This window comes from Bolinopsis microptera, chromosome 12, assembly GCF_026151205.1.
Source record: "Bolinopsis microptera isolate Bmic1 chromosome 12, MBARI_Bmic_1.0, whole genome shotgun sequence".
Classification (NCBI taxonomy): domain Eukaryota; kingdom Metazoa; phylum Ctenophora; class Tentaculata; order Lobata; family Bolinopsidae; genus Bolinopsis; species Bolinopsis microptera.
In genome coordinates, this window is record NC_087083.1 from 6,374,102 (window position 1) to 6,437,517 (window position 63,416).

The 63,416-nt window shown below is 37.0% G+C and overlaps 2 protein-coding genes and 1 pseudogene across 2 annotated transcripts; all 3 read left to right on the forward strand.

The window, feature by feature from the left end:
• The first annotated feature begins 42,622 nt into the window (after positions 1 to 42,622).
• LOC134824609 (uncharacterized) lies at positions 42,623 to 45,221 on the forward strand. The gene is made up of 7 exons (XM_063836536.1): positions 42,623 to 42,767; positions 43,218 to 43,383; positions 43,695 to 43,789; positions 43,952 to 44,114; positions 44,298 to 44,396; positions 44,582 to 44,699; positions 44,964 to 45,221. Exons 2-6 carry the CDS (start codon positions 43,273 to 43,275, stop codon positions 44,681 to 44,683), a joined length of 570 nt encoding a protein of 189 aa, XP_063692606.1. The 5' UTR covers positions 42,623 to 42,767; positions 43,218 to 43,272; the 3' UTR covers positions 44,684 to 44,699; positions 44,964 to 45,221.
• A 2,998-nt stretch (positions 45,222 to 48,219) lies between these two features.
• On the forward strand, positions 48,220 to 52,378 carry LOC134823849 (sphingosine kinase 2-like). Its single transcript, XM_063835447.1, has 6 exons — positions 48,220 to 48,275; positions 49,124 to 49,256; positions 49,507 to 49,638; positions 50,210 to 50,356; positions 51,316 to 51,387; positions 52,097 to 52,378. The coding sequence occupies exons 1-6, from the start codon at positions 48,220 to 48,222 to the stop codon at positions 52,238 to 52,240; spliced, it is 684 nt and encodes a 227-aa protein (XP_063691517.1). The 3' UTR covers positions 52,241 to 52,378.
• Positions 52,379 to 53,527: 1,149 nt separating this feature from the next.
• LOC134823850 (eukaryotic translation initiation factor 2 subunit 1-like) lies at positions 53,528 to 56,012 on the forward strand (annotated as a pseudogene).
• Positions 56,013 to 63,416: the final 7,404 nt, after the last annotated feature.

The window sequence follows — 63,416 nt, forward strand, 5'->3', positions numbered from 1 at the left end:
CGAAATAAAAAGAAATATTGGCAGGAATTCACTGTAATCATGTTAAATACGTTTTAACTTTAGGTATTCTACGGTAATTACATTTCTTTATAGCTTTGAAACATATTGCACCATAACTACAGCCACTAGCCGATGTTTGCAATTCAATACTAAATGATCGTGTGCTACAAAACGCTAATGAATCTCGAGACACGGAAATGATTGTGATTTTAATTACAATGTCAAAGACTCAAAAATCATAACAAGGCCACTACTTCACTTTACTTAAATTAACTTTATACACGTTTTTATAAGCAATGAAAAACCTGCCTTATTTCTGCTTCCCTTTTATTAGTATTCCAGGTAAAAATTTATTCGAGTTATATATTTTCCGAATTTTGTCCCCGGGATAGCTTAATCAGTCGTGTCAAGTAGCCCACTTTAACGTTATTCAATGAATAGTCTGATGTGATGTCTGATAGAGTATGAATTACTGAATGCTTTTTAGAGACAGTGGTTTAATCGAGGAGAATTATCTCTGATTTCAGTCGAGTCTATGTCTATACTGTTAAACCAAATTTCTAAATACTCTAAATTCTGTTAAAGTATTATCTGACACAATTCCAAGTAGTTTCCTGGTGAAATGTTCCCTGAATGTAGCTAAATCTCGATAAATTGTCATCTTATATTATTGCAGTGGAGTATCAAAGGTCAGCAAAGCTACAGGGCTGGTTCATCGTTATTTAGAGGTTAGAGGGGTCTGATAGGATTCTTAATACGAAGATTATTAAAACTCGCCGGATGCACGAAATCGCGAAATATCTTGTCCGCATGTCACACGTTTCTTTATAGTCTGTAGCCATGACTCGCGATTAATCAAAATATAAAATTGGCAGTGAATAGTGATGGAGAAGAAAACAAATCTACAATTTAGCTGATCATTAACGCAAATCTGTGAAATTTTGTGTCATCACAATAATTTTTTTATTTGGCTCAGTGGTGACTGGTGGCCAGAAAACTGCTAATATGATCATCGTGAAAAAGCTTGAAAAGTAGCAGTTCACACGGAGTTTTAAACAACAAATTCGTGTTAACATTTGTGCATGTACTTTAAAGTAGCTGTGAATAAATTGGATTTCCTTGAGCGTGATTTTGAAGCAAGTGCTGAGAAAAATATTTAAAAACCAGCAGTTCCGAAACGGCGGCCAGAGAACGCTGCGTTCATGCTAAATCATCTTCGAGTTGATTACTCTAGTGGCAGTTTTAAAGTTGGGTATTACGACACCCGAGCTGGATGGCCAGGACATTAGTCGTGGTACATTTATATCGACACACACTTTAACCTTCTCCAGATACGGAATTTCTAACCTCCGAAAACTCCTGTAACTCGTGCTTGCAGTGAGGCTACAGCTTCTCCCCCCCCCCAATCAATTGGCACTGGTTTATCCTACTTGGATTTGCAACGCTGGAAATCCCGTATAGAAACATTCCAGAATTCAATATGATCAATCCCAGGAGTGCTATTTATAGACGCAGAAATTATTAAGCAGGTCAAGTGTTCTAGTGTCACGTCTATAATATCGTACATATAATGCTGCAGTTGTCATTGCAATTCGTCCGGGTATGGTATAAAATCATTTTAAAGATCCTGATAACCGAAGATGCGTCACTGATATCAATCAGCAAACCATACATACGCTATATTTCAATTATCAGGTGTCCTTGTCTCTATACGTGTTGTATACTTGAGATTAGGTTTTAAAATAATGTTTAATTCAATAGAATAAGGCAACATTAAATCACCACAGCGGTTTCAGCGATGTTGAACCTATGGACTCTACCACAGTGGAGGTGGTGGATCATGAGATTTGCATATTTGGTGCGTCAACTTCTGGATCCTGATTGGTCAATCACTAAAAATGTGGAAATCAAATTTGCCCAGGTAATGGATAGTCTATTCATTCCACCTTCAGCTTACAAATTCTGGGGAATTTCTGTCTCAAACATTCAGGTATTTTCCGATATTTTTTTGGGACTAGAACACGGCCCTACACAGCAATGAGGAGTATTTCGCCAAAAGAGTAGGCATGCGACACATCAGGCCCTACAAAACTTTTACAGATACCTTCCGACATCTATACATCAAATTATCAAGCTATTGATCTCCATCAAAAGGGCAATTGATTTCGAATTGATCATTCAATTTAAAGGGTGGTGGACGAAGTGTTAGTACTTAGTATGCTTAATAGATGAGGACGATGGAAAGTTGCCGTGCACACTGTTCAATACTCCAAATCACGTGACACTAGCTGCCAAAGCACGTGACCAGTGACCAGCAATCAGGAGTGTGTATCTAAGCCGCGAGAGAAGATCAAAGAGTTGGAGAACGTGAGGCGTGGAAGAATGGGGCCACGTCGACTACTTTTAACTGCCCCAGATGAAAATGCACTTAAAAGTGGGGGTCAACGGAAAACGTCATAACATGTTTCAGGTTTCAGTAAACTTCTGTATCGTCTGTTTCAGCGTTGTAGCAACTTATCGGGCAGAGCGAGACGACGCCGAGGAGTTGAGGTTGTTAAATTTGTCTCTCGATAAACTTGTTGTAATCTTTTTACCATTATCAGTAATTTGTCCATATTACATAATTACAACTACTCTGTACTCTTTTTACCCACACCCTATTTTTCATTCAACTCTTAGACTCATATCTCCACCATACCATAGATTTCAGTTTTAGTGGTCCAATTAAATGAAGACCTTAAAATAATAAGTCGACGATAAAAATGTCTAGCCCTAGATTTTAGATATTTATGTGTTTAATAGCCACGGACATCTGATGCAAATTTATTTCAAAATTACGGGCGATTATCTTAAGTGTTTGGATATTAACTTCAGGAAGGATAAATATTGGAATGTAAATGTATTATGCGGAGTTTAGGTTAGGCAAATATGTGATCTTTATTTGTGGTCTATCAAATTCTTTATATCACTTCTTTATATTGCAACTTCAAGTCACCAATATTGGTTTACGTATAAAAGCAAATTCTTCTACCAATAGTTTGAAAATCTCGACCTCAACCCAAACAGAGATAAAATCGGATTCTTGATCAGTTAAGAATATCTAAAATATTGTTTTAAGTGTTTAGTAGATTCAGTCGAGTTATTCATTACTTTGTTTAACAATTAACACTTTGCAACAAACGAGGGACGTGTTGGTCCACACAATAGTATACAGCGGGACACGCGGTGAACTTACGTCACAAAAAATTAATAAGTTTGGAAATGAAACGAGATCTTTACAAATCCATGTTACCATAATGTTTGTATTTAAGTATTCTTAACATCCTTTATATTTAAAAGTGTACAGTTTAAAATAAAAATTCTTTCTCTTGCGTCCAAAAAATTTCTTGTTCCTTAATTACTGTTAATTCCGACCATTATCCTGAAACCATTAACTTCAACATTTAAAATTAAATATTGAAGAGAATAAGATCGATCTATAAACATAAAACAAGGCCATCTCAAATATATACGAAAGATACATCATCAAGCGGGGTGTACACACAACACCTTTACAAGTCAAACTTAGAACATAGAAGATAGAAGATGAATATTGAAAAATAGTCCATTATATAGCATTTTGAAATACATGCAACAAATAAGTTAGTTTTATAAGTTATTTATGCCACATTATCACACGACAGGATCATGTACTTTGACTAATTATTAATTAAATTCTAACATTAAGACTTTGTCCCTACAGCTACAATTTTAACTTTTCTCTTTACAATTTCGTTGTCCCGATCGATACTTAATGTTAAAGATTCGAATTAAAATTGATGTACATTTTAAAGATTTTATCTGTTTTGTTGTGACTTTGTTAATCAAACCAAGTCACCACAATCATTTCAGTTGATTTGCAAGTTTAAAGTTCCCTAGATAAAAAAGATGTTTTCGTGGCCAGCACAGATTCGCCTAACTTAATGAAGTCCAGTCGCTGGATTTCCGGAACCGAAGGTTGTGCAGTCAAGTGGGGTGGAGTAGAGTGCTTGAGCGTTGCAGTGTGAATGATGACGTCACGTTTCACCGTACGACTCGGCCTCTCTGATCTCGCTTGGGCACCAGGAGTATTCACAACATTTACACCTTGTGCTCCGTGCTGTTGTCTATGGGGTTATGTCGCATCCGAAATTAAAACATCGTAGAGAAGAGATAATTTTAATTGTGAGTTCTGTAAAACAAGGGGATATGGATCATAGAGATCAGTCGTAACATACACTTAATTCATATCAACGAGTTTCCATACGCTGTGAGTTAACACGAAATGAAGGACATCTTCAAAACTACTACTAAGTTTCTTGATTGTACACCCGTTTATGTGAAATGTTCAATTTGGTTTGTCTCCTGTAGAAAATCGGGTAAAGTCAAGTAGTCAAACAATAAAGTCACAGCGAAGTGGTTTCGCAATATAACTACTTTACTACTTGAGTACATAAAATTAATAAAATAACTGTAGCATATAGATATCATACCAGTCAGTTGAAGTCTGTACAATCTGTCAAAGTAAGCTTATTTATTTTGTGTTTTATTGTCTTTTTTTTTTTGGCACGTCAGTTAAAAATGATCGGCGTTTCTAGAATAAAGAATGTACCTGATTTGAAAACAGTTGGACTTCTTTGCAGGCGTGTACGCAAGAGTCGAGTTCCGGCTAAATGAATGCAGTAATTGTCACTGGCAGGCTTAAACAACAAGTAACTGCCAACTGAACTGTTCACTTGGTTCATAAACCAGCGCGCGGGCTTTTTATACGACGCGCGCATGATTTGCGCATGAAATGACGTAACAGTATACCGCGTATTCAGCGAGTTGCTTATTCCAAACCTAGTGACAGATCTGTAAGTTAGTCAAGTAAAAGTTGGAACGCTTCAAGCATATACCAATAATTCGGTCAATCTCAATTTCAATCAGTCGCACAGAAACACAAAGGGCAGTAAATAGGTTGCCTACTAGTTCCTTCAAGTTCTGTCGGTAAAATTATTCATAACTGCTCCTAGAATAGCAATTCTAATCTGATTATAAAGTGTCAAACTTGACAAAAACAATAAGATTTAATCGCATTAAATTTTGCCCTTAATTCTTAACCCTGTCACAGTCTTTTTTCTCGTTGATCTGATCGATAAGATGCTTCAATGAGTCCGGTCACTTTGATCAGAGGAGCAATCAGCTCGAACATCTATTCGATACTCAATTTACCGTCAAGGAAAGTCTAAGTTGTATCTGTAGGTTTGTGATTGTTACTTTTGTAAATGTTATTGTACGTCAATTTCTGTCGCGGGGTGAAGCGGAAAAGTGCATATCTTGACTTTAGCACGTTCATTTTCTCTATAGCGAGGAAGCGAATAAAAGAAAAATTATTGAGGAATTCACTGTAATCATGTATACGTTTAACTTTAGGTATTCCTACGGTATTACATTTCTTTAGCTTTGATATATTTCAAATAACTGCAGCCACTAGCCAGATGTTTGCAATTCTCAATACTAAATGATCTGTGTGCTACAAATAAACGCAATGATCTCGCGACACGGAAATATTGTGATTTTAATTACAAATGCTCAAATGACTCCAAAAATACATATACTAGGCACTACCTCACTTTACTTAACTTAACTTTAATACACCGTTTTATAAAAGCAATGAAAAATACTGCATTTTTCGCCTCCCCTTTTATTAGTATCCTGGTAAATTTATCGAGTATAATATTTTGATTTGTTGCCCCGGGATGCTTATTCAGTCGTGTCTAAGTGATACCCACTACCAGTTATTTCAAGAGTGTATGATTTGATGATGATAAGAGTTATGAAGTACTGAATTGCATTTTAGAGACAATGTTTAATCGGAAGGATTATCTTGAATTCGACGTGTTAGGTTAATCCTGTTTACAAAATACTAAATACTCTAATTCTGTTCAAGTATTTTCTGACACAATTCCAAGTTGTTTCCTTGTGAAATGTTCCTGATTGTAGTTAATCTTCGATTAATGTCTATCTTATATTTTAGCTGTGGACGTAATAAATTGGTCATCACAGCTACAGGGCTGCGTATCGTTATTTAGAGGGTAAGAGGGGTCGATAGGATTCTAAGTACGAAGATTTTAAAACTCGCTGGTTGCACAGAAATGCGCGAAATATTCTTGTCGAATGTCACTCGATTCTTATAGTCTGTAGCAATGACTCGCGATTATATCAAATATTAAATTTGGCAGTGGATACGTGATGAGAAAAAATCTTTTTAGCCTGTCTTTACGCAAAATCTGTGAAATTTTTGTGCTTCACTATATTTTTGTTATTTGGCTTTCAGTGGTGAATGGGGGTTGGGGGCAGGGGGGGGGGGGGGAAAAAAAATAAAACCCGGGGCTTTTTTTTTATATGAATCATCGTGAAAAGACTTGAAATAAGTAGCAGTTCACACGGAGTTTTGAAACTAAATTCGTGTTAAACTTTGTGCTGGTACTTTAAAGTAGCTGTGATAAATGGGATTTCCTTGAAGCCGTGATTCTATGAAGCAGAGCTGTGGAATATTTAAAACAGCAGTTCGAAACGGGACGGGACCAGAACGGTGGTTCCATGCTTAAAACATCTCGAGTTGATTACTCTAGTGGCAGTTTTACAGTCTGGAATTTACGAACAACCGAGGGCTGGAAGGACAGGACGATTAGTGTGGTTATCATTTATATCGACAGACACACTTAACCTTCTCAGATAACAGGGAGATTTATAAACCCTCCCGAAACTCCTGTAATCGTGCTGCAGTGTGGCTACTGCTTCTAATCATTGGCACTGGTATCCTACTTGATTGCAACGCTGGGAAATCCCGTATTAGAAACCATACAGAATAATATGATCAATCCAGGAGTGCTATATATAGACGCAGAAATTATTAAGCAGTCAAGTGTCTAGTGTCTACGCTATAGTATCAGACATTGTAATGTGCAGTTGTCATTGCAATTCGTCCGGGTATGGTAATATCATTTTAACAGATCTGATAACCGAAGATGCGTCACTGATATCATCAGCAAACCTTTCACATACGTATATTTCAATAATCTGGTTGTCCTTGTATTACTAGTGTTGTATCCTTGAGATTAGTTTTAAAATAACTGTTTATTCAATAGAATAGGCAACATAAATCACATACAGCGGTTACAGCGATGTTGAACATCTGACTTACCACAGTGGAGGTGGTGGATTCATGAGATTTGCAGATTTGGTGCGTTCACTTCTGGAACTGATTGGTCCAATCCTAAAATGTGTAAATTAAATTTGCACAGGTATTGGATAGTACTTCATTCCACCTTCAGCTTACAAATTATGGGGAATTTCTGTTTCCTCAAACATTCAGGTATTTTGATATTTTTGGGATAGAACACCGCCTTACACGCAATGAGGAAGTATTTCGCCAACTAAGAGAAGGCATGCGTCACATCAGGCTACAATAACTTTTACATAACCTTCCGAATCTATTGTTTTTACATCAATATATCCTGCTATTATCTCCATCAAAAGGGCCAATTGATATCGATTTGATCATTCCTTTATAAAGGGGTGTGACGAAGAGTTGTACTTAGTATGCTTAATAGTTGAGGACGGATGAAAGTGCACGTGCATCCAGTTATAGTCTCAAATCAGTGACACTAGCTGCCAAAGCCAAGTGACCAGTGACCCAGCAACAGGAGTGTGTATCTAAGCCGCGAAGAAGAAGATCAAGAGTAGGAGACACGTAGGCGTGGAAGAATGGGCCACGACGATACTTTTAACTGCCCCAGAATGAAATGCACTTACATGGGGGTCAACGGAAACTGTCAACCATGTTTCAGTTTCAGTAAAACTTCTGGAATCGTCTGTTTCAGCGTTGTAGCAACTTATCCGGGCAGAGCGAGACGACGCGAGGGAGATGGGATTGATAAATTTGTCAATCGATAATTGTCGTAATCTGTTCCCATTATCAGTAATTTGTCATTTTAATATTACAACGACTCAGGTACTCCTTTTTCACCCCACATCCCTTTTTTGCTTTCCCAACTCTTTAGGAAACCTATCTCCACCATACCATTTAGTTCAGTTTAAGTGGGACCAATTAAAATGAAGACCCTTAAAATATTTTAGTCGATAAAAATCTAGCCTAGAATTTTTGATATTTAATGTGTTAATTGCCACGGGACCATATGATGCAATATTTCCAAATTACGGTCGATATCTTAAGTGTTTGGATATTAAACTTCAGGAAGGATATTTGGAAAGTAAAATGTTTTATGCGGAGTTTAAGGTAGGCAAATAATGTGATCTTTATATGTAGGTCTATCACATTCTTTATATTCACTTTCTTTATTTAGCACAATCCAAGACACAATATTGGTTAACGTATAAAGCCAAAATCTTTACCAATAGTTGAAAAACTCGACCTCAACCCAACAGAGATAAAATCGATTTCTTGATAGTTAAGATTTATCTAAATTTGGTTTATTGTGTTTTTGATAAGTCGAGTTATTCAACTGTGTTTAACAATTAACACATTGCAACAACGAGTCGTGAGTCCACACAAGTGTTATTACAGCGCCACCGCGGTGAACTTACGTCACAAAAATATAAGTTATGAAACGAGATCTTTACAAATCCCTGTTTAACCATAATGGTTGTTATTAGTATGCTTTAACATTCCTCTTATATTTATAACGTGTACAGTTAGAAAATAAAAATTCTTTCTCTTGCGACCCAAAAATATGTTTCCTAATTACTGTTTAATTCGTATTATCCTGAAAAACCATTATACTTCAACAATTAAAAGTAAATATTGAAGGAGGAATTAAGATCGAATCTATAACATAAACAGGATCTCAAATATAGAAAGATACATCATCAAGAGGGTGGGTGTACACAACAACACCCCTTTACAGTCAAACTTTAGAACATAGAAGATAGAAGATGAATATTGTGAAAAATTGTCATTACTATAGCCTTTGAAAAAAAATGCAAACAAATAAGTTAGTTTAAAGTTATTTCATGCCACAAAATCACACGACAGGACGTTTCATGTAACTTGACTAATTATTAATTAAATTCCTAACATAAGAATTTAGTCCCTACTGCTACCAATTTTAACTTTCTCTTTATCAATTTCGTTGTCAGATCGATACTTAATGTTAAAGATTCTAATTAAAATTGAAGGTATATTTAAAGATTTATCTGTTTGTTTGTGATTTGTTATTCAACCAAGTCACCACAATCATTTTTCAGTTGATTAGGCAAGGTTTAAAAGTTACCTAGATAAAAGATGTTATTCGTGGCCAGCACGATTCGCCTATAACTTAATGAAGTCCCTGTCGATGGATTTCCGGAACACGAAGTTGTGCAGTCAAGTGGAGTGAGTAGAGTGCTGAGCGTGCAGTGATGAAATGATGACGTCACGTTTCTCCGTCCGACACGGCCTCTTGAAATTCGCTGGGCACAGGAGTAATTCAAACATTTAACCTTGTTGCTCCGTGCTGTTGTCTATGGGGTTATGTCGCCCTGAAATTAAAACACTCGTCAGTGAAGAGATAATTTTAATTGTGAGTTCTGTAAAACAAGGGGGATATGGATTCATAGAGATCAGTCGATAACCATAAACTTAATTTCATATACCGAGTTTCAATATCGCTGTGAGTAACACGAAATGAAGGAACATCTTCAAATACTACTAAATTCTGTTGTACACCCGTTTATGTGAAATGTTCAATTTGGTCTTTGTCTCCTGTAGAAATCGGGGTCATTGTCAAGTAGGTAAAACAAGTAAAGTCACAGATAGTGTTTGCAATATAACTACTTTACTCTTTGAGTACATAAAATAATAAAAGAACGTAAGCATATAAGATATCATCCAGTCAGTTTGAAGTCTGTACAATCTGTCCAAGTAAGCTTATTTATTTGTGTTCGGCCGTCAGTAAAAAATGATCGGGTCAAGAATAAAGAATGTCACATGATTTGTATAAAACCGTTGGGACTTCTTTGACAGGCGTGTAGTCAAAAATCGAAGTTCCGCTAAATGACTGCAGTAATTGTCGCTGGCAGCGTAAACAAAAGTCACTGCCAAGCTGATCAGTTCAAATGGTTCTTAACCAGCGCGCGGGCTTGTTAAACGACGCGCGCATGATTTGCGGCGATGAAAAGACGTAACAGTTATTACGCGTATTTCTCCAGCGAGTTGCTTAATCAAACATACAGTTGCAGATCTGTAAGTTAGTCAGTAAGTTGGGAAACGCTTCAAGAATATTCCAATAAATTCGGTCAATCTCAATTATCATATCAGTGTACAATCCGCAAAGGCTAGTAAATAGGTAGCCTAACTGTTACTTCAAGTTCTGTCGGTAAAATTATCATACAGCTCCAAGAAAAGCATTCTAATCTGATTTAACGTGACAATTACTGACAAAAACAATAAGATTTAATAGCATTATTTTGCCCTTAAATTATTTACACCTGTCTCGTCTTTTTCTCGTTGATTCTTATCGATAAGGCTTCAATGATCCCGACTTGCTCGAGAGCAAATTCAGCTCGCAACATCTATATTCGTTACGCCAATTTACCGTCAAGGAAGGTCAAGTCTGATCTGTAGGTTTGGTAAATTGTTAATTTTGTAACAGTTATTGTAACGTCAATTCTGTTACAGAGGGAGTGAAGCGGAAAGTGCTTATCTTGACTTCTAGCACGTTCATTTTCTCTATAGCGGAGGACAGCGAATAAAAGAAAAAATATTGCAGGAATTCACTGTATCATGTTAATACGTTTTAACTTTTGGTTATTTTACGGTTATACTTTCTTTAAGCTTTGGAAAATATTTCACTTAATACAGCCACTAGCCGGAATGTTTGAAATGCAATACTAAATGAAATGTGTGCTACAAAAAACGCAATGATCTCGAGACACGGTAATGATTGTGATTTTACTTTACAAATGCTCAAAGACTCCAAAAATACATAACAAGGCCACTACTTCACTTTATTAACTTAACTTTTAATACACGTTTTTTCTAAAGCTATTGGAAATCATGATATTTCTGCTCCCTTTTATTTGGATTCCAGGTAAAAATTTATCGAGTAATATTTTGAATTTTGTGCCGGGGATAGCTTAATCGTCGTGTCTAAGTAGCACCACTTAAAACCGTTATTCAAAGTATAGTTCTGATAGTGATGTACTCTACCACTGATAAGAGTATGGTAATTACTGAATGCATTTTAGAGACATGGTTTAATCGGGAAGAATTATCTTTGATTTCAGTCGAGGTCTAGGACTAATCTGTTACAAATATAATACTCTAAATTCATGTTCAAGTATTACTGTACAATTCCAAGTAGTTTCCTTGTGAAATGTTCCCTGCTTGTAGCTAAATCTCGATAATGTCATCTTATAAATTATGAAGTGGAGTAAAAAGGTAATCACAGCTCAGGGCTGCGTCATAGTTATTAGAGGTTAAGAGGGGTCCGATTGATTCTAAATACGAAGGATTAAAAACTCGCAGGTTGCACAGAAATCGCGATTACTTGTCAGCATGTCACACGATTCTTTATAGTCTGTAAGCCATGACTTTGAGCGATTAATCAAAATATAAAATTGGCAGTGAATAGTGATGGAAGAAAACAATAATTTAGCCTGATCATTAACGCAAAAATTCTGTTTGAAATTTTTGTGTATCACAATTAATTTTTTATATTTGGCTTCAGTGGTGGATGGTGGCAGAAAACCTGCTAATATGATTCATCGTGAGAAAGACTTGAAAAGTGCAGTTCACACGGATTTTAAACACAATTCGTGTTAATCATTTGTTGCATGGTACTTAAAGTAGCTGGAATTAAAATGATTTCCTTGAGCCGTGATTTATGAAGCAGAGCTGTGAACATATTAAAACCAGCAGTTCCGAAACGGCCGGAACCCAGTACGGCTGCGTTCATGCTAAACATCTTCGAGTTGATTACTCTAGTGCAGTTTTTGAAAGTCTGAATTTACGAACACCCGAGCTGGATGGCCTGGACACATTAGACGTGGTACATTTATATCGGTCACAACACTTACCTTCTCCAGCTACGGAATTTCTAACTCCGAAAAACTCCTGTAACTCGTGCTGCAGTGAGCTACAGCTTCTCCAATCATTGGCACTGGTATCCGACTTTGATTGCAACGCTGGAAATCCCGTTTTGAAACATACCAGAATCATATGATCAATCCCAGGATGCTATATATAGTAAGCAGAAATTATTAAGCAGTTCAAGTGTCTAGTGTCTACGCTATAATATCGACATTATAATGTGCAGTTGTCATGCAATTCGTCCGGGTATGGTAAAATCATTTTAACTGATCTGATACCGAAGATGCGTCACTGATATCTACAGCAAAACCATCACATACGCTATATTTCAATATCAGGTGTCCTTAGTCTTACTAGTGTTGTATCCTTGAGATTAGGTTTTTAAAATAATGTTTATACATAGAATAAGGCAACTTAAATCTCCACAGCGGTTACAGCGATGTTGAACATCTGTCTTCTACCTAGTGGAGGTGGTGGATCATGAGATTTGCAATTTGGTGCGTTTCACTTCTGGATTCCTGATTGGTCAATCATAAATGTGTAAAATAAATTTGCATCCAGGTATTGGATAGTACTTCATTAACCTTCAGCTTCAAATTCTGGGGAATTTATGTCCTCAAACTTTCAGGTATTTTCCGAAATATTTTTGGGACTAGAACACCGGCTACACAGCAATGAGGAGTATTTCGCAAAGAGAAGGCACATGCAGTCACATCAGGCCCCTACAAACTTTTACAGATACCTTACCGACAGCTATACATCAATATATTCCAGCTATGATCTCATCAAAGGGCCCAATTTGATTTCGAAGGGATCATCAATATAAACGGGTGGTGACGAGAGTTAGTTCTTAGTATGCTTAAATAGATGTGAGACGATGAAAGTTGCACGTGCACCACAGTTCATTACTCCAAATCACGTGAACACTAGCTGCCAAGCCACGTGACAGTGACCCAGCAAAAGGAGTGTGTATTAAGCCGCGAGGAAAGAGATCAAAGGTTGGTGAACGTGAGGGCGTGGAAGAATGGGGCCACAACGACTACTTTTAAACTGCCCCAGCCCTGAATGAATGCACTAGTGGGGAGGGTCAACGGGATAACGTCAAACCTGTTTCAGGTTTCAGTAAAACTGCTGTATCGTCCTGTTTCAGCGTTGTAGCAACTTATCCGGGCAGTGCGAGACGACGCAGGAGATGAGGTTGATTAAATTTGTCACTCGATACTTGTGTAATCTGTTTACATTATCAGTAATTTGTCCATTTTCATAATTACAACTCTCAGTATCATTTTTCACCCCACACCCTATTTTTCATCCACTTCTTAGAAACTCCTATCTCCACAATACTATAGTTCAGTTTAAGTGGACAATTAAAAATGAAGACCCTTAAATATTAAGTCGATAAAAAAAATCTAGCCTAGATTTTAGATATTTAAGGTGTTATTAGCAGGACCAATGATGCAAATTATTTCCAAATTAGGGCGTAAGCTTAAGTGTTTGGATATTAAATTCAGAAGGATAAATATTTGGAAATAATGTTTATGCGGAGTTTCAGGTAGGCAAATAATGTGATCTTTATTTGTAGGTCTATCACATTCTATATATCACTTTCTTTATATAGCACAATCAAGACCAACAATATTGGTTAACGTTTAAAAGCAAAATCTTCTACCAATGTTGAAAAATCGGACCTCATCCAACAGAGATAAAATCGATCTTGATCAGTATTAAGAATATCTAACTATTGATTTAAGTGTTTTAGATCAGTCGAGTTATTCAAACTTTGTTTTAACAATAAACACTTTGCAAACAAACGAGACGTGTAGGTCCACACAATAGTATACGCGGACACCGCGGTGAACTTACGTCCAAAAAATTAATAAGTTATGAAACGAGATCTTTACAATTCCCGGTATACATATAGTTGTATATAAGTATTCATTTAAACATCCTTTATATTTATAACGTGTACAGTTAAAAATAAAATTTCTTTCTATTGCGAACAAAAAATAATGTTCCTAAATTACTGTTTTATTCGACATTATTCCCTGAAAACCATTAAAAAAAAAATCTTTTTCAACTATTAATTTAAATATTTGAGGGAGGAATTAAGATCGAAAATCTTAAACATAAACAAGGCATCTCAAATTTATACGAAAGGATACATCATCATAGCAGGGGTGTACACACAACACCCTTTACAAGTCAAATCTTTAGAACATAGAAGATTGAAGATGAATATTGAAAATATGTCAATTATATGCTTTGAAAAACATGCAACAAATAAGTTAGTTTAAGTTATTTCATGCCACAAAAATAACACGACAGGTCATGTAACTTTGGACTAATGATTAATTAATTTCCTAACATTAAGTGTTTAGTCCCTACAGCTACAATTTGAACTTTCATCTTTACAATTTCGTTTGTCCCGATCGATACTTAATGTTAAAGATTCGAATTAAAATTGAAGTATCATTTTAAGATTATTGTTTGTTTGTGACTTGGTAATCAAACCCTAGTCACCACAATCATTTTTCAGTGATAGAAAGTTTAATAGTTCCCTAGGATAATAGATGTTACGTGGCCAGCACGATTCGCCTAAACTTAATTGAAGTCCAGTCGCTTGATTTCCGGAACACGAAGGTTGTGTGCAGTCATGTGGGAGTGGAGTAGAGTTGCTGAGCGTTGCAGTGATGAATATGATGACGTCACGTTTCACCGTCCGACACGGCTCTTGAATCTCGTGGGCACCAGGAGTAATTCAAAACATTTCCCTGGGCTCCGTGCTGTTGTCTTATGGGGTTATGTAGCATCCTGAAATTAAAACATCGTCAGAGAAGAGATAATTTTAATTGTTAGGTTCTGTAAAACATGGGATATGGATCATAGAGATCTGTCGATAAACCATACCTTAATTCATATCAACGAGTTCAATTACGCTGTTGATTAACACTAATGAAGGAACATCTTCAAAATATTACTAAATTTCTTGTTGTACACCCGTTTATGTGTAATGTTCAATTTGTTTAGTATCCTGTAGAATGAAATAGGGTAGGTAAATGTCATGTATGTCAAACAATTAAAGTCACAGCTAAGTGGTTTGCAATATAAACTACTTTAATACATTGAGTACATAAAATAATAAAATAACTGAAGCATATAGATATCATTCCTGTCATGTTTGAAGTCTGTACTATCTGTCCAAAAGTTAGCTTATTTATTTGTGTTCGGGCCGTTCAGTAAAAAAATGATCGGTCGGGTCACGATATAAAGGAATGTCACTGATTTGAAAACAGTTGGAATTCTTTGGACAGGCGTTGTAGTAAAGTCGAAGTTCGGCTAAATGAACTGCAGTAATTGTCACTGGCAGGCTCTTAAACAACAAGTCACCTGCCAAACTGAACAGTTCCAATGGTTCATAACCAGCGCGCGGGCTTTTTAAACGACGCCGCGCACTGATTTGCGCATGAAAAGAGTAACAGTTTTACCGCGTATTCCAGCGAGTTGCTTTATCAAACCATTACTGTTGTGATCTGTAAGTTAGTCGGTAAAAGTTGGGAACGCTTCAAGAAATATACCAATAATTTCGGTCACATCTCATTTTCAATCTGTGTACAAAAAACCACAAAGCAGTAAATAGGTAGCCTAACTAGTTCCTTCAAAGTTTGTCGTTTTAAATTATCATTACAGCTCCAAGAAAAGCAATTTAATCGGATTATTAAAGTGACAAAACTTGACCAAAACATAAGATTTAATCGCATTTAATTTTTGCCCTTAATTCTTAACCATGTCACTGTCTTTTTTTTCTCGATTGATCTTATCGGATAAGTGCTTCAATGATCCCGTCACTTTGATCGAGAGCAATCAGCTCGGCAACATCTTATTCGATACTCCAATTTACCGTCAAGGAAGTCAAGTCTGTATTTTGTAGGTATTGGTAATTGTTTACTTTTGTTACATGTTATTGTTACGTCAATTTTGTACAGCGGGGTGAAGCGGAATGTTGCTTATCTTGGACTTCTAGCACGTTAATTTTCTCTATAGCGAGTCCGAGAATAAAAAGAAAAATATTGCAAGGAATTCTCTGTAATCATGTAAATACGTTTTTACTTTAGGTATTCTACGGTAATTACATTTCTTTAGCCTTTGAAAATATTTCACATAACTACGCCACTAGCCGATGTTTTGCATTTCAATACTAAATTGAACTGTGTGCTACAAAAACGCAATGATCTCAGACACGGAAATGATTGTGATTTTATTTACAAAATGCTCAAATGGACTCAAAATACATAACAAGGCCACACTTCACTTTACTTAAATTAACTTTAATACACGTTATTCTAAAGCAATTGAAAAAACCTGAATATTTCTGCCTCCCCTTTATTAGTATCAGTAAAATTATCGAGTATAATATTTTGAATTTTGTGCCCCGGGATAGCTTACTCAGTGTGTCTAAGTAGCCCCCACTTAAACCGTTATTCAAAGATAGTCTGATAGTGATGTCTGATAAGAGTATGATTTTAATGATTTGCATTTTAGAGACATTGGTTTTATCGGAAGAGAATTTTCTCTGATTTCAGAGAGTCTAGGACTCAATCGGTTACAAAATACTAAATACTTAAATTCTGTGCAAGTATTATCTGACACAATTCCAAGTAGTTTCTTGTGAAATGTTCCCGGAATTGTAGACGAAAATCTCGATAAAGTCATCTTATATTATTGCCTGGAGTAAAAAATAGTCATCACAGCTTACAGGGCTGGTCATCGTTATTTAGAGGTTAAGAGGGGTCCGATTGGTATCTAATTACGAAGATTAAAACTCGGCAGGTGCACTGAAATCGGCGAAATATTTGTCCGCTTGTCACCGATCTTTATAGTCTGTAAGCCATGACTCGCGATTAATCAAATATAAATTGGCAGTGAATAGTGATGGAAGAAAACATATCAATTTAGCCTGTATTAACGCCAAAATCTGTGAAATTTGTGACATCACAATAATTTTTTATATTTGGCTTCAGTGGTGACTGGTGGCAGAACCTGTAATATGAATCATCGTGAAAAGTCTTGAAAATTAGCAGTTCACCACGGGTTTTGTAAACAACAATCGTGTTATACATTTGTGCATGGTAATTAAAGTAGCTGTGAATAAAATGGATTTCCATGAGCCGTGATTCTATGAAGCAGAGCTGAGAAATATTTTAAAACCTGGCAGTCGAAACGGCCGCCGGACCAGAACGCTGCGTTCTTGCCTTAAACATCTTCGAGTTGATTACTTAAGTGGCTGTTTTAAAGTCTGGAATTACGAACACCGAGCTGGATGGCCAGGACATTAGTCGTGGTTCATTTATATTGCGACACACAATTAACATTCTCCAGATACGGAATTGTCAACCTCCCGAAACTCCTGTAATCGTGCTGCAGTGAGGCTACAGCTTCTAATCTTGGGCACTGGTATCCTAATTGGATTGCAACGCTGGGAATCCGTATAGTAACATACCAGAATCAATATGATCATCCTGGAGTGCTATATATAGACGCAGGATTATTTAGCAGTCAAGTGTCTAGTTCTACGCTTAATATCGGTATTATATATGCTGCTGTTGTCATTGCAATTCGGTCCGGTATGGTTAAATCATTTATCAGATCCTGATAACCGAAGATGCGTTCACTGATATCATCAGCAAACCGTCACTTACGCTATATTTCAATATCAGGTTGTCCTTAGTCTTACTACGTGTGTATCCTTGGAGATTAGGTTTAAAATAATGTGTATTCATTTAGATAACAGGAACTTAAATCACCACAGCGGTTACAAGCGATTGTGAACATCTGTTCTACCACAGGGAGGTGGTGGATCATGAGATTGCATATTGGTGCGTCACTTCTGGACCTGATTGGTCAATCACTAAAATGTGTAAATAAATTTGCCCAGGTATTGGATAGTAATTAATTCCACCTTCAGCTTACAAATTCTGGGGAATTTCTGTCCTCAACATTCAGGTATTTTCAGAATATTTTTGGGACTAGACACCGGCCCTACACAAGCAATGAGGAGTAATTTCGCCAAGAGAAGGCATGCGACACATCAGGCCCTACAAAACTTTTACAGATACCTTCCGACATCTATACATCAATATATTCCAGCTATTGATCTCATAAAAAGGCCATTTGATATCGAATTGATTCATTCAATATAAAGGGGTGGTGTCGAAGAGTTAGTATAGTATGCTTAAATAGATGAGGACGATGAAAGTTGCACGAGCACACGTTCAATACTCCAAATCACGTGACACTAGCTGCAAGCACGTGACAGTGACCCAGCAAACGGAAGTGTGTATCTTGCCGCGTGAGATGATCAAATGTGTGGAGACAGTGAGGAGTGGAAGAATGGGGGCCACGACGACTACTTTTAAACTGCCCCAGAATGAATGCACTTAAAGTGGGGGTCAACGGAAACGTCCAAACCATGTTTCTGGTTTCAGTAAACTTCGGTATCGTCCTGTTTCAGCGTTGTAGCAACTTTATCCGGGCCGAGCGAGACCGACGCGAGGAGATGAGGTTGATAAATTAGTCACTCGATATTACTTTGTTCGTAATCTGTTCCATTATCAGTAATTTGGCATTTTACTTAAATTACAACTACTCAGTATCCTTTTTCCAACCCACACCTATTTTCATCCAACTCTTTGAACTCCTATCTCCTCCATACATAGTTCAGTTTAAGTGGACCAATTAAAAATGAAGACCCTTAAAAATATTAAGTCGATAAAAATCTAGCCCTAGATTTTAGCTATTTAATGTGTTTAATAGCACGGACTTCTGATGCAAATTATTTCCAAAATTACGGGCGATTATCTTAGTGTTTGGATATTAAACATCAGGAAGATAATATTGGAAAGTAAATGTTTTATGCGGAGTTTCAGGTAGGCAAATATGTGATATTTATTTAGGTCTATCACATTCTTTATATCACTTTCTTTATATAGCACTATCAAGACACCAATTAATGGTTACGTTATAAAAAGGCAAAATCTTCTACAATAGTTTGAAAAAATCTCGACATCAACCCAACAGAGATAAATCGATTCTTTGATCAGTTAAGAATATCTAAATATTGATTTAAGTGTTTATAGATCAGGTCGTCGAGTTATTCAAACTTGTTTAACAATACACATTGCAACAAACGGGACGTGTAGGTCCACACAATGTATACAGCGACACCGCGAGTGAATTACGTCACAAAAATTTAATAAGTTATGAACGAGATCTTTACAAATCCACTTGTTACCATATGTTTGTTTATTAGTATGCTTTACATCCTTTATAGTTTATACGTGTACAGTAAAAATAAAATTCTTTCTCATGCGACCCAAAATCATGTTTCCCCTAATTACTGTTTATTCCGAAATTATCCCTGAAAACCATTAACTTCAACAATTAATTAATTATTGAAGGAGGAATTAAGAATCGATTCTTAAACATAAACAAGGCCATCTCTAATATATACGAATGATACATCATCAGCAGGGTGTACACCCACAACACCCCTTACAAGTCAAAATTTAGTAACATAGAAGATAGAAGGAAGAATATTGAAAATATGTCATTATATGCATTGACAAACATGCAACAAAATAAGTAGTTAAGTTATTTTCATGCCACAATACACACGACGGATATGTAACTTGACAATTTAATTAAATTCCTAACATTAAGAATTTAGTCCCTTATGCTACATATTTTACTTTCTCGTTCATTTACGTTGTAACCGATCGATACTTAATGTTTAAAGATTTTCGAATTAAAAATTGAAAGTTTTCATTTTAAAGATTTATCTGTTTGTTTGTGACTTTGTTAATCAAACCAAGTCACCACAATCACATTTTTTCAGTTGATTAGCAAGTTTAAAAGTTCCCTAGATAAAAGATGTTCGGGCCAGCACGATTCGCCTAAACTTATGAAGTCACAGTCGCGGGATTTCCGGAACACGAAGGTTGTGCAGTCAGTGGAAGTGGAGTGAGTGCTGAGCGTTGCTAGTGATGAAATGATGACGTCACGTTAACCGTTCCGACACCGGCCATTTGAATCTCGCTGGGCACCAGGAGTATTTACAACATTTCACTCTGTGCTCCGTGCTGTTGTTTGAGGGTTATGTCGCCATCCTGTAATTACATCAATCGTCAGTGAAGAGATAATTTTAATTGTGGTTCTGTTAAAACAACGGGGATATGGATCATAGAGATCAGTCGAAAACCATACACTTAATTCATAGAAACGAGTTCAATCGCTGTGAGTAATCACGAAATGAGGAACATCTTCAAACTACTACTAAAATTTCTTGTTGTACACCCGTTTATGTGAAATGTTCAATTTGGTTTTGTTCTCCTGTAGAAATCGGTGTAAATGTCATGTAGGTAAACAATTAATGTCACAGCTAAGTGGTTTGCAATAAACTACTTTCTACACTACTTTGAGTACATAAATAATTAAAATAACTGTAAGCATTTAGATATCATTCCAGTCAGTTTGAAGTCTGTACAATCTGGTCCAAAGTAGTTATTTATTTGTGTGTTCGGCCGTCAGTAAAAAATGATCGCCCAGGTCAAGAATAAAGAATGTCACTGATTTGAAAAACTGTTGGAACTTTCTTTGACAGGCGTGTAGTCAAAAGTCGAAGTTCGGCTAAATGAACTGCCAGTAATTGTACACTTGCAGGCTTAAAAACAAGTCACCTGCCAACTAACAGTTCACATGGTTCATAACCAGCGGCGCGGGCTTTTTAAACGACGCGGCACTGATTTGCGATTGGAAAAGACGTAAAAATATTACGCGTATTCCAGCGGTTGCTTAATCAAACATACAGTTGCACGATCTGTAAAGTTAGTCAGTATATAAGTTGGGAACGCTTCAAGGGGGGGGGGGGGGGGGGGGGGCGGGGGGGGGGGGGGGGGGGGGGGGGAGGGGGGGGGGGGGGGGGGGGGGGGGGGAGGGGGGTGGGGGGGGGGGGGGGAATATACCAAATACGGTCAATCTCAATTATCGCAATCAGTCGTACAAAAACCACAAAGGCAGTAAAATAGTAGCCTTACTAGTTCCTTCTATGTTTCTGTCGGTAAAATTATATACAGCTCCAAGTAATGCAATTCTAATCTGATTTTATAAAGTGACTAAACTTGACAAAAACATAAGATTAATCGATTAATTTTTGCCCTTATTCTTAAACCCTGTCACAGTCTTTTTTCTCGTTGATCTTATCGATAAGAGCTTACAATGATCCCGTCACTTTGAACGGAGCATCAGCTCGCAACATCGTATTCGATACTCCAATTTACCGTCAAGGAAGTCATGTCTGTTCTGTAGGGTTGGTTAATTGTGACTTTTGGTAACGTTATGTTACCGTCAATTTCTGTCAGCGGGGCGAAGCGGAAAGTGCTAATCTTGACTTCTAGCTCGTGCATTTTTCTATATAGCGTGGGACAGCGAATAAAAGAAAAATATTGCAGGAATTCACTGTAATCATGTAATAGTTTTAACTTTAGGTAATCTACGGTAATTACATTTTTTAGCTTTGAAAAATATTTCACATAACTACAGCCATAGCCCGATTTTTGCAATTCATTACTAAATGAATGTGTGCATACAAACGCAATGATCTCGAGACACGGATAGGATTGTGATTTTTAATTACAAAATGCTCAAATGGACTCAAAAATACATAATCAAGGCACTACTTCACTTTACTTTCAATTAACTTTAATACACGTTTTTATAAAGCAATGAAAAATCCTGCATAGTTCTGCTCCCTTTATTTGTATCCAGGTAAAATTTATCGAGTATATTATTTTGAATTTTGATGCCCCGGATAGCTTAATCAGTCGTGGTCCTAAGTAGCCCACTTAACCGTTATTCAAAGATGTCTGATAGTGATGTCTGATAAGAGTATGTATTACTGAATTGCATTTTATGACAATGGTTTAATCGGGAAGGAATTATCTCTGATTTCAGTCGATGTCGAGTCTAGACTAATCCTGTTCAAAATACTAAATTACTCTAAATCTGTTCAAGTATTATCTGACACAATTCCAAGTGTTTCCTTGTGAGATGTTCCCTGGAATTGTAGCTAAATCTCGATAAAAATCGTCATCTTATATTATGAAGTGGAGTATAAATTAGGTCATCACAGCTACAGGGCTGCGTCATCGTTATCTTAGTGGTTAAGAGGGGTACGATAGGATTCTAATACGAAGATTAATACTCGCAGGTTGCCGCCGAAATCGCGAATTATCGTGTCCGCATGTCACACGATTATTTATAGTCTGTAAGCCATGACTCGCGATTAATCAAAATATAAAATTGGCAGTGAATAGTGATGGAAGAAAAACATCAATTAGGCCTGATCATTAACGCAAAATCTGTGAATTTTTGTGTCATCAACAATAATTTTTTATCTGTGGCTTCGTGGAGATGGTGGGCAGAACCTGCTATATGAATCATCGTGAAAAGACTTGAAAAAGTAGCAGTTCACACGGAGTTTTAAACAAACATTCGTGTTTAAACTTTGTGCATGGTACTTAAAGTAGCTGTGAATAAAATGGATTTCCTTGGCAGTGATTCTATTGAAAGCAGAGCTGAAGAAATATTTAAAACCAGCAGTTCGAAACGGCCGGACCCAGAGAACGCTGCGTTCATGCTAAACATCTCGAGTTGATTCTCTGTGGCAGTTTTAAAGTCTGGAATTTACGAACACCCGAGCTGGATGGCCAGGACTTTAGTCGTGGTACATTTATATCGACAACCACTTAACCTTCTCCAGTACCGGAATTTCTAAACTCCCGAAATCTGTACTCGTGTGCAGTGAGGCTCTGCTTCTAAATCATTGGCATGGTATCCTACTTGATTGCAACGCTGGAAAAATCCCGTATAGTAACATACCAGAATAAATATGATTCAATCCCAGGAGTGCTAAATATAGACGCAGAAAATTTTAGCAGTCTGTGTCTAGTGTTCATACGCTATAATATCGACATTATAATGCTGCAGTTGTCATTGCAATTCGTCGGGGTATGGTAAAATCATTGTAAAGGATCCTGATAACCGAAGTTGCGTCACTGATATCATCAGATACCATCACATACGCTTTTTAAATATCAGGTTGTCCTTAGTCTTATACGTGTTGTATCCTGAGTTAGGTTTAAATAATGTTATTCAATAGATTAGGGCAACATAAATCACCACAGCGGTTACTGCGATGTTGAACATCTGACTTACCACTGTGGAGGTGGTTGGTTCTGAGATTTGCATATTTGGTGACGGTCACTCTGGAACCTGATTGGTCAATCACTATAATTGTGTTAAATAAATTTGCCCAGGTATTGGTTTGTACTTCATTCACCTTCAGCTTTACAAATTTGGGGAATTTTCTGCCTCAAACATTCAGTATTTTCCGATTATTTTTGGGCTAGAACACCGGCCTACACCAGCTAATGTGGAGGTATTTCGCCACAAAAGAGAAGGCATTGCGACACATCTGGCCCTACAAACTTTTCAGATACCTTCCGACATCTATACAATCATTTATCCAGCTATTGATCTTCCACAAAAGGGCCTCTTGATATCGATTGATCATTCAATATAAAATGGGTTGGTGACGAAGGTTAGTACTTAGTATGCTTAAATTAGTGGAGGACGATGAAAGTTGCACGTGCACACAGTTCATTACTCCAAATCACGTGACACTAGCTGCCAAAGCCACGTGACAGTGAACAGAACAGGAAAGTGTGTATCTAAGCCGCGAGAGAAGATCAATGAGTTGGAGACACGTGAGGACGTGGAAGAATGGGGCACGACCGACTACTTTTTAATGCCCCAGATGAAAATGCATTAAAAGTGGGGGTCAACGGAAACGTTCAACCATGTTTCAGTTTCTGTAAACTCTGTATCGTGGTTTCAGCGTTGTAGCAACTTATCGGGGCAGAGCGAGTCGGACGCGAGGAGATGTGGTTGATAAATTTTGTCACTCGATAACTTGTCGTAATCTGTTCCCATTATCAGTTATTTGTCATATTTCATAATTACAATACTCAGTGCTCCTTTTTCTCCCCAAACCCTATTTTTTCCATCCAACTCTTAGAACTCCTATTCTCCAACATACCATAGTCAGTTTAAGTGACCAATTAAAAATGAAAGACCCTTAAAATACTTAGAGTCAGATAACATTCATCTTAGCCATAGATTTTTTAGATATTTCATGTGTTAATAGCACGGACCATCTGATGCAAATTATTTTCCAAAATTACGGGCGATTATCTTAAAGTGTTTGGATAATTTAAACTTCAGGAAGGTTTAAATATTGAAAGGTAAATGTTTATGCGGAGTTTAGGTAGGCAATATATGTGATCTATATTTGTAGGTCTATCACATTCATTTATATCACTTTCTTTATTATAGCACAATCAGGACACCAATATTGTTTACGCTATAAAAAGCAAAATCTTATACCAATAGTTTGAAAACTCGACCTCAACCCAACAGAGATAAATCGATTCTGATCGTTATGAAATCTAAATTATTGATTTAGTGTTTATAGAATCAGTCGAGTTATTCAAACTTTGTTTAACAATTAACATTGCAACAACGTCGACGTGTAGGTTCCACACCAATAGTTTACAGCGACACCGCGGGTGACTGACGTCACAAAATTAATAAGTTATGAAACGAGATCTTAAAAATCCTGTATACCCTAATGTTATGTATATGTATCTTTAACATCCTTTATATTTATAACGTGTACCAGTTAAATAAAATTCTTTCTCTTGCGACCCAAAAAATCATGTTCTAAATTACTGTTTAATTCCGACAGTATCCTAAAACCAATAACTTCAACAATTAAATTAAATATTGAGGAGGAATTAAGCTCGAAATCTTAAACATAAACGAGGCATCTCAATTATATTCGAAAGATACATCATCAAGCAGGGGTGTACACACAACACCCCTTTACAAGTCAAACTTTTAGAACCCCATGAAGATAGATGATGAATTTTGATAATTTTATTTATTATATAGCATTGAAAAAACAAGCATCAATATAAGTTAGTTTTAAGATTATTTTCTTGCCACAAAATCTACACGACAGGATCATGTAAACTTTGACTAATTATTAATTAAATTCCTTAACATTAAAGAATTTAGTCCCTACAGGGGGCTACATTTTAACCTTTCTCTTTAACAAATTTCGTTGTCCGATCGATACTTATGTTAAAGATTCGAATAATAATTGATGTTTCATTTTCAAAGGATTTATCTGTTTGTTTGTGGCTTTTGTTAATCAAAACAAGTCACACAATCATTTTTCAGTTGATTTTGCAAGTTTAAAAGTTCCTAGATTAAAAAGATGTTCGTGGCCAGCACGATTCGCCTAAACTTCATGAAGTCAAGCGCTGGATTTCCGGAACTCGTAGGTTGTGCAGTCAAGTGGAGTGGATGTTGAGTGCTGAGCGTTGCAGTGATGAAATGATACGTCACGTCTTCACCGTCCGACCCACGGCTCTTGAATTCGCGGGGCAAAGGAGTAATTCACAACAATTCACTTGTGCCCGTTCTGTTGTCTATGGGGTTATGTCGCATCCTGAAAATTAAAACACTCGTCAGAGAAGAGATACAATTTTAATTGTGAGTTCTGTAAATCATGCGGGCGATATGGATCATAGAGATCAGTCGATAACCATACATTAATCATATCATCGAGTTCATACCGCTGTGAGTAAACACCGAAAATGAAGGGAACATCTTCAAACTACTACTAAATTTTCTTGTGTACACCGTTTATGTGAATTGTTCAATTGGTTTTTGTCTCCTGTAGAAAACGGTTTAATGTCAGAGGTCCTAACAATTAAAGTCCAGCTAAGTGGTTGCAATAAACTACTTTACTACTACTTGACCCCTGACATTAAAATAATAAAATAACTGTAAGCTCTATAGAATTATCCATACCAGTCAGTTTGAAGTCTGTACAATCTGTCCAAAGTAAGCTTATTTATTTGTTGTTCGGCCGTTTCAGTTAAAAAAAATTGATTCGGTGTCAAGAATAAGAATGTCACTGATTTGAAAAACAGTTGACTTCTTTGACAGGCTTGTAGTCAAAAGTCGAAGTTCCGGCTAAATGAACTGCAAGTAATTGTCACTGGCAGGCTTAAACAACAAGTCACCTGCCAACAGAAAGTTCACTTGGTCATAACCCAGCGCGCGGGCTTTTATAACGACGCGCGCACTGATTTTGCGTGAAAAGAGTAACAGTTTTACCGCGTATTCAGCGTGTTGCTTAATAAACCTACATTGCAGATCGTAAGTTAGTCAGTAAAAGTTGGAACGCTTCAAGGATATACCAATAATTCGGTCAATTCAATTATCACATCTGTCGTACAAAAACACAAAGGCAGTAAATAGGTAGCCTAAACTAGTTCTTCAAAGTTCGTTCGGTAAAATTATCATACAGGCTCCAAGAAAAGCAATTCTAATCTGATTATATAGTGACAAAATTGACAAAAACAAATAAAGATTTATCGCATTAATTTTGCTTAATTCATTAACCCGTCACAGTCTTTTTTCCTCGTTGATCTTATCGATAAGAGCTTCAATGATCCGTACTTTGATCGAGGAGCAATCAGCTCGCAACATCTTATTCGATACTCCATTTACCGTCCAGGAAGTTCAAGTTGTATCTGTAGGGTTTGTAATTGTTACTTTGGTAACAGTTATTTACGTCAATTTCTGTCAGCGGGAGTGAAGCGGAAAGTGTTATCTTGATTCTAGCACGTTTCATTTTCTCTATAGCGAGACAGCGAATAAAAAGAAAATATTGCAGGGAATTTCACTGCGTAATATGTATATACGTTTTAACTTTAGGTATTCTACGGTAATTACATTTCTTTAGCTTTGAAAATATTTCAATAACTACAGCCACTAGGCCGATGTTTGCAATCAATACTAAATGTACTGTGTGCTACAAAAACGCAATGATCTCGAGACAGAAAATGATTTGTGATTTTTAATTACAATTGTCAAATGTCTCCAAAAATACATAAACAAGGCCTATTCAACTTTACTTAACTTTAACTTTTATACAAGTTTTGTAAAGCAATGAAAAAACCGGCATATTTCTGCTCCCTTTTTATTAGTATCCAGGTAAAATATCGAGTATTATATTTTGAATTTTGTGCCCCGGGATAGCTTTATCAGTAGTGTCTAAGTAGCCCCACTTAAACCGTTATTCAAAGATAGTCTGATAGTGATGTCTGATAAGAGTATGAATTACTGAATTGCATTTTAGAGAACAATGGTTTAATCGGGAAGAATTATCTCTGATTCTGTCGAGTTAGGACTAATCCTGTTACAAAATACTAAATACTCTAAATTTCGGTTCTAGATATTAATCTGACAACAATTCCAAGTAGTTTTCCTTGTGAAAAATGTTCCATGAATTGTAGCTAAATCTCGATAAATGTCATCTTATATTATAGCAGTGGAGTAAAAAATGGTCATCACAGTACAGGGGCTGCGGCATCAGTTATTTAGAGGTAAGAGGGGTCCGATAGGATTCTAATTACGTAGATTAAAACTCGCTGGTTGCTCAGAAATCGCGAAATATCTTGTCCGCATGTCACACGATTTTTATAGTATGTAAGCCATGACTCGCGATTAATCAAAATATAAAATTGGCAGGATTAGTGATGGAAGAACAACCAAACTATTTAGCTGATCATTAACGCAATATCTGTGGAATTTTTTGTGTCCATCACAAATAATTTTTATATTTGGCTTCAGTGTGTCTGGTGGCAGAAAAAACTGCTATATGAATCATCGTGAAAAGACTGAAAAAAGTAGCAGTTCCACACGGGAGTTTAAACAACAATTTGTGTTAAACATTGTGGCATGGTACTTAAAGTAGCTGTGAATAAAATGGATTTCATTGAGCCTGATTCTTATGAACAGCAGGAGCTAGAATATTTTGAACCAGCAGTTCCGAAACGGCCGGCCGGGGACCCAGAACGCTGCGTAAATGCTAAAACATCTCGAGTTGATTACTCTTGTGGCAGTTTTAAAAGTCTGGAATTTACGAAAAACCCGAGTGGATGGCCCAGGACATTAGTCGTGTACAATTTTTATCGACACACATTAACCTTCTCCAGCTTCCGCGAATTTCTAACCCCGAAAATCCTGTAAACTCGTGCTGCAGTGGGCTACAGCTGTTGTCTTATCATTGGCACTGGTATCTACTTGATTGCAACGCTGGGAAATCCCGTATAGAAAATACCAGTATCAATATGATCAACCCAGGAGTGCTATATATGACGCAGAAATTATCAGAGCGCCTATAAGTGTCTAGGTCTACGCTATAATATCCGAATTATAAAGCTGCGTTGTCATTGCAATTCGTCCGGTATGGTAAAATCATTTTAAAGATCTTTATAACCGAAGAGGCGTCATGATATCATCAGCAAACATCACATACGCTATATTTCATTATCAGGTGTCCTTGTTTTACTACGTGTTGTATCCTTGAGTTAGGTTTATTTAAAATAATGTTATATTCAATAGAATAAGGCTACATAAAATCACCACAGCGGTTAACAGCGATGTTTGAACATCTGACTATACCACAGTGGAGGTGTGTGGATCATGAGATTGGCATATTTGGGTATATGCGTCTCTTCTGGAACTGATTGGTCAATACTAAAATGTGTAAATAATTTGCCCAGGTATTGGATAGTACTTCATTCCACCTTCAGCTTCAATTTGGGGAATTTCTGTCCCTCAAACATTCAGTATTCTTTCCGAATATTGTTGGACTAGAACACCGGCCCTACACTGCATTGAGGAGTATTTCGCCATAGGAAGGCATGGCGACACATCAGGCCCTACAAAACTTTACAGTTACTTCGACATCTATACATCATATATCCAGCATTGATCTCATCAAAAGGGCCATTTGATATCGAAATTGATCATTTAAATATAAAGGGGTGGTGACGAAGAGTTTGTCTTAGTATGCTTAAATAGATGAGGACGATGAAAGTTGCACGTGCAACACAGTTCATACTCCAAAATCACGTGACACTTAGCTGGCCAAAGCCACGTGACAGTGACCAGCAACAGGAAGTGTGTATTCTAAGCCCGCGTGAGAAGATCAAAAGAGTTGGAGACACGTGAGGCGTGGAGAATTGGCCACGACGACTACTTTAACTGCCCCAGATTGAATTGCAATTAAAGTGGGTGTCAACGGAAACGTCAAACCATGTTTCAGGTTTCAGTAAACTTCTGTATCCTCATGTTTCAGCGTTTTTGTAGCAAATTATCGGGCAGAGCGAGACGACGCGAGGATATGTAGGTGATAAATTGTCATCGATAACGTGTCGTCAATCTGGTCCATTATCAGTAATTTGTCCATATTACATAATTACAACTACTCAGTACTCTTTTTCTCCCACACAACTATATTTCTATTCCAAACTCTGAGAAATCCTTTTCCACCATACATAGTTCAGTTTAAGTGGACCAATTAAAATGAAGACCCTTAAAATATTAAGTCGATAAAATCTAGCCCTAGATTTTAGTTATTTAATGTGTTTAATTAGCACGGACCATCTGATGCAAAATTATTTCCAATTTACGGGCGATTATCTTAAGTGTTTGATATTTAACATCAGGAAGGATATATATTGAAAGTAAATGTTTTATGCGGGTTTTCAGGTAGCAATTAATGTGATCTTTATTTGTAGGTCTATCCACATTCTTTATATAACTTTTCTTTATATAACACATCAAGACACAATATTGGTTAACGTATAAAAGCAAAATCTTCTACCAAGGTTTGAAAAAACTCGACCTCAACCAACAGAGTAAAAATCGATTATTGATCTGTTAAGAATATCTAAATATTGATTTAAGTGTTTTAGATCAGTCAGTTATTCAAACTTTGTTTAACAAATAACACATTGTACATACCCGAGACTGTAGGTTCACACAATTGTTATACAGCGACACCGCGGTGAACTTACGTCACAAAATTAAAAGTTATGAACGAGATCTTACAAATCCCTGGTTTCCTTATGTTTGTAATAAGTATTCTTTAACCTTCCTTTATATTTATAACGTGTACAGTTAAAAATAAATATTCTTCTCTTGGCGACCAAAAATCATGTTTCCTAAATTACTGTTTAATTCCGACCATAATCCCTGTGAAACCATTACTTCAACCTTTTAAATTAAAATATTGAAGGAGGAATTAAGATCGAAATCTTAAACATAAACAAGGGGCCATCTCAAATATATCGAAAGATACATCATCATGCAGGGGCTGTACACCAAACCCCTTTACATGTCAAAATTTAGACATAGAAGATAGATGATGAATATTGAAAATATAGTCAATTATATAGCATTGAAAAAACATTGAAACAATAAGTTAGTTTAAAGTTATTTCATGCCACAAAATCACACGACAGGATCATGTATCTTTGACTAATGATTAATTAAATTCCTAATCCATTATGAATTTAGTCCCTACAGCTACAATTTTAACTTTCTCTTTTCAATTTCGTTTGTCCCGATCGTACTTAATGTGAAAGATTCGAATTAAAATTGTAGTATCATTTTTAAAGAATTTATCTGTTTTGTTTGTGACTTTGTAATCAAACAGTCAACACAATCATTTTTCAGTTGATTAGCAAGTTTAAAGTTCCCTAGATCACAAAGTTGTTCTGGCCAGACGATTTCGCCTAAACTTAATTGAAAGTCTGTCGCTGGATTTCCGGAACACGGAAGGTTGTTGCAGTCAGTGGAGTGGAGTAGGTGTGCTGAGCGTTGCAGTGATGAAAGATGGACGTACACGTTTCACAGTCCGACACGGCCTCTGAGCATGAGCCACGATATTGAAACTTCCAACAGCAATATCTCTACTTGCACTGCTTAATGTACAACTACTAGTGGTACTGGTATCTTATCGGACATTATTTGACTGGACATTGCGTGAACGGACATAATTGTCAACGGACATATTTTTTCCCAATTTTAGGAGATATTAATTCTTCAGTCGATTTTTAGTACAGTAAGCAAAAAACAATAGCGAATGTTGGTAAAATTTACTCTAATGATAGACATTTAAATTTACTGTATAACTATAATAATGATTAACATTTTTTTCCCAAAAAATATTAACTTTAAATGCGGTTATATTATTACCACTTATCATGCAAAACAATTTTCATCTAATTTACGTTATTTAACTTTAAGATTAACACGGCCTAATGTTCAATTCAAATCACTCCTTTATGGTAAAAATCGACTTTAAAAGTTGACATAATTAGCACTATAAACTTTAAGCTTCATGACGTCACCAAATTCAATGATAATGACGTCACCAAATGCAATGATAATGACATCAAAAACTTTATCACTCACCTGGAGTTAAGGTCCAGGAAAAAATATTTTCCAAACATGGGATTCAAAATGGCAGTCTCTTTTATATTTGAGTTGTCTGGATACCATACGTTTTCGGAGCTGCTTTTCTTGAAAGAGGAAGACAACAGGACCACAGAACATACCTTTAGTGCGTCTCTCTAAGTGGAAGGGAGGTGAGCAAGGAGAGAGGGAGGATTATGTTAATACCGTCACTCAATCAGGGCCACAGCTCGGTGACCGACAACTAATACTATAAAGAACCTCTCATTCCGGGCTCCCACAGGTATCACATCACATGGCCCAATCAGTGACGTATAATTTGTGATGTGATCCATATTCTTACAATCCTAACAGCCGAATAACCAAGAACCTAGGTAGGGTTCACATGACAGTTTAGTAAGTAGCTGTGTATTATGAAGTGTATTAAGAATTGTTCAAGCTCTCGGTTCCTTTTATTCTGACCACCACCATTTTTACCACCATGATGGCCTTTCCCGTTTACTTGTTCGCCTAAATAAATACTTGAGTCCGGTACAACATTCGTGGGGTCCGGCCATCAGGTCCCTCTACGCTTTTAGTTCCAGCTTTATGCATCACCGCTAAATTATCCCATATCATGAGATCACCCTTCTTCCAGTAGTGTGTGTACTTCTCACTTTTCTCTGTTACTTCCCGCCATGAGTCAGTTAAGTGAGGGGCGAACCCCTGTTCAGTTATCAGAGTATGGGTCATGTAAGCGCATGTTCTTAGTTCTACCGTTCTCAGGATGGCGGTGTATGCCTCTATGTCTCTTGACTCGGGGAAACAGTAACAAGTCTTCCTCCTTGCTTTTTATTAAATCTGGGATCTCCCAAACAGAAACTGTAAAAACGGAGTCTGAAAGATGATGCTTTATCCTTTTGGAGAGTCGTTCAAATACCTCGCAGTTGTCGAGGAACAGTGTTGTTGAACGGTTTTCTGCAACTTCGTCTGCGTACATAATACTGGCCATGTACCCATTCTGCTGAAAGTCTCCATCTTTGTGCCAGTAGCAGCCGAAACAATTTGTTTTTCCTTTCCATGTTCCATTTGACCAGTAATTCGTAGCTCTTTGAATCAACGAACTGGACTCCTACGGACCCTTCTACCCTCAGTCGGTGCTGGTGGACTATGAAATCGCTATCAGAAACGCAGTCTCCAACGTCTGGCCTGGTACTACCTTGAGAGGATGCTGGTTACGCTGAAATACGAATAATTATGCCTTTATTGCAAAGTTCAGTAGGGATCACATCAAAGTGGTTCGGTCTAGATATTAGCGGTAGTGATTCAGTCCGGTAGTGATTCAGTCCTGAAATATACCTCAATCCCTACCAATAGTGATTGGTAGGGATTCAGTCATGTAGTGATTCGGTCCGTTCACCAAGTCCACCTGCTGTTTCCTGGTCAAGTTTTGATTCACAATAACCACAACACCGTTTTTGACCAGCTTAGATTTTATGAGGTTAACATCTTCAGTGCTAAGGCGAGTAACATCTTGAAGACCACTGGTTATTACGTAGCCCATATCTGCACTGTTTTCAACCAGCTTGCAATAAGTTTCCTCTTTCGCCGGCACAACATTTTCATTACAGTTACTGTAAACTACGCTCATGATTAACAGTGCAGAAATAATCGCTATCATCGATTTCCTTGACCACATTCTCTACCCTTATTGAATACAAATGATGTTATTTATGCTTTTTATGAGACCGATTACTTCAAAATCCAACCGCAATTTCGTGGAATATAATTTAAAAAAAGTGAAAAATTGCAACTTTTATAGTACAGCTGTTATATATGATCGTAATTGGATGACGTTAACCCATTAGGGACGAAGAGTTTTAAATTTTACCGATTTTGATGCCGTTTAACACACTAGGTCACTTCACAGCAAAAATGAGATATGGAAAAAAGCAAATCTGTATCTCGTTTATTTTCAAAGATACAGCGATGGACAAAAACGACCTACTCGTCCGGGCTATTAGTATTATGTTCATAAAATTAAACATAATAAAGAATAAAGATTCGGCTGAATGACAGGCTAAGCGCCGCCCAGTAACCGGGTCGCAAACGACTCATCACGCTTTTTCGGCTATCACTTCTGAACCAAAGACGTTAGGATAAAATAAAAACTGTAGCATAAGACATAGCATGCTGACGTTTATAACGTGTTACGAATGACACTACTATTTGTCGTCCATTGTTGATGGACTAACATTGTTACTTCTTTAATTCATACTTAATTCATACTTCGAGTATCATCCATAAAAAATATTTACCACACTTACAAATTTACGCCATTCATAGCAAAATATACGTCTACTGAGCTTGTTTACAAGATTAAAATCGGAAAGTTTGACCAATTATATCGCTAAAATCACTACAAGATAAAATCACAAAAACTAGTATCTTACAACAATAATCTCAATCCCGTATAGTAGGCACGGGTTACTTTTATGATATTATTAAATATTACGTTTATTTACATCATGATTTATGGGAAAAATTTCCGGTCCTATGCAAATATTTAGTTAAGGAAGCTGAATTGTACATAGTATGTACTAAATACTGTAACCAAGGACAAAAGAAAATCGCGATTATTTAGGCCAAAAATCGATAAGATAATCTATTTGCAGAGTAAAGTTAGACCTCGCCAGAACGGAACTCGATGTTCTACTTCGAATGTATATAGTACAGTCAAATCCGTCCTAATTTAAGCCTTTGTCGGACAAAATTCGCAACAAAGCGATTTTAACGGGATATGGTCGAGACAGGTCCCAGGACTCATTCCAGAGAGTTCCCAAAATCCTCGACTTCAGGAAAATCCACAATTACCACTTTTTTACCACCTTTTTACCACTTTGGTTTTCTGTAAATAAGTCACGTTCTGAATATCCTAGAAGACTCTAGTTTAAATCATTGTGTTAAGAAAACAAAAAAGAACAACTTTTTCTTTAACAACTTTTTCAAAAATAAATTATTTAATTAATTAATTAAATAATTAATAAATTTTCAAATATTTCAAAAATATATTTTCATAAAAAATGTTCACGATTACATTCCACGTATAATGAACTAATTTTTATAAAAATTTTCACTTTCAATATTTTGGACTTGTAAAATTTTCGAAATTTGTAAAGAAAAACCACTATTTACCACTTTTTACCACATCGAATCTCCGCTAATAAAACGACTTCTGAATTTCGTAGAAGGTTCTAGATTGAACCAATGTGTTCAAAATATAAAAGAAAACAATTACTTTTTATATGACAACCTTTGGATTAGATAATTAATTGATTTATCAATTAAATAATAATTAATTTTTTTAAAATTTCAAAATATAATTTTTATCAAAAATATTTGCCGTGACGTAAAACGTAAAATGAATTTACTTGAATAACAGAACATACACCGTCACATAGATTAGATAACAGATTAAAAAAATCCAGATAAATGGAATAAATGGTAAAATATCCAAATTTGTACGATACTATTATAGCTTATAACTATTTACACAACATATCTCTCGACTTAGTGTTGTGCTTAACTAGATTGTTAAACTGGTTTGTTTGGAAGCTTCAGCTTTACTTTATGTTGACTTCTCTTCGTAAAAAAGTTGAATCTGCTAAAAATCGAGGACTAAAATCACACGAAATAGTTAATATTTTGACAAAAGAAGAACACATCGTGTGCCTGATACTGTACGCGTGCAGATTCTATGTAAGTAGCTGTCAACTAATATACAATAATAGTAATCTGTTTTTACCGTTTTACTTTTAAGTTTTATGTCAGCGGAGAGCGCAACTAGAGGCATTCTTAACCAATACAATGTTTTAATTTACCAGGCAAATGAGGAGTTAGTTTCGGTGAATAGCTTTAAGAGGGCGAATGATCGACAATGTAAATTTGTATGGAATGAAATATGGAAAGGGTTGCTGTTCCCGGCCCAGGTACTATTTAAACTATTTATCTTTTAAGTAAGTACACTAACTTTTAAACTATGCCCAGCAAATTTGAAACGGATACGTACAGTCCTATTCTTTATCCTGACGCCTCTCATACCTTGTATAAATAAACAAATCAATGCACCACAGGTTGGATCAACAACCCCTGGTCACTGAACGAAATTAAACGGCAGTACAACGGCATGACTGATTCAGCTCAGAGTGACGTCTTGTGTTTATTATTGCAGACAGTGACCATAGACCAGTTCCAAAGATTCATATCTAGCCTAGCGGTTAGAGCATCAGCCTTCTGCGCAGAAGGTTCAGGGTTCGAATCCCAGTGTCACCTAGTCTAGGGAGTATCTAAGGATCCATTGGATCTATGCGATCTCAACGGTCGACTCAACCGAATGATAGGAAACTTAATTGAGGGTTAAATGAGGAGGGGTACCTGTTAAAAGTTCAAGAAACTTCCTAGGATACCCCTTCAGTGCATACTGTAAACATAGTGCTATTAACTATTATATCGGCCAATGAAGAGGAGTCCGTTGTAACAGAGTCAGGACCATCTTTAGTCCACGAACACAGTTTAAACAAATGTCCATACTGTAACGTAGAGATCGCACCAAATGATAAATCCTCAAACCGGATTACAGACATGCTAAGTTATTGTGCGGGGGAGGGGGGAGGTGGTATAGTACACATACGTTAGGCTCTTATTAAGTTACTAATTCGCTCGCCCAAAAATTTCACGTGACTTTCTCCGTAGCTTAGTGCACTAGATTCCCACTATCGGAATCGTTCTGAATAGCCGATCCATACCTACTCCGTGGATCCGACTGGTGGTGTCTGATCCAGTGAAAGCGTGGCACAGAAATCGTGCAGAAAGCCCAATTACGGTATCCTAGCACCCTGTCACGTGATAAGCGATTAGGTAATTATTGATAACCCAATCAATTTCGCTAACGAGATAAACAAATTGCTTGATAACTTCGTCATTTTCAATCCGTTTCGCACATCGTTTTGCAGATGTTTTGATTTGCAGAGAGGCAGTTGAGTGGTCTAATCAAGTTGATGTTTCTGTAATTTGTGATGATACTGATTTGCTTGTCATTTTACTGCACATGACAAAACACTTTGCATTTGACCACCAACTGTTTCTCACCACCAAAAGCTACATCTATGACTTTGAGAAAATTCAAAGTGCGACTGGTAGGAGGTACGTAAACATGATACTGCTGCATGCCACGCTTTCACTGGATCAGACACCACCAGTCGGATCCACGGAGTTGGTAAGGATAGGCTCTTCAGAACGATCGCATCCATCGATGAAAGTGTAATAGATGCTTTTTATTCGGCAAATTCTACACCAGCTACCATAAAGCATGTCGAAGAACTTTTGATGCTGCAGCCGATTTCATCAAAATCGAGATCACTAGATGAAGCTAGACTTTCAGTTCTTGAACAGAAGTCGCAATCTTTAACAGCAGACATCAAGTGAGAACAGCTCCCGCCAACATCTGGGGCAGCTGAACAACATTCTTATCGTGTTTACCATCAGCTGCAGGCGTGGGATAAGAATGACCTAGATCCGATAAGCTGGGGATGGAAGATGAACAATAGGGCGCATGTACCAGTGACCACTCTTATGAGTACAGCTCCGAAAAAGCTCATTCAAAAAATCAGTTGCAACTGTTTAAAGTCAGGTTGTGGCAATGCTTGTTCATGCAGAAAAGCAGGAATACATTGTGGATCAACCTCAAATGTCAGGACAATTGCACCTATGTGCCAGCTGAGGACTCATAAGTTAGACTCTTATCTAGTATATATGGTTATATAAAGTACCACTTCGATTTCCCGATTAATTTAATGAAAATTTGTTAATTATTCGTGATATGTAATTTTAAAATATTTTGATCAAAAATAATTTGTATAATTTTTGAATATTTGTTTAATAATCGAATTAACTAATTAATTAATTATCTAATCCAAAGGTTGTCAGATAAAAAGTTGTTCTCTTTTATATTTTGAACACATTGGTTCAATCTAGAACCTTCTACGAAATTCAGAAGTCGTTTTATTAGCGGAGATTCGATGTGGTAAAAAGTGGTAAATAGTGGTTTTTCTTTACAAATTACGAAAATTTTACAAGTCCAAAATATTGAAAGTGAAAATTTTTATAAAAATTAGTTCATTATACGTGGAATGTAATCGTGAACATTTTTTATGAAAATATATTTTTGAAATATTTGAAAATTTATTAATTATTTAATTAATTAATTAAATAATTTATTTTTGAAAAAGTTGTTAAAGAAAAAGTTGTTCTTTTTTGTTTTCTTAACACAATGATTTAAACTAGAGTCTTCTAGGATATTCAGAACGTGACTTATTTACAGAAAACAAAAGTGGTAAAAAGTGGTAAAAAAGTGGTAATTGTGGATTTTCCTGAAGTCGAGGATTTTGGGAACTCTCTGGAATGATTCCTGGGACCTGTCCCGACCATATCCCGTTAAAATCGCTTTGTTGCGAATTTTGTCCGACAAAAAGACGGATTTGACTGTACTAATACTCATATACGAAATATTATTCGTATTTTTTCAAAGATTTTCTCTTTCAAAGATTTTCTGGATACTACGTTTGTTCATGTTTCATGCTACCGACCCTGATCATTATGGGCTTCTGACTTCCGTACATACATACATATGAACATGCAGGGTAAAACCAGCTTGGTAATAAAATGTCTCGAAAAACATCACCGATGCTTTAAACATGGACAATTGTCTAGTTGATCCTGTAACTAGGCTAAAAAATTCGACAAATTGTATATTAATTAGGATCAATATATAATATCAATGACCGTCTTAAGTGTGCTTAATCACTGCACTCGAATGCCAAGACGTTTCTAAAATAACCCCGGCAGCTGAAAAGACATTAGTTCGATGTATTTTTGAACGCTAATTCCCAATTATCTGTCCGTCAGAGCTCATGCGATAATTAAATTAAATTAATTAAATTTAAATAAATTAAATACCGTAAGCGTAGAGGAATTAATCGCCGTAATCCTAAACTCATAGCGATTTGGATTTCTCGTTAACTACTTTAAGTGAGAAATAAAACTTTAGTTAGTCCTCTCGAATAAAATATTACACACATGCTACTGTTTGCGCTACCAACGCATTATTTGGACCAATATACCACAGCCAAGTGATCCAACAGTGACGTGGTCATGACCACGTGTGTGCATGATACAGTGACGCGTTATCACTAATAAAACATCAATAAAGTTACATTATAGAAATAAGTTATTGTCACGAGAATAAGTTACGAGAATCAGTCATGAATTGTTTGTTTGGACTTGTCACAGCCATGGTATAAAAAAAGGGTGCGTGTGTATACATGTGGCACGAATAACACGTTTACAATATTGAACCCGAAGCTTTCATGAATTTATACAAATAGACATAACTAAGCGTGATCTAGCTAGAGGAAAGTGATTCTCATGTTAATCTCACACTATACAGCAAGAGGTTTAGCACACTATTCCAATAATCCTGCACTCTGTATAGACTGCATGTACTGCAGACCCAGACAGCGAGATATCAGAATTTACATGATTATATAATTATAATAGAGCTTTATGTGATGAGTTAAGCTACACATATGCAGTATAAACCACCCCCCCAAAAAAAAAAAAACCCCAAATTGAATAACCATGACATTAACCAAGTGAGCTGCTTACTGCTTACTGCTATGTGTCTGCCTGAGTCTGCACTGCATGCGTTAAACTTGGAGCTGAGCATGATCTGTCCAACTGAGAATCACATACTGTATGATTCACATGACAATCGAATATAAATAACTGTCTTTGTCTTTTCTTATTTTGATCCGAAATATTTGTTCATCAAGCTCTGTTTTTATTGTTTCTTTCATTATGTCCATTCTTCACTTTTAATATGACTAGTGACTAGTCATTCCATAGCCATTATGTCGATTTAGCACCCGCCCACTCAAGAATTGCAGCCGCAATTGATCAAGTCGGTTGAAAGGATGAGAGAAAAATACGAATTTAGAACTTGTTTTGGTTAAATGTAATAATATCTTCCTATCATCCTTTTCAATCTACTGCATTCGAATAACCTTCCAATTTCCGTGTATCAATTTTTGAACAAAAATGGTGTTAGCTTGATTTTCCGCATTCTAAAAACTTTAAAATTTAATGATTATTAAGTGAGTTTCATACAATTTGTATCAATGGATAACATCGCCTTATTACGACGACCCGGGCCCATACAATGAACTTTAAACTTTAGTAATGAATGTTTTAATGAGATTTATTTAAAACCTATAACGTAGCTATAATACGGTAATGCGGTAATGCGGTAACCGAACGGCGAACACTCACCTAAACTTATAACTGTTATCATAAGTGTTTTAATGGTAAATGGTGCCGTGAAGCTAGGATTGATTTGTCTGACTGTTATGAACTTATAAACGATCAGTTTTATAGTTTATAAACTACTACTAAATTATCTCGAGAGTCGCTATAGTTATACAGTAAAACCCCGAGTTTATTTGCTGCAAACCCCGGTTTATCGCAGACCCTGATTTACTGCAAACTCTGATTTATCACGGAATCCACATTTTCCCTTCCAACTCCGCGGTAAATCCGGGTTTTACTGTAATAAGTTAATATAAACTACTGTGCGCCGATGAGAGGATCAGTGGTAGATCGATATCTCTGCGCTACACACATCTCACTAGGTATACTTAGTGGCATCTCTCTCGGGCTCCTATGGTCAGGGTGCCCTTTACTAACGGGGAGCGAGATCGGACAGGGAGTGTATCGGCACTATGGTTAGATCTGGAGGAATACATAGCCTGTACGTGCAGTCATATGATCGGCTTTTAAGGTTGGGTTTCTCAGTTTGATAATTTTTCTCACCAAACTGTCAGACCGAAGACAATGCCACAAGGGACGACTAACTCATATTTCATGTCTATATCAGAAAATAAAGAGGGAAATTGTTAGGGCAAATCTATTTATATATTTTAGGCTGAAATTCAGGTGCCAGGCAGATCCTACTGTCGCTAACATTCCTATATATTGTCTTATAGTTATTGTACGTGATGAACATATGATGAAATAAGAAGTTTAGTGCTGAAACTCAGCCAGGATAGTTGCTCAAACACGATGGAAATGGTTTAAACGGTGAACTGTAGAACTACAATAGCACCATCCACTAAACTATCCAAGGCTGGGAAAGAAACGCAGTGGTTGGGTGGGGGTACCTGCACACGTCTCATTCGATCTCCCACAGGGAACCGTTGTCTGGCGCATGTAATTTAGTCTTTAAAGAATCTAAACTTATGGTATAACTTCAACTATAACTTAAATACGAATGTATCTATATTATAAGTAGTATTTGTTTTGTGAGATATCTAGACTTGGCTAAATGACGGATATTATTTGTGTACTATTCTATCAGATCTCAGCGCGACTTAATCAGGTACTCTCAGTTAACACATACAACCGGATATTATACCATTATTATGGTATATATCTCATAATAATAAATGTTTCAGCTTAATTACTGACAGACTTAAATTCTTGGAGATTAAGTTAGAATCCATTGACTCGTTTCTCACGAGTAATTTATCAGAAGCTCGAGATTCCGTTACTAAGCACTTTAATGTCTTCACCCGCATTCCTACTTACATGAAGAAGATATTCCAGTGCTGGCATGTGTTTCGAGGCCTTATAACTAAACAATTTCCCGGTGCACCTCGTTACGTTTTTTCTGATCTACGTCAATTTTTTTTTTTTTTTTTTATTTAACATGTTTCTAATACCTCTAATATAGGTCCTTTTATAGCCTGTGAGGTAATGGAGGTCAATCCGATACATATGTCAAATCTACCCCAATAACAGTGGCATTCCTGTTTTGCATGAGACAGTGTATAGGGTTCCTGAACAAGTTTTTATGTTGAACGCACTAATATCTTATCAAGTGTAAACTATAATATTAATACATCCATGATACAATGAGACTTTCACATAATATTGGACTCCGCATCTTAATTCTATAATTATTTGTTAAAGCTTTTAATGATATGTTCAGTATTCCCAAACTAGCTAATAAAGCATAAATTCTCAGGCGAGGTTATGTAAGACGAATGGTTTCTTGTTCAGTAACGATAAAGCTATAAGTGATTTGCTATACGGGGCGTTTTTACCATATAGACACGAGAGTTGGATGGAGACAATCTGGTGGATTGAGCGGAGGATTGCCAATAGGAGCGTACCATATTGCGGTATGGTGTTGCGGGCTAAGTAACAGTAATACCAATCCCGATATAGGTCAGGGTCACCAAATACCGATCATAGCTATTGGACGACATAAATACTGGGTCGTCGCCTGGCGGTAATGATTGTTGTGTGTGGTGTTATTAGCTTAGTAATGGACAGTTCGTTGGACAGTTTCATTGCATTTATTTCTCAGTTTTTTCGCCCTTTTTTCGAGGACACACGAAAAAGTGGAATTCAAATAGTGTCCATTATCTCTATATTGTTGGCTTTTTTTGAGAATTGTTATGGCTTCTTGAACTAATTGATTCGTACAAACAACAGTTTATGCCTACCACTATCAGTCGCTTTTGATTGCCTTATAAAGTTTAAAACAAATCTAAGAGTAAGCTTTACTCTTGATCTAAAACCTGTAATATTTGAAATTGTCCCTATATTTGTGTACCCTTCCAGCAATATGAACCCAGAAGAGGGATTATATTTCAACAAAAGTGGTTGCAGTATTTGCGACCCAACTGCAGGTGGTAGTTGCGAGATTGTGTGTGATGAGGTGGCAGATCTTGATGCTGGGAATAGTAAGTGTTTTCTTCAAATAATCAAGTTTCAATCTTAAAATGACCCTAACTTACGGTATCACTAAATTCTTAAACCAAATGATGTTTTACTGATAGTAAAAGTCTTTTACAAAAACCTTGCATCTTAAATTTTCTGTAATCTCCCATAGAGACAGTCTATATAAAAAATGCGTAATTGTTCCTGAAACATTTTGATAAAATCTCCCAGGTTCATCTGGTGATGGGCGTAGTAGGATTTATAGTGAACACTCTAGCTCTCTACCTCTTCTACAAGATGGGAAAACAGAAGCCATACTACATTGTCATTGTGTTTGAAACCTTTACCGACCGTGGTGTGCCTGACGGCTCTTACAGTGCTTGTTTCTTACTCTCCGGTTAGATTCCAATATTAATATGTTGATTTTATTACTCTCCGGTTAGATTCCAATATTAATATGTTAGATTTTAATACTCTCCAGTTAGATTCCGAATATTAATATTGGTAGATTTATATACTCTCAAGGTTAGATTTCCCAATAAAATGTAGATTTTCTTTTCAGCTTTACTGTGTAGCTTTACAAAGGATACATATCAAATACACATCCAACTGACATTGTAAAGATCCCTAACTACCCTTAAACACGTTAAACGTTTTAAAACCGAAATTTTAACCACATATGGTAAATTCTAAACGTTGCCGCAAAATTAAATCATCTCAGATCGACTTTAAATAGTCCACTGGTTCAGAATGAGATTTCGACACTATAATTGTATACTACAAAAAGAACGCTGATAATTTAAATTCTTGCTCTAAAAACATGACGGAATTACAATCCAACCTCCAGGAAGAGACGACTGGTTCCAATCCCTGTCACCGCTGTGTTGAGATAGCAGAATGGTATGGAACTGGAACATGGTCATCACACCCCTCCTCCTCAGTGTAGCTGGACTGATGAGGCTACATGCTGTCTACTATCCGCACAGTGCTTCCTTGACAGGAACAGTAGACTGGTTAGTACTGAGTTAACTTACTTATACAGGTCGTTCTGACTTCTGAAGGTTGTACACTGTACACTGTACACTGCACTGTACACTGCACTACATTGTACAGTGTACACTGTACACTGTACACTGTACACTGTACACTGTACACTGTACACTGTACACTGTACACTGACAACCTTCAGACTGTACAGTATACAGTATATGGCTCCTAAACGTTATATTTATACGCTATTTAATTTACAAACTGAATCCTTTGCGTTGCAAAACATTACGAATGAATTGGTACGGTCTGAGATTGTTGAATAACATTATTTCAGGTGGTTGGACTTTGTGTTATCGCATATATCTACGGAGTTGCTTACGCTTTCTTTCCGTACTACTTCGACAATTTCAAATACGAATTCAAAAATGTGTAAGTCAATTTCTGATTTCTAGAACAAATCTTATTTCGTGATATTACTGACTTTGACCAATCACTATTAGCATTGTAGTAATATCATTATTATTATTCCCAATTCTAATACATTATGCTTGTTTACAACGACTGTTTGATGAAAATCATAATTCTCTCCAGTCGAAGTAACTGTGACTTTGTACTCGATGCAGAGGGAGATAATGCTGAAGAGATCGGATCATTATATTTTGCACTGATGGGGCCTATTCCAATGTTTCTGTCCCTCCTTCTTATCATAGTTACCAACTCAGTTATTGTCATCTATATTATGAAGCGTTATAAGGTAATTAATATGGATTTATGTTTTTCTTGGATAATCTTAAAGTGGTTGCTTTGAATGTCTGATGTCAAATCTAAAAAGCTATCATGTTTCAGTATAGGTAGTTAAGTATTTTAGTTTAATCATACATCTGATTCGTGTACCCAGTTGCTTTTATAAATTTATGATCTGGTTAAAATTGTGCAGTCGTCATGGAATCGAAAAAAGTCCAGAAAGTCCAGAAAGCAAGGTAGCTTTGGAAGCTTCATTATAAATATGGACCAGAAAGTTCAAAGCAAGCAAGTTGTAAGTTAAATTAATAATTTATCTACCAATTTGTACTGTACAATGTACAATTATTATGTACAATGGATTCAAATTATCATATAAAACGACTGTAAAAAATACTGGTAACTAGGCACCATTTTTTAAAGGAAATTTTTAAAATTTCAAACTGATATGGTGCAAGTAACTTAACAATACAATTTCAGATAGTATCACTATTGATGATGACCGGATGGTACATGATGTGTTACTCTATCATTATATTCTGTAACTTCAAGAATTTCTTTAGCTACTGGAGAGCATACTAACACTGACATCGGAGTGGTGAGCTATATCTTTTTAATAATATACTCTTTAATAAATACATGTTACATTGTATATATTATAATACAATAAACTACTCATTACTAGTTTATTGTAAGACTGCACAGGATATGCAATATATTTCAGTTTTTACAATGCAGTTCACTTTTGGTTTTAACTTTCGAATATGAATGTCAAAATCTGAAGAATATTTTAAGCAGTACAACTACAAGAACCTTATAATATAATCTTTATCATATCCGTAAATAACAAAACCTGTTTCAGACTGAACAAAGCTCCACCTATTTCTACGCTACCTACAACTTCTTAGCCTACCTCAACTCGTTTGTAAACCCCTTTATTCTATTAACGACGGGGAGTAGCTTTAGACAGGAACTCGGCAGACTTTCTCTCAGAATTAGAAATAAATGTGGTCTGATCAGTCATAAAGAATCCAGAGCAGCAAGCCTACAAGACACTAATAATGCAACGCTGAGGAGGACAAGCTTGCCTCTGATTCAGGAACAAGGGGAAATTTAGGAATGTGACCTCCACGCCGCCGAGGATATTAATCAAGCTCAACCAACATCATACCAGAGCTTCAACCAAATTATACCACTTAATAACACATTAGACCAACCTCAACCAATTAACAATTCAACACATTATACCAGCTCAACATATTAATTACCAGCTCACCACATTAGACCAGCTCAACCACATTAGACCAGCTCAACCAAATTAGACCAATTCAACCAAATTAGACCAACTTAACCACATCAGACCAGCTCAACCATATTAGACCAGCCCAACCAAGATGATACAGCATAATATAACACATCAGACCAGCTCAACCATATTAGACCAGCTCAACCACATCAGACCAGCTCAACCACATTAGACCAACTCAACCACATAAGACAGCTCAACCACATTAGACCAATTCAACCACATTAGACCAACTCAACCACATTAGACTAGCTCAACCACATTAGACCAGCTCAACCACATAAGACCAGCTCAACCACATATGACCAGCTCACCACATATAATCAACTCAACCACATTAGACCACTCAAACCACAATTAACCAGCACAGATCAACCACCTAAAACAGCTCAACCACATAAGACCAGCTCAACCACATAAGACCAACTCAACCACATTATATCAACTCAACCACATTAGACCAGCTCAACCACATTATATCAACTCAACCACATTAGACCAACTCAACCACATTATACCAGCTCAACCATATTATACCAGCTCAACCACATTAGACCAGCTCAACCACATTAAACCAGCTCAACCACATTATACCAGCTCAACCACATTAGACCAACTCAACCACATTAGACCAGCTCAACCAAATTATACCAACTCAACCACATTATACCAGCTCAACCACATTAGACCAACTCAACCACATTAGACCAACTCAACCACATTAGACCAACTCAACCACATGATATCAACTCAACCACATTAGACCAACTCAACCACATTAGACCAATTCAACCACATTATATCAACTCAACCACATTAGACCAACTTAACCACATTAGACCAATTCAACCACATTAGACCAACTCAACCACATTAGACCAACTCAACCACATTATAAAGACCAACATGTTACTTTCACACAGAAGCTCCCTTAAAAAAAAAAATGTGAAATCTGTTTTGCCTTCTATCCGGAGATAGAGATAAGAACCGTTAGCGAAACACTTTCTCAGTTCCCGACATCACAAGGGACCAAACAGAAATATTGATCATAAATTTTAATCTGATCGTCATATGGGACAAACATGGGATCATCAAAATGTCTTTTCACTATGCTGAGCAAAAGTAGCCCGATTGGAAATGGCTTTATAACGAGTGAAACTCGCGAAACTGCGCAAGATCTTCTCTCAATTGAAAGTAGGGACTACCATGGGTCCTTTGTGCGATTAAATGACTAAAAAGGAAAATCAGTCTCATAGAAAACCGCTGAGTTTAACTAAACATTTTTCATGACGATTTGGTAAAACATCCATTACAACAGCAACTTTTATAAATGTATTATACACATAATGTATTATGTTGGAACTTGAAGCTGACTAAACCAAACTTAACACCTCCACAGTCCACGTCTTTTTGCTAAACTTTCTGTTTTCTTTTTCCATTACTGCTACCATGATTTTTTAACCTCAAGATGTGATTATTGCAATCTTAAAAATTAAAATTTATGAAGCATTTCACTTGTTGAACTGCTAACATTTTGGCTGCATGATTTAAAATAAAAATGTTATGTTCAATAGAAAATCATGAATGCTACAAATATACATTATACAACTACAGTCAACTACTACTGTCAGCTAGAAAGTTAAAATCTAAATCGAATCTAAATTGTTTATCATAATGAAAGTCACATCAAATCGTCAATACTTTGCTAACGGTAGGATAAATCTAAAATCGGGATGAGTGTTATCAAGATTACTGATTCAAATTTCTATCCTAAGTAATACTAATACTGCTAACAAGTCAATCAAAGTGAGCGAAAGGATATGTTATCTACTGTGTAGTTGTAAAACGTACACTCTCGACTACTAAAAACTGAAAGAAATAAAACATAAGATAGCAGTCAGCTTTAGTTCATAACCGGCGCCAGTCTGAGTAAAGTTTCTGTTTGAATTGTTTAGGCCAACGAAAATCGCGATAAAAAAGCCATGCACATTATCGACGATTTTCCTGTGTCAGTTGAGAAAATGAAATCTTAGTGGACTATAATACCATTCTTCCATTTTGCTTGAAGTTAAAGTTTCAAATCTTTCTTGATCAAAGACTCGAGTCATTTATTTTGGGCGGAACCCTTGGAGTACCGTTTATATCAGGGGATGTTGTGTTTCTTATGGGAGAAAGAGCAAGAACGGTGTCTTGCTTGTTAAAAGTATTGGAGAAAGTAGTTTCCTCTCTGGCGACACTCTTGTTAGCCAGGACGCTACTCATCACTGACAGGCTGGTGTGACCCCGAGTAAGAGCTGCTGAAGATTTCCTGTAGGCCCCATGCATGGACTTCTTGAAGTAGGTATTCATATTTTGGCCTCTTGCCAGGAAGATGCAAGGGTTGATCCCAGAGTTGGCAATGCTTAGTCCTGATGTGAGAAGGTAGAGAACAAAGCATGCCCATCGCATACCAATTGGGCTCTCAATGATGCGATCAGCAATCGTGTAGTCAGCTACTCCTTTGAGGGCGGAGAGAGAGATTGCAAGCCTGGGAGTGAAACAAATGAGAGTGGAGACGGTAGTCTAAAGGATTGTGATAGCACCATCTCAACTTGATTAGCAATGTAGATTTCATAGCGGGATAAGATGAGTTATGAGCGTGATGTTAGGGATGTGATGGTGAATTGGAATTACAGGAATGTTACATGTGACAATCCTCTCCATCCACGATCAGTAAGCCCAGTTGTCGAAGTTTTCAATTTCAGTGACTCATTCCAGTGTGCTTATGAATTCATATTGCCCTATGCGAGTAAGGGCACGATGGTGTAAGGACATGTTCCACTGCAGACGAAAACAGGGTATAAGCAGAGCACGAACAGAGGGAACGAGGTAGCAGAGTAGAGCTAGAAGACCAACTTTTTGTGTTTCTTCTGAAGGTGTGAGACGACGGAGAGACATCGACACCAACTCCATCACCATGAACAGGAACATTAGAAAAACGTATCAACAGGAAGTTACCTTTAATTCAAAATATTAGCGTCTCTAAATTTCATTAATTGGGCCTTTCCGATTACTCAAACATCGAAACAATAGTTGTGTTTCTTAAGTTTAGGAATGCTATGTGACAAGCTAACTTACCATGTGAAAAAATTCTAAAAAATATACCAATAACACTAGTTTTAAATAAAGAAGTCCCAAAGCCTGGGATATTTTTAGTGGCACATTATAATAATCAAACACTACCTCAAGATTGAAAGGGCAGAAATAACACTGAAAACAGTAAAGTAATGGGTTAGAAGTGAAGAAGTTGACAGCCTGAACGTTTTATCAGCATTTTGGAGGAGGGGTCCAAGAGTGAGAACCGATTCCAATCCACGACAACAGAGTGCAATAAAGAGAATAGTCGTGATTATCTTTTCTCTGTTTCTTGATGAAGAAGAAGAGTCCCGAAGCTGGTTAGCGAAGATTATCCCAACCACAGTGAAAATGAAGTTTTAAACCACCAACAAATTTTTTATCCGAAACATGTTTTTATGGGTAAGGTAACACGGGCACTATAGTACGATTTTTCTGTCACATCTTTAAACGCCGATCATCTTAATTTATGAAGTTGAAGGTGCTGGAATTGGGATACTGTTCCGGCATCGAGCGTCACGTGAGTTCTGACGTCACAACTCACGTGACGTCATGTGTCTAGGACTCAATAAAGAGTAGTTCTATAAACCCACCGTCCCCAGGGAAATATTAGACCCTAATTTCGACTTCACGGCTCTTAACGACGTGGATTCAGATTCGGACGGAGACTCGCAAGATATCGACTCTAAAATACCGGACCGGAGTCGTGTTGTTTCGGAGTCTGTTACTTTACAGGTTTGTTGGTGAATAAATGTGGAGGGGGGGGGGGGGGGGGGTGGGGGGGGGGCAATGTATTGGTATTTGGTCGCTGGGGTTCTGAGACAATACCAGTCTACATCGATGTTTGATTTGTCATTCTATACCAACAGTCGGAAATCATTAAAATGTGATATGTAAGATATCGCTAGCGGCTTACCTAGAGCAGTTCCCACTTAATCATTACTAATAATTAACTAATTAATGATTAACTTATTACTAATTATAGGAATCTTCTGACACGTGTCAGTGTAAGAAATGTGTCCCAGTACCTGAACTTGATCCCGTAGCTCTTCAACAAATAACTGATAGTATCGAGAATATTGGGCTGAACAGTGATATACCGGACTCTTGGAAATTGGTGAGATATTGTTTTCTTTCTTGGTTCAAATTGTATTGATAAATTGGCAGGAGATCATTATTAGCTAACTTGGTCTCCAATTGTGATGCGTTTTTCGTACCTAATGTTTACAGAGGATGTTGGGCATTTGATCTACATTTTCTGTCGTGAAATTATGAGAAGCTTGAATAAAATTGATGGAAATATTCTAGCAACTCCCAAAACACAGCTCACTAACAACTATTATAAGAGGGGTTCTTGAAACATATTTATAAACATATTTATAAATGATACATCAAGTGATGTCACATTTTAACACCTTTTAACACATTTTAACACATTTTCACTAACAACTCTTTTACTCCCAGATAGATGGTAAATTCTCAACCATAATGGCGTTCAAGTTAACCCACCTTGCTCTAAAGTTTCAGTGTGCCAAGAAAATGAAACTAGACTGCGGTTTTGTGCACCTAATGCACTCCCAGGGCCGCTCCAAAAAGGTATGATGACGTCACGTGAGTTGACATCACGTGACGTCACAATTCACGTGACGCCACGTGTTTCACGCTCACTCACTCACATTTCCCCGCAGTTAGAGGGAAAGTTCTCCTCGGTAAACGCGTTTTCTCGGACCCACCTGACTTCCTCAATCCAAGTTACGGAGCTGGATATGCCGTTAGATTGTGGATATTTGTGGTTTATGTGGTCGGATAGTAATAACGAAGGTTACAATAGACAGGTGGGATGAAGCATTGAACGCAGGGTGTCCAGGGACATCTTATTTTCAAAATAACCTGGACACCCTGAGTGTGTCATTGTTTTTACAAAGCATGAAAAATGGGATTTGTGCGAGTTTGAAATAAAGCGTTTTGACTTTTGAGTGAAATCAACTCCGGTTTGTGTCAAAGCATCACGGATTTAATTGAAACGGGATTGGTTCAAAGCACAACAAATGTTATGTTCGCTGGTTTTATTACAAAGTAAGCATTATTACAAAGTTACCATTATTAAAAAGTAAGCATTATTTCAAAGAGCAAAGTAAGCATTATTACAAAGTAACCATTATTACAAAGTAACCATTATTACAAATTAAACATTGACGATCAGTTATTTAATATATATAATCACGGAACTTCAGCCAACAAAGCGGCAAAGCCCCCCTTGTTTATTCTGAGAGTTAGTGTCTGCTGAAGTGTGAGCTGAAATGTCAGTTTTGTGTTCTGCACACTAAAAATGTGGGATTGAATGTTCGGTGTATGACTTGTGAGTAATGGGTATGTAGATTGTGGGATTAGGACCTGAAATGTGTGTTATTAGTGATCTCAGCATTTGAATGTGAGCTTTTGTGATCACAATCACTCCTCACTCTTCAGCGCCAAAACGAAATTGTGGTCTATGAATATTGGTTCTAACAGTTTTATGGGATTGTGCATCCGATCTCCTATCGGTTGAAATTTCGCTTTCTTCGAAGGACAATGCACAAAGCACAGTGCACATTGCACAATTTAATGCACTTGATCTATTCCTCTGTTTATCGAATTTAAAAAACTCATTTGTATAAGGTCTTTATCATCACATCGTTTTTATCATCTTCCCTAAAGCACCCAAATATTTGTAAGTTATTTAGTTTTTGATGCGTTAACCTCTACAAACCTATATTTTAAAAACCGTATTTTAAATTTTTTTTATTATCTTCAGGATTTTTACCAACTGTTGGTGAATAACTGCACTCCTGAATGTAACGAAACAAGGACCATTCACTTTGAAAAGGTAGAGAGTTTATCATTGATTTCAAATTGTGGATATCTCTCGATATTCGTGAAATATCATTATTTTTACAGTATTTCTAATATCAATCAATTTATCATCCAAAAGTTTGTACTAAGAGTTCTAGCATCAAAAATAGCAATAAATGTAGCATATTACTGGTACTAGAATTAAGTACCAAAAACCACCCCTGGGTGTATAATGTATACTTATAGTTTATACTGTATGCATGCTGTACTGCATGCAAACATCTCCCTTCAGATCATTTTATTAATCCTGTTTTTACTTCTAGAGCCCCCACTTGTTAATTATAGTTAATTATACTGGAATGATTCTTCGGAATTTCGCTGGATTGTACAACTTTCGTCTTGGTAGATTCCAAACACAAGGAAATTTTCCTTCTGGTTGGTAATATACTCAATGATGGAAGTATAGTGTATTGGCTATGCCCCGCTTACTAGTTTAGCTCTTTCTAGTCCCCTGCTACACGGCATGTAAACAGGGATTGGCTAGTTAGAGGCGGTCCGTGTAGGCCTTACACTGTGCTTTCAGCAATACTCATAGTTAATTATAGTTAATTATAGTTAATTATAGTTAATTATAGTTAATTATAGTTAATTATAGTTAATTATAGTTAATTATAGTTAATTATAATTAATTATAGTTATCCAGCGTCCCACTCAGTATTTATCTCACTACATTCTCTCTTCAGGTAAGAGCGTTCAGGCTCGAACCAGAACTCTCGGAATCAGGAGCGTACGTTACTATTGACGGTGAACTGGTACCGTACGAACCGCTACACGCCTGTATATTCAAGGGCATCGCTCGAGTCATCTGCTTACCATTAATGGATTAAGAGACTTTGTTGTGGGAGGTCACGTGGTATGGTGTGTGACGTCACGTGATATGGTGTGTGACGTCACGTGATATGGTGTGTGACGTCACGTGATATGGTTTGTGACGTCACGTGACATTGAGTGTGTTTCACTTGATTCTGATAGTGATATATTATTGCGTTTATACGTTGTTCACTTGTATTATAATATGTAGTTAAATGTGGACACTTTGTTTATGAAAGCTTTTTACAACAGTTTGGTAGCTCAGCTTTAAATTTATAAGTTCGTACTACGAACTTCGTAGTCGCATAATACTATTAACAGCATTATTGATAAAGAGAAATTGATTTTTTAGGGTTTCCAAATATTGGAAAAATTGTACTGTTTTGAAGTAATAAGATGATAATATGTACATAACGATTTTTTTGTAATTGATTAATTAATCAAAAATTTAATAGTCTTGAATAAAAAGTAACGAGATAAAATTCATTGTGACAGAAAGTTAATTATCAAAATTTGACATTGCCAAGACTAGTTTTATTTAATAATATTACTATAATTACTAATATTCAATAATGGTAATCTTTCTTCGCTCTTATGAGTGGGTCGATCATATAGTTTGATAGTTGGTGACGAAGTGAGAGTCTCCAGTCAGTGTTTCAAAACAATTAGTTGTCGACGCGGTTTCAATAACGTTACAATAACTTACATAGTATATAGCTGCAATTTACAATGTTAAAATAAACTATCAATACCAGATCTCACTTCGTCACCATCTGTCAAACTAAATATTCAATAGTATTACTATTATTAATATTCACAGTCCTTTCAAATTCAACAGATTTTGAATTCGAGAACTGATTCTCCATTATATTTAAGTCTGTATAATATCATTTTCAGTGATTAACTTTCGAGTACTCTGCATTTATAAAAAGATACAAAAAGGACTGTGAATGGCACTACATTTTTCAAGAATTTCTATTTTCTAGAATTTCAACCTCCTAGATTTTCCTACACTTTCTGGATTACAACTTTATTTGTTGTTTCACTTAATAGTAATACGAATATGTGGTATAATTTGTAACTGTAGTGTGATTGTTAAGAAGATTATATTCGTACGCATTGTCATATTTTGTCAGATCAAGAGTTTCAATTTTTAATCAAGAGTTTTCAATAATTAATTAATTTTCATAACACATGTAATTGTAAACAATAAACATTCTGGTTAAATTAATTTTTGACTTCACAGTAATATAACTAAAATCATCTGTTATAAAACAAGAAATGCGGCCACTTTTCTTTTGTGGATGGGCGCCACTATAGCTCCAGAGGTGGACGAGGTTGTCGTGGTAAATGTTGTTCAGATCGCTGAGATGGGCGCCTATGTCAAACTACTTGAATACGATGGACAGAAAGGTATGATCCTCATGTCTGAGTTCTCGAGAAAGCGTATCAGGTCTATAAACAAGTTGGTGAGAGTGGGAAGGAACGAGTGTGTCCTGGTGACCAGAGTGGACCAAGATAAGGGGTATATTGATCTCTCCAAGAGACGAGTCGTACAGGAGGATATTAAGAGGTGCGAAGAAAAGTACTCTAAAGCTAAAACAGTTAACCAGATCTTGAGACATGTTGGGGAGCTGCTAGATTATGAGGATGATAAAATGTTAGAGGAGCTGTACAAGAAGACCGCGTGATGCTTTGACAAGAAATACCCCACAAGTGGAAGATCACACGAGATGTTCAAAGAAGCCGCTCAAAAACCTGAGGTCCTCGATAAGCTGGATATTGATTTGATTTGAAACTTTTACAAAATAGCAAATATACAAATGTACAGCAAATCGAACAAACATATAAAATGGGCCGAAATGTATAAATGCTAATGCTATAAAGCGTGGGTCAGTGAAACAAGTACAGAGGACAACTTTTAAAACACGAGGTTTATGGCCGCCCAAAGTCTCAATAACGTCACCTCCACCTAGTAATAAAATTATGAAATATGAAGTGTGAAACAAATTATGAAATATGAAGTGTGAAACAATCAAGAAATAACTCGTATATAAATTTTAAAATTGTCTCTCAAATACAGATAACGTCCGAAAACTATTAAGATACACAATACTCATTCAAATACTGATCAGTGTCCGAGAGACATGAATTGCTTCATGGTGGTTTCTTAACACGGCTACAGACTTTCCCGTACCGGATATAGTGGTCGAGATGAGTCTGTTCAACCCTCTTCTTCTTCAGGTCGGTAACCAGATGTTTCCTCGTTGCTCGTTCTTCGCTAGATCTATCTGGACAGATCCATACATTTTTGTGGGTCTCAACTAGCCTCAGTCTTCCTGTTTTCATCAGAATCTGTTGAACCGCTGTTGAGCTTGGGACAGTGATCTTTACTGGTCGGATAGTCGTACTACCTGGCCTCTTCCTGCCGACTCTAGTCGCTTCGAAGTGAGGTTTCTCCCCAATCTCCTCCAGAACTGCGGTTACTAGCGCTGGAAGCTGTTCTCCCTCTTCTTTCAACCCAAACACAATCAGGTTCTTGCTCCTGTCCTCCTCTGCAGCCACACTCTTCATCACCTTCTTCAGGATGTTACTGTTGCAGACCGTACCACTTGCACTGTTTTGTTGTACGCTGCACTGTAGCTCTTAATCCCTGACTCCACCGTTGTTTGCACTGTCTCCTTAACCGACGTCTTAAACAACTGTAGTTCTTTGTCCTTCTGCACAAGCAGCTGGCCCTGCAGCCTGATCAACTTATCCTTGTCTTCTAACTCTTCCGTCTTCGAGAAATATATGATCTCCTCCATTTTAGCCATCTGGCATTCATGCCGTTGAACGAGGTCTATTGCTCCCACAAGCCGAAGTGCCAGATGCTTTTTATAGACAGTTGGAGCCATAAATATTTCTCTGTCCATATCTCCACAAATATCTCTGTCGTCTATTTTCAGTTCTTTTCCCAGCGTAATGAACCACTTAGTAACACTGTCCTTCAATTTTGTCTGTTCATCATACTCGAATCCTTGAATTTGGTCCAGAGATTGGGTCACCTTACGATCATCCTCCATAGTGTACTTGTATAGGAATGTACAAGTACACACGCAAAGGCTAACTACGCGGTAGCAGCAAACTGAACTATTATCGCAATTTACAAAAGATAAGAGAGCTCGATAATTGCAACGTAAGCTACACTGACTACACACAACGAGCACACCAAAGAGGTTCTTTTGAAAAACATCAAGAGGAGACTCACTCCGCAAGCAGTCAAAGTAAGAGCTGACGTAGAGGTGCTATGTTACGCGTACGAAGGTATTGATGCAGTGAAAGCAGCTCTCAGAGCAGGTTTAGAACTATAGCTACAGAAGATGTCCCCTTGAAAACTAACCTTATTGCTCCACCCATTTACGTCATCTCTGTAACGTTATTCATCGAAGAGAAAGGAGTGGAGGCAGTAAGAGCGTCTATGGCTGCCATCAAGAACTCAATAGAGGCTTCCAAAGGTACCTTCAACGTGAAGCTCGATCCTAAGGTAGTAACAGAAAGAGAGGATCAGAAACTGCAGGAGGAAATGGAACAGAGGGAGAGGGACATGATGGAGAAAGATGGAGATGAAGACAGTGAAGATGAGGAAAGTGATGATGACGAGGAGGAGGAGAGTGACGAGAATGAAGTCTAATTTTGTGTTGAAACTTCTCCTCTGTTTCTTTTAATTTTTGAATTGTTTGGGTATCTTATGTTCGTCATGTGCCATGTACATGATCTTCGTGTATCATTCTGATATTCTGTTTCCCATCTACGACTCAAATTCTCGTCTCATTAAATATCTAGTACGACATATCATCTCGTCACCCAAAATAACAATATTTTCAAAAGTACGTGCTGTAAATATTTGCTCATGTTCACGATCAAAATAGCTAACCCGAACCTTTCCATGATATAGCCAGTGCACTCAAGCGGTGCAAAATGACCTGCAGTCTAAGAATCTAGAAGAAATCCCAGAGGATGAAAATGAACTGATAGCCTCGTCCAGTAACTCAGTAGCTGCTACTAAACCCTGGTAACTGGTAACCCTGGTAACTCTGGTAACTGGTAATGAAAACTAACGTGGTAGTTACTTCAGAAGCAGTACCAGAAGGTATTTAGTAACCCTATGAGTGCCGATATTGATGAATGTATGAAGAGCCAAGGATTACCTCAGGGACTGGATTCCGGATTCAACGAGCTAAGCTTCACAAGAAAAGATATCATTGAAGCATTAGGAGAACTGGATCCCTATTCGGCCGCACCTAATGGAGAGATTCCTGCTAGGATACTCACAGCCTGCAAAGAACAACTTGCAGACCCGCTAACACTCCTCTGGCAGGAATCGTTCAGCAGTGGGTATATACCAGCGGAATTAAAGACCCAATATATCACCCCTATCTATAAGAAGGGGGACAGAACGGACCCAGCAAACTATAGACCAGTGTCTTTAACCTCACACATCATTAAGACATTCGAGCGTGTAATCAGAGAAAACCTGGTTCGTCATTTGGAAGAGAACATGATGATCAATACGAACCAGCATGGGTTCAGAAAAAAGAGGAGTTGCATGACGCAGCTTCTCAGTCACATCGAACAGATCTATAAATCACTGAACAATGACGAAGAAGTTGATGTGATTTACCTCGACTTTGCCAAAGCTTTTGACAAGGTCGACCATGCAGTGCTGCTAGCCAAGCTTGGTCGATACGGAATTGGTGGTCAGGTTTTAAGGTGGATCAAAGAGTTTTTGCTAAACAGAAAACAAACAGTCGTTGTTGAAGGTCGCAAATCATCCTTCCAGCCAGTGGCAAGTGGGGTGCCACAAGGGACAGTCCTAGGACCGATCCTATTTATCCTGTACATCAATGATCTGTTGAACAGCATTAGCTATAGTAACGGATTCAGCTTTGCAGACGACATAAAGCTGATTTGGGCTATCCGAGGAATGAGTAGTGTGGAGTTACTGCAAGATGATCTCAACATAGTCATCGAGTGGTCACGTGTTAACAACATGGAGCTACACGAACAGAAGTTTGAGGTTGTAAACTACCCCCTGAATGGATCAAAAGCTCTAAGAGAGCTCCCGTTCTACCCAGAGACTGTTGAGTATACTACACCAAAAGGACACGCAATATCACCACAGGAAACTGTCAGAGACCTTGGAGTGTATGTTAGCAGCAGTAGGTCATGGGGTCCTCACATTGAGAAGACAGTTCAAGGAGCTAGAAAAATGGCGGCTTGGACATTGAGTGCCTTTAGAGACCGGTCACAAGTAGTCATGCTGACTTTATACAAAAGCATGGTTCGCTCCAAGCTAGAGTACTGCTGTCCAGTCTGGAACCCTACAAAAGTCACAGAGATACAAAAGCTGGAGACTGTACAGAGATCCTTTACTAGAAAGATATCTGGCTGCCGTGATCTCCAGTACTGGGACAGGCTGAAGAAGCTTAAGTTGATGTCCCTTCAGAGGCGGAGAGAGCGTTATTCTATTATTCATGTATGGAAAATTCTTTATGAACATGCTCCGAACGATACGGGCTTCGAGTTCAAGTCTCATCAAAGGCATGGTATTAAGGCAGAGATCCCAGCCATGAACAAAAACGCACAGTTGTCGGTAAGAACAGATTACGACAACAGCTTTAGAGTTAGGGCAGCTCAGCTCTTCAACGTGCTCCCATCGGAGCTCCGGAGTATCACATTGCTAGACAGTTTCAAAGTTGGTCTAGGCAGATTTATGGAACAGTACCCAGAACACCACCGGTTCCGGGCTACACTCCGACAAACGATAACTCAATGCTGAGCTGGAGGAAGACGCACTCGATGCAGTTGTCCTGAGCACGCCATGCCAAACTCACCAAAACGTACCAAAACGTACCAAAACGTACCAAAACGTACGTAGTAGCAGGCTCTGTGACAGTACTGGTTCTGGTCCCACTTGCTCTGCTCTGGTACCGTGGGAGGAGACAGGGGACAGGAGGGAGGAGGGATCGTATGGATGAGAGGCAACATGTCAAGAAGAACAAAGAGAAGATAGTTAGAACCACTACTATCGACAAGGAGGATGTTAGGTCAGTTTATTAGCGCGTTTATTACTTTACAGTGCATTTATTTCTTGTAAAACAGAATGCAAGGGAATTTATAACAGTAACCCTGGCAATATTATTTATTTATTTATTTAAGGCTAAAATTGTTTTCGCAATTGCTAGGTTTGCACGTTCTTACCCCTGCTACCTCCTGTTCATTGCATTCATTCATTCAATTGGCTTGTTACTTACTTTGGTGTATTATGTAGTTTTGCTTGTGTATCAATTAACTGATACGTATTCAGGTTTGTGATAGGTAAGAGAGGCTGTGTTATTAGGGGGGGGGGGGGGGGGGGGGGGGTTCACCCTGATTTTTTGTGAAACTTGGTTTCGAGATAGCAGTTGACCAACAAACTAGGACCAGTGACCGAACTTTTGAGGGGGTCCCGAACCCAAACCGCCAAACGGTGCTCGCGGGGCAGCCACGCCCATATTTGGTTCAAATTAGGCCCAATTTAGCCAAATACCTTGAACATGCCCAAAATCCAGATTTTAGGTGCTCTACTTGTAGCTAGTGATTCCCTGAACTCGTATATGAATTTTTATCAAGATTGGACAAAAAATGACTGAGTTATGAGCAAAAAACCATATGACCATATTTGGGCATACGCACCAAACTTGATCGATTTTGGCCCATAAATTGGTCAAATATCAATATTTTTGAATAAAACCAACTTTATATGGAAGATAAGCCTATACTACACATTATCTATGATTATCAACTCAGTATCTACCTAATTGTGGATTCTATGTTGAAATAATTGCAAAAAATGAACAAAATTGCCCATATCTGAGTTCGCGATATTTGCAAAACTGACTTCGCTCAAAACAATAGAACTCAATAGGGTTTCAATATTTTTTCATGAAATTTTCAGAATCAACGTAGAATTGTCTCATGACCTTAAGTTTTGCGACAGAATTTTGAGTTAGGCCTTTAAAAAATTTGGCGGCCAAATTCCAAAATTTGCACTGCTAAATTTACCCCTTAAAGACATTGAGAGTCGATGCGGAGTCAAGATCTCCTTCCCAGAAGTCAGTAACCCTGGTCCCTGGTAACAGTAACCCTGGTAACTATAACCCTGGTAACAGTAACACTGGTAACTGTAACCATGGTAACACGTCTCAGATAGTTGAAGTTAAGGGAGACTGTAACGATGATATAACAGAGGCAATAGTAAGTTATTACCAATTATAAATACTTTGCCCAACATTACGCTTTATTACACGTCTTATATGTATCGTTGTTGTGTTCAAGACTTTTGATCTTTTCCGACCAGACGATGTTTCTTTCTGGAGTCTGGTGAAGACTTTAGAGAAGGAGAGCAGTAGATGGAACTTAACATGGTTCACTGATGCATCAAGTCTTTATTATGCACTTTCTATTAGAGCTTATAAATATCAATTTGACATAAAGAAATATATTTTATGTGAGGTAGACTTACATAAGTTCTTACATTGTATATAATATTACATAGCTTTAGTAATCTGCACAGTAACTTCGATAGCTTAGTTAAATCGTGAGTTAATTATTGTAAGCCACCATTTGCCGAAACACCCGCCAATTCTGTTTCATTGTTATGTGTTCTTTGCTATACAGTTGTTTAGAATCGTGACGTTGCTTTGAAACTAGCTATTTATAAACACTTGCACTCTGTTTTATAAACACTTTTTATAAATACTGGCTGTCTATAAAGACAACTGGTATCTAGAAGTCCAGTGAGTGTAATTTTTAGACAATCGACTTTAAAGATTCAATTAACTAAGCCAGCTAATTAATATTACGTATAATATTAACAGATATTATTATATTTCTAAATGTTTTTTTTTTCTTCGTTTTCGAATTTCGATCGATCATATGAATGTTCATAATATTTTTTATTACCTGAATGTTAATTTCAGGATATGGTCCAGGAGGCGTGCCAGCTAAAACCCAAAATACTAACAGAAAACATAGAAATCAGAGCTGAGTACTGCGGTAAGATAATAGGAAAAGGAGGAGAGAATTTGAAGGACATCAGGGAACACAGTGGCACAAGGATACTAATTAGTAAGGGAAACGAGGAGATACGACTCTGCTCAATTGAAGGTAAATAAAACCATCATAAAAAATGGTAAGTAATAATAACACTCAAAACACATTTAAGTTATCACAAGCTTTCAAACTCTTCTTGAAACATATTTAATCGAATTAAATTTCTCAAAAAACTATATATAGTAGTAACAGTGTACCCAGTAAAAGATATAATGTCCGATATAAAAAACGTCCTGCATGGAGATAAAATCAAAAAATGTTGGCACTAGAAAATTTATCTAGATCAAATTAGCAATATTTTTCATCAAGTTCAGTCTGGTACTAGTGTCTTAACATTACTACTGTCTGCTTCCCTTATCACATGGGGCCTGGTAAGTCTAGTTAGGGGTATTGTCTTCTCCTTGACGCCTAAAGAAAGCTACAAAATAGTTCCTAAAGTCATGTCTTATCCGCTCATTTCTGGAGACTATGATAAGTAGTAGTAGTAGTAGTAGTAGTAGTAAACCCGCGATGGGGTGGCATGTGCCTCAATAAAAATATTACAATCATTTATTATTATATCAATGTATCATTAAATATTTCAAAAATATCAATAACGTATGGTTGATCCTTCACACTTGGTAAAATATATAAAAATAAAGTTAATCTACACTAAAGAATAAATAATCTATATTATATAAATCAACAATATTAACTCCCCATCTTCATGTAGTCATTTATCAAAGCGGTAGAAATCCAAGTAATTTTAGTACGCGGTGCGCAAGGAATTTCGTTTTTTTTTTAATGTGTAGGCAAGATAAGCCTAAGTGTGGCAGTGAAAATTGAAAAATAAGTTGCAGAATAAATTGCAGTGACTGACTGTCAAATGCATTATCGCAGTTCATTTATTTGACTGCACAGTGCACTAACGTTTAGGATTCTTACAGCTGTTATATTTTGCTAATATTTTGTTTAAAAGTTGTAAAGGACAAAGTTCTTGTCCGTCCACGAAAGGTTTTCTAAGTCAAGTTTTTGTTTGTCCAGTAAGTAACGTACAATGTTGTCCTTGTATGAATTAATAAACTTATCTTGTAACTTAGGTACGTTGAAGGGAAGGATTTTGTTTATTTCGTTTATCGTGTTGTTATATAATCGTGGTCCTACGTTAGAGATGCTATAATCGGTAATCCGTAATCTGTTGAACTTAATTTCAAAATACTTTGGATTTCTCCTTTCCGTTTGTCTAAGCGGTGATTTTTCAAATATACTACAGATACTCGATGGTGCTACTCCCATATAAACCTTGTGCATCAAAGTTAGACAGCTTTTAGCAATGAGATTAGGAAGAGCCAAAATTCCTATTTTGTTGAAGATGGATTTTGTGTGAGATGGTAGTTTACGTTTTTCTTTGTCGTAAAAATAATTATGATATTCTGAATCAGTGGCGCGAATAGCTTTCTTTTGAGCAGAGAATAAAGACTGAATGGAATTTAAAGATTTAGTACCCCAAACAGTAGGCCGTAATACAGGTGAGATATTAATAAATAAATCAGGGGAGGTTTGAGAGGTTTCAAGTCCCGAAGGCACTGCTTATCTTTAGGTGAGTTGAAGAGCTGACCTGTGCTTGAAACCCCCTCAACATCACTACGTTCAATATACTAATTTACAGTATACAAATTATAGAAAAAATATATACATCTTAAATTACTTATTGTTTAGTTTGGTGACAAAGAGAGCCAGTTGAGTTTTGTTTAGCTATATGTTTTGAATCACAGTTTTAAAAGGTTAGCCATGTGTCATGGCAAAGAGATATCATGTGTGCATAGCCGTACCGGATGTTGAGTTTGATATTAAAATATAGATTAGTTACATGTATTAGGGTCATTCGATTTTGGAGGGATAGCAAGTGCTTTTTAAGGTTAGATTTAATAACACCTGACGAAGTGATAAGTCTGAATTCTTGGAAGACCGGATATAACCCATCTACATTAGCATCACATATTTCGAATACATGGGGCTCGAGGTCATTCCCCAATTTTCGTTAGATGGTGTAAAAAAAGTTCTTTGGGGATAATCTAACTCAGTAATGGGAAATCAGACGAGTTTTTCATTTCTAGGACAGAACTTGAAAAGTTCTGTAATCGATGGGGGAATAATTAAGAATTTGAATCTTCCAAAAATGTATGGTTAAATGTGCAGATTTCTTCCCCCCGGTTCATATAATTTTTTGCTCGGTGAATAGCGGTTTAGTGTATGTCAAGACAGTAGTTCTTGTAGCCATAGGTTCGTTTAAGTTCGTGATACGTGCACAGGTTAAATAGTATTCTTATGATCATAATTGGGAAATGTACCAAAGAGCAGTTCTTATACATCGTTTTGAATTGCAAAGATTTTATTCAGCTTTCTGTTTAGGGATAACCCAGCAAACTTATTCATAGCTAAGATGGACATAAAAAGAGCATGTCGTATTGTTTCAACTATCAGATTGGGAAATGAATTTGCAAATTCTCTTAATCGATACAATACTGGAGTTTCACGCTTTAAAGATAAATGATTAAGATGTGGTTCCCCAGCTTAGCTGTTCGTTCTATTTCCACCCCAAGAATCTTCTGTACATTGACTTTTTCTAGCTTTTTGCCATCTATTAAATCGTTAGATTCCTGCTTAAAGGGCCCCGTGTTATGGCACAGGTCTGGTGTTGCTCTTGACAAAACCTGGCTGAAAATGCATATAAACAACTTTTCCCTGATTTGTATGTAACTTGTTAGACTCCATATTGTTACGACTTGTTTCATTACATGATTAGCTTTTTCAAAAGTTCTGTGCTGAACTACCTATCACAAATTATTTGTATCATCGCAAACAGACGAATTCAGCCAAGCTAGAGGCGGTCACAATATCATTTAAATAAATCAGAAATAGTAGAGGTCATAAACACTGACCCTGGGGTCACATACTCAAATGAACACTTGTCCGACTTTTCGTTTGAAAAGATGTACTGGCTACGTTTGTGAGATAAGCTAGCAGAGTTTTTGTGCAATTCCTCTTACTCCCATAGGTTCAAGTTTATGCAGGAGT

Bases quoted from the DNA above. Each gene is read 5' to 3' on its own strand.
- LOC134824609 (XM_063836536.1), top strand. From the start codon at position 43,273: ATGGAACTGGAACATGGTCATCACACCCCTCCTCCTCAGTGTAGCTGG. The intron at 44,115-44,297 runs GTAATTAATATG...AAAATTGTGCAG, and splicing joins ATATTATGAAGCGTTATAAG to TCGTCATGGAATCGAAAAAA. The intron at 44,397-44,581 runs GTAAGTTAAATT...ATACAATTTCAG, and splicing joins AAGTTCAAAGCAAGCAAGTT to ATAGTATCACTATTGATGAT.
- LOC134823849 (XM_063835447.1), top strand. From the start codon at position 48,220: ATGTTCCACTGCAGACGAAAACAGGGTATAAGCAGAGCACGAACAGAG. The intron at 49,257-49,506 runs GTTTGTTGGTGA...TACTAATTATAG, and splicing joins CGGAGTCTGTTACTTTACAG to GAATCTTCTGACACGTGTCA. The intron at 49,639-50,209 runs GTGAGATATTGT...ATTTCCCCGCAG, and splicing joins TACCGGACTCTTGGAAATTG to TTAGAGGGAAAGTTCTCCTC.